This window comes from Grus americana, chromosome 12 (assembly GCF_028858705.1).
Source record: "Grus americana isolate bGruAme1 chromosome 12, bGruAme1.mat, whole genome shotgun sequence".
Lineage (NCBI taxonomy): Eukaryota > Metazoa > Chordata > Aves > Gruiformes > Gruidae > Grus > Grus americana.
The window spans coordinates 1,864,687-1,936,290 of NC_072863.1; the positions used below are offsets into that span (position 1 = coordinate 1,864,687).

The 71,604-nt window shown below is 46.6% G+C and overlaps 1 protein-coding gene across 9 annotated transcripts; it reads left to right on the forward strand.

Moving 5' to 3' along the window:
• Positions 1-14,047: 14,047 nt before the first annotated feature.
• Positions 14,048-47,488, forward strand: LPAR4 (lysophosphatidic acid receptor 4). 9 transcript variants are annotated; one of them, XM_054839382.1, is made up of 3 exons: positions 14,048-14,348; positions 16,472-16,629; positions 45,811-47,488. In XM_054839382.1, the coding sequence occupies exon 3, from the start codon at positions 45,964-45,966 to the stop codon at positions 47,008-47,010; it is 1,047 nt and encodes a 348-aa protein (XP_054695357.1). In that variant the 5' UTR covers positions 14,048-14,348; positions 16,472-16,629; positions 45,811-45,963; the 3' UTR covers positions 47,011-47,488. The 9 variants fall into 9 exon arrangements, 4 of the variants coding, with proteins under 4 accessions (XP_054695357.1, XP_054695359.1, XP_054695360.1 ...); XM_054839384.1 differs by lacking the exon at positions 16,472-16,629; XR_008578970.1 differs by lacking the exons at positions 14,048-14,348; positions 16,472-16,629; positions 45,811-47,488 and adding exons at positions 18,834-19,059; positions 28,313-32,507.
• The last annotated feature ends 24,116 nt before the right edge of the window (positions 47,489-71,604 follow it).

The window sequence follows — 71,604 nt, forward strand, 5'->3', positions numbered from 1 at the left end:
GAGCAACTGCATTCCTTCTAACAGATGCTGGCTCTGTTTTCTTCAATTCACAGAAATTTCTCCAAATCACATTAAAACCAGTTTTGAGGGTGTATTATAACGAAACCGAGTGCTTTCGAAAGTGCAGAAGATGTTTGGCCACTGAGGCTCTGGGCTGGGAGCAGTCAGCAGCGCGGGGTGCTCGCTCGAGAGGCAGCCAGAGCCTTTGCAAGGCGCTGAGCAGCCCCGGCCGCACAAAGGGCACGCCGTGCCCCGACACGTCCTGCCTTTGGGGTTTCTGGCTCTGCACACTTGTTCCTTTCTGCCGTATCATTTCAGAAATCGCTTCTGGCAGGGGCGATCACCATTCTCGTTTGCACATCGTGCCCTCTGCTGGGAAAGCAGTGGCTTAAGCCAGGCAAAAAGAAAATCCTCCTGGTTTGCTCTGGCTGATGCTGGGGCACAGCGCGATGCTGGGAGGAGGCAGCGAGTCACGGCCAGCTCCAGACCTGGTCCCACGATGGCACCTTTCACCTGCCACCTCGGTCCTCTGCCACACGATGCTCATTTATACAGATGCGGTTTGGGGAGCTCTCCCTTGCCTGCTGCAACTGTGGCAAATAAATCCCGCCAGGGCTGATTATCCACCCCCTCGCCCCAAGGATTATTTCAGTTGGGGCAAGCAATTACGTGGCTATACAGCCAACGCTGAAGAATAAATCTGCCCCTCTTAGGTTGTGGTAAACACACACTGATACTCGTGGAAATTAATACATAATGTGGCTAGATAGATAGATAGATAGATAGTTTGGTCTAACACCACTCCTTTTTTAAACTTTTAGCCCAAATGTGTGTTTGTTGTCTGCCGCTTGCATTTGCATTCTGACTTTTGGTATTTGTGTTACCTCCAGTTCGCTGAGAATGAAAGCAGAAGCTGAAAAATAGCACATCTTTCTTGGTTGCACACAGTGACCAGTTCCGGCCATGACCAGAACACGCTTCTGCTGCTCTTGGAGATGACAAAGCCTTTTGCTGTCGTGAGAAGCCAGAGCTGTTACAGAACGGGGCTCCCAGTGCCATTTCTAAAACGCTGTAGAGGTGCTGATCCCCTCACCCTGCCGAGCCTGTGCTCACGTAGCTGGGGTACCACGTTTGCCTGATGATAAAGAACAAAACTGATCCGTGCAGAGGGCAGATTTTCAAAAATGAGATGTGTCCGTGCTCAGAGCATATTTTAAAAAATCCTTGAGAATCCAGTCCACCACCAATAAGCCACTACAGGAGAAACCAGTAAGACCAGTAGGCTTTGATTCGCTGTCGACAGCTGAATGATGGTGTGGGGTTGCAGTGTTACCCCACCGCGGGGTGGGTGCAGGCGGGAGGGATGCTGTGAGCGCTCTGCATCTGCTCCAGCGTGAGCTCGGCGGAGCAGCACCCCCAGCCCGGGGCAGCACCCTCGCATGGAAGCAGCTGAGAGGTGCTCTGCGAGCCATGCTGCTCGGCTGGGCAGCAGAAACCACAGAGTCTTTCAAATTCACAAGTTAAACACACTGAAATGCAGGGAAAAACACTTCCTCTCTTGTGTTGCCACCAGGTTTGGCAATCCTGTCTGATGGTGGGTAAATGGGGAGAAGTATTATAGCTGTCTCCTAAAGCTATCCAAAACAAATGAGCGACAAACCACAGTGATTCATTGCATTTAGTTCAGACACGACAGCACCGTCACTATAACCCCAAGGGGAAATGGGGAAGGACGACGAGTCACCTACAGCTTTTAGAGAAGAAAGGGGTTTTTTTCAAGCAAAGTATTAGAAACTTGCTTCTTAAAACCTGTATTTTATACAACTCCCATGATTTAATCCTTTGAGAGAGTATTATAAAAGCAAGAGACATTCCATATCCATCCTTTGAAGGGCTCATAAACGCAGCATGTTTTTTGTTTCTCTCTAAATTGCGGTTGTGGCAGTGGTAGAAGAAGGCAACTGGAGAAACGCAACAGCAGCCCATTTTCTACCATTCCCTGCATTTTCTAATTGCTGTGCTCACGTGCCTGACTTGTGGCAGCCCCGTGATCGATGTGTGACACCAGAGGTGACAGCAGGCTCCAGGGCTCAGGGATGTTGTGGCTCATTACTTGGTGGACACATGTACAGCGTGCTAGATTAATCCTGTCCAGCTTTGTTTACCCAAGGAAACCGTGCTGGAGCAGCAGCAGGTAGCTCATCTCAAAGCGTAGGTGTGCACGTTCTGGGTCTTAACTCAGAGCAAGCGGGACAGATGTAAGTGGTTTGTAGCAGGTTTGTACACCAGGTTGGTGTGAATCCTCTCCCAACGACTCAATGGGCAGTCGACACAGGACAACCAGGAGGAGCAGGCGGCTGCTGGTACCCGAGAGTCCTGCACTGCCCTGCAACCCCCTTGCTCAGGATCTGGCTCCTGCCAGGAGCTGCCCATTTGTTGTAACAGCGTGACAACGTGCTCGTGCCCGAAGATGACAAGTGATTACTCTGGGTGCAAACAGCGAGCCTGTGCAGGGGTCAGAACGGGGCTCCTGCCTGCACCCCGCAGACCTGCGCTGCGCTTGTGCAAGGGGTGCTGCTGCGAGCGAACCCGTGCGCGATGAGGGTCGCGCAGTCAGGGCACAGCCCATGCAAAGCTCTCTCGGTGACATATGGTTTTCAATTTAACGGGAGCTTACCAGGGTATCAGATGACACCGTGATTTGGAAGTCACCCCACAGCTTGACATTTGCAAGAAAAAGTGCTCGATCCCAGGTGCATGACCCAGCACTCCCAGCGTCCTGCACATATATCTTACAATATAATTAGGGGAACTCCAGATTGCAGCTACAGATGTGAGGCCGGGAGGCTGCACGCAGAGTCGAGCGGTGAATTCAGGCACACGGGATGGGGAAGGACCGTAACCCATCGGAGCAGAGCGGGGCTGAGCCCTGCTCACTGCTGCTAGCACCAGTCCCCGCTGGCCACCGCTCTGCACGGGGGTAACACCTTCGTACCTCATACCACGGATGACTTAATTTCCTGGCGTTTCGGGATATGTTTCATGTTTAGCACCGTTTGATCCTGCTTGGTGCAGGCTCAGCCATGCGACGAAGCAGCTACGCGCTGAGGCTGGAGCCAGCGTGGATGGTCGGGGGGGAGGCAGGCATTGCTGTCCCTGTTAGGGGTTTAGTGAGCGACGCTGTCAACCTCCAGCCATCGTGGCTTTCTCACAGGGGACTTTGTGCTCCCCAGTGCCTCAGCAGGTGTAAGCCCTGCGGGCACGTCCGCTTGTTCCCCAAAGACATGAGCTGGAGAATGGGTGTAAACGCCCTCCACATTAACCACGATGTACACGGTTCAGCCAACTCCGTCCTTAAGAATCCTTTTCACTAGGAAACACAGATGATTTCATCTACATAAAAGAAAAATCCTCTCTTCCTTCATGTATTTATTTTTAGATACAGTCTGATAAGGACTGGTGTTGGCAGCCTGAATCACCAGCCCAAAAGTCTGACCAGCTGAACACGCCACAAAGCAGCTCTGTGGGGACCCCGCGCCCCAGCACAGCCTCCGCAGGACGCTCGCAGCCCTACCACACGCCGAGCCGCGCTCCCTCAGCTTAAAGGACCTCCAAGCAAGCCCTGAAACAGAGGAACTGTCGGGGGGAATTTCCTTAACATCTCCCAATAACTCCTCTAGTTTTACTTTCCTCTGCACCCCAGGGTTAGCCCCAGGACGCCCCAGGAAGAGGCCCCACAATTCTCCCGTTTCAGTCAACGGCAATCATGCCACGACGTATAAACGATGCTGCCCAAAGAGCCCTTGCTGACGTGTCTTCCAGGCTGGCTCTGGGAGGCAGGGGCAGGTTTAGCGGCAGGTCCAGGCACAGCTCTGCCCGAACAAGCTGCACCCCTGCCAGCGCCCGTGCGACGCGGGGCAGGGAAGCTGCGGCTCGGCTCAGCTGCGCTTTCCGGTCCTGCCCGGTAGAGGAGAGAGCAGTTCGGCCACCCCAAGACCCGGCGGCTCAGCACGATCCAGGCTCCTATCCCTATCCACATGGCAATGAAAATGTATTTTCATCCCAGATAGAAAGTGGGACAATTGTATAATAAATTATGTATTTGCCTTGCCCACCTGTTTGGCTGAGAGGAATGAGATGTAATTCAGACTTAACTCAAAGCCCTGGGATAATTCCCAAAGATGGGAACACTGTGTACTCACTCCTGCCAAATTTCACGTGGCGGTAGAATGTGTATAAAAACAATAAATAGCGTATATGAAATAATAAAATGTTTGAGTCCATGGTAAATGTTTCGCATCCTCACTGCAGCTTATCAGGAAGGAAAGACAGGCGCGGACGCGAGAGCATTCGAGCCGAGGCCGGTCAGATGCGGGAGGGTGCTGGTGCCACTCAGCAGGGATGTCCCTGTGAGACACAGGCACTCTAACCCCATCGGCACTCTGGGGAGAATGTTTAATGAAAGGGTTTTCACGATATAAATCCTGCCGGTTGTGTCTGGGCTGCCCTAGTTGACACTCAGCTCCAACGCACGCTCCTTCGCTGGACGTTGCTAAACCGCAGCGATAGCCCTTTGGCAGCTTACGGAGCGCTGGCTTGTCGTGCCTGGGCTGGGATGATTCCCGCTCTCCGGGTGACGCTGTGTTGTCCGAGAGCGTGCAAAGGAGCCGCTGCAGCAGTGCCGATGGGGCTGTTTCGCAGGATTGGCGTTTACCGACGATTTAACCCACGGCATCCATCCACGGAGGGACGCAGCCCGGCGGTTGGCGAAGCCGAGCCCATCTCCGTTTGCTGAAGCAGCACATGAATGTTTTATAATATTTAAAACTGGAGATGTGACAGGCTGTACATTTCGATTCCTTTTTTTTCTCTCCCTCTGGTCTCCGTGTTTTCCTGAAATTAGGTGGGACAGGCACCCAAAACAGAAGCATCTGTTTCTCCTTTCAATGTCAGCGGTGTAAATAAAGTATATTTGTGATGTTTTGATTTCATAAACATATTGCTTTTGGCTTTTCTTTGAGTATGCTGTGGAGCTTTGCTGCGGAGCTGGACGGGCTGATTAGCGCGGCTCTGATCTGTCGCCAGGCCCACAGAAGGCTGTTTACAGAGCCGGGCAACCATTGGGAAGTGTGGGACCCTGCCTGTCACTTACAGGAGCTGTCATTTACCCCGACCCTTTGCTGAAAGAGCTCCTGTAACAGCAGCTGCTGAAGGGGCGATGTACCTCGCAGGGGGCTGGGGGTGCCGGCACCCCGTGGTCGGCCGCCACCGGCCATCCATCGCCTTTCCATCCTGCTTCAACCTCAGTCGTGGCTGGCTGCCTCCGCCGACACGCTCGCCAGCTAAAATCGCTCTTGTTGCCACGGTGGGGAGCCAGCATCCTTCTGGAAAGGGCTGTTTGTCTGTCCGGCTGCCAGCCTGCACAGGCGAGTTCCCCAGAGCGGGCTCAATCCTTCCTGCCCTCTAGAAACGTCTGCCCGGCGCTCCGGCTGCGAGGGGCACTCACCCCCTGCCTGCTCCGAGCCCTGGGGCTCATTTGGGGCAGAGTAACCAAGCACCTCGGTGTTTTAAAACTCAGACCAGATGCATAACCAGAGGAGGTAGCGTATGACTATTTAAAATTGATTTTAGCTAATTTCTTTTTTTTTTTCTTTTTTTTTTTTTTAATAGTGGTGTAAGAATATTTATTCGCTGCAACTTTACTGGGGTGAGCAATGCTAACCAGCCTGCTTCTCCCAGAAAGGATTTTTCATGAGACGTGCTGTGGCCTTGAGAACATAGAAAGCAGGCATTTTCCTTGTAAACACAGCAGCGCAGTGGTTTGCTGGAATTTACCCCAGAACAGAAAAAAACCCCCTCAGGTTAAGAGGTCACACTATAAGCAGATACTTTACCATAGTTTACATTTTCAGATCTAAGAACATGCATAAACACATCAGATTTTCCTTTGCCTACTAAAGAAAAACGGTGGATGGGAATCCAGGCAGACACCGACCTCCGTGCTGCTCCGCTGCAGGGCTGGTTTTGGGACCTCCAGGCCTTGCAGACCCGGATCCCACCTGGCCCCAGTTCTGCTCCGTATTTCTCTCCTTGAAACCCCCTCTGCCTTTTAGACACCAGACAGAGCCACGACCTGGCAGCTTTTTTCCAACCTCCTTTCCGTAGCACAGGCCGTTTGCCCGGTAGCCCCGAGGAAGGTGACGAGGAGGAGGGGATGCAAACCCCTCCAGGCTGGCGGGGTCGGTTGTACTTCAGAATATCCCACCTGAGCGTGGGACTGCCTTCTGCCTAATGAAAGTCAGTCATGGGACTTAGTGGCTACCCTCACTGTTGATCACCTACGTGAGAAAATGCAGATTTGCCTGTTCTGTGGCTGATTCAAGAGGCAAGAGAAGCTCAGCCACAGAAATACAGAGATACTGTAGCGTGGAGGGATGTTATTCAAAGGGCAAGCTTTGTTCAGGGAGATAAACAACAAAGAATGGGGAAAACATGGGAAAAAAGAAGAGGGATTTTCTGAGAAGAAAAGGGGCTTTTCTCTGAGGAGGCTGTAGCAAGTATCAGAGGAAGGAGGCATCACTGTCGTAGCCCGTACGGCTCGTGGAGCTGCTGACCTTCAATCCGGGCAAAACTCCGCTTCTTGCTGAGGCCAAAAGTTGCATTTGCTTTTTGAGAAATGCCCCAGAGCTGGGGCCTCCTTTATCCAAAAGCAACAACGCCGTATTTATCGGGGAGGAGGAGAGAAGGGAAGAGGATTGCCGGCTGAAACTGGTATGGAATGGCTGCTTAACCACGGCTCCCCCGGCACGTGCAAACCTCGTAATTGCAGCTGGGGAAAGCAGAGGTGCCAAGACCCGCCGTCGCAGGGCAGCGGTGACGCTCAGCAACGTTTTCATGCCAACGGATGACAAAAGCCGAAGAATCAGCTATTTCTGACATTACGGCCGGATGCTTAACCAGAAGAAGCTGCTCACCCGGGGAGCCCGATGCTCTGGAGACGGATCCTGGGCTAAAAGGCTGAACCACAGCTTGAGTCCTAATAGCCCCAAGTGAAGAAGGGAGAGGTCGGAGGCTGGGAAAGGAGTTTAAAAGCTGTCAGGTAGAAAGGTGAGAAAAGATCTCAGTTTGGAACTACAGAATGGGCTCAGCCCATTTCAGATTCCTGAGAAATTTAAAGCTTATCTTGCTATTTTTAACCCATCTTCCTGTATGTGGAAGGCAGTTGACATTACTCCTGTATTTATTTATGTGTAAAATATGCAATAGCTTATTTTAAAATGATTTTTGAATTCAATTAGCTGCACGTTTCATTGACAAGACAGGAGACACATAAAGCAGCTGAAAGAAGAAAGGCATTTTTGAATACCTACATGGATAAAGAGCAGAGATGAAAAGCAGATGTTGGAGGCAGCTGTGTAAAACAAATATTGAGTAGGCCAGAAAAGAGATCGTAGAGGAATAACATCCTTGGTGATATGCTTCTCTAGCACCATCTCTGCATTGCTGTTGATAGTTTTTAGCTAGCCAGGTTTGCAGACACCACCTTTTGTCTCCCGACTAAAGCTGTGCCAGTTTGTAGCCGCGCCGATACCCCCAAACCGCAAAGAGCACCGAAGAGGCATCGCTCCCGCCTGCCCCGGGGCTGGGTGAGGGCTCCACACAACCATCTGACAAACCTCGTGAACCTCAGCATCTCCTCCACGTTATTTACTGGTTGTAGGAACACATGCTTAGAAATGTTGATCCTTGCTGTAAGATAACATCTAAGCAGCCAAAATACGCTGCCTCCAAACAAACACGGTCACATATAAACTCACCAGGTAAATGCATTTGGAACAGCTAAAGCTGTGAGGTTAAAAAAGTTAAGACTGTATCTTTTTCCCCCAAGAATCTTAATTTCCATCTTCAGAAATCATTTCCAAACTACAGAAGGAGCATCTGAAAAGCAAAGGGCAACGCTTCCCACTTCAGTGCCGGAACAAACACACACACAATTTGTGGTGCGGCAGCAAAGCACCCTTGTACGCGGGCTGCCTCCGTACTGCCCACGCGCTGCGCGGCTTCAGAAACTGGGCTCGACTGAGAGCAATCACACACAAATGTCTAAGCTGCCCTGCTTCGCCAGAAGGACTCTTCTCCCCTCACTCCATGGGATGTGCTTACTTGAATTATGGTCTACCTGAATTTTCATTAAGAGCAAGGAAATGAAAGATTAAATTAATCACAGCTTCTACTCTCTCCTTCCCTTAAAGGGGGAAAAAAACAACAAAGGGCGGGGGAAAAGGATTAACGAGTTGCAAAATAAAAGTTCTTTGTTTCCTCTACAAAGTAAAATGCCTTTCATAATCTTTTTCATTAAATCCTTCAAGATCATTGCTGTCGCTAATTAAATTACGGACAGACATCTCCATGCAGCCTTTCCCTTCCCACTGTCGGAGGTCACCTGGGTGGTGTGTCCCCTGCAGATGTCAGGACCACGCCGTGTCCTGCTGCAAGGCCACCGGTACCTGCCCTTCCCTCGCTGGCGCGGCGGTGAGCAGGAGCTTCCACGCCAGCACACGTCACCCCCACGGCCAGCCGCCGATTAGCACGGGGCACGCTACCCACTAAACCCCAGCCCAGACGCTTACGGGAACCTCAGGGAAACGAACACCAGCCCGGCTCACAGGTTTGTAACAGGGATAAACGTCCAATTCTTTCCAGACACTTTGGAGTATCGGTGTCAATCAAGTGCAGAAATCAAAGTTAGGGCTCTGAAGGAAATAAAAATTACTGTGTTTCACCCGGTCAAGTACAGGTTCATCTGTTTTCTGGCTAATAATGCTCGCTTGTTCTGACAAAAGGAAGACAAATGCCTAATCTGTTCATAATCCAACTTCGGAAAATTCTGCTTACTTCTTTGTCCAAGCAAGTAAGAGTTCATGATCAGGCAAACAACACATTAGTTACTTGAACATTTTGGTCAATCTCCACATACAGTGCAGCTATGGAACCAGCCTGGTACAAGCTCTTTCCCTGCTGCCTATCTGTCAGCCTCATTTAAGCCCCCACAACTCCATCCGTAAGGAAAGTGATGGTGAAAAGCGTATCACAGAAAGGGCTGGATTAGTTTGTTTCCCGTATAAAACTGAGAAAACAGAAAACCAAGCTGCATGGCAAGATCGAGGCTTGCTCATGTTTTCCGTTGTAGATCAAGGCTTGACCCAAACTGCCGAGGAGTTCTCCCACTGCCTTGAATAAGCTCTCACTGCAAATCGATGTGCCACGCTTGGGAAGTGAAGAGAGGAAAAAAGTCACTTTCCTTTCGATTTGGCCGTTTTGCCTTCCCCAGCCCCGTGGATGTTCCTGGAGAGAGTGCTCTAGCACTGACAGCACGAGCGGCAATCAAGCCTTCCCGCTGCATGCGATTGCTCCATCCAGGTATTTCTAAGGACTGCAGATGGTTTCAGCCCAAATTTAATACAAAATGCAGAAATGAGATCTCTTTTTCCCTAATAAATAAAAGCTATAATAATTGCAGTACAGGATATCGCAAAGATCTGGTGATTAAATACAACATGAGACTCTTTGTCCTACTCAAGACAATACAAAACTTTACTCAAGTTCCTGAGTTACAAAACTGCTTGTCGTGGTAGGTTTCTCTCTGACACAAATGTTGAAGATGCCACATTTCATTGTCTGCAATAATTCTCCAAGGAGAGAAATTCAGGCAATGAAAATAGTTTGGCATTTAACCAACTATTTAAAATATTTAACAATGACCTTGAGGATTATAGAAGGATCCATTTAAAGCCCTAGTTTAGGAGGAAAAAAAAAAGACAAAAATATGTTTCCTTGCAGAATCTGATACTAATGCATGTTTACTGCAAAGTTTATCTCAGATACGCTCTGTACACAATGAAAATGGGCTTAAATACAAAGGAAAAGGAAACAAGTTGAACTCCTTGTCTTAGACTTACTCTGTGACCCTGCCTGTATTTGGAAATTAATTTAATTTCCAGGACATCTGATCATTTAATTCCAAAAAGTCAAAAAGTTGCTCAGAGCAAAGAGAGTGACCAGGTCTTACGCTGAGACTTAAGTGGAATTTTTTTTTTATTTACGAAACGGGTATTTGTATATATGCTCATTGCATTTATGGCAGGTCCAGCTGGCAGAGTAAATGGGCCGTGGATCTGCCTTAGACAGGACCACCCAAGGCAAAGCTCCCAAGTGTCACCAAGTGAATATGCCAAAGGCATCGGCTTCTGCACCTTCTGGGCAAGGGCAGGTCACGCAGAGAAGCCCAAAGGACGAGACCGGAGCTCTCTGCCACTGACAACGTGCTCTTGGGGAGCTCCGGCAGCGCAGGACCCGGGCAGGGCGTTAGGGGAATATATATGCACATATCAAGTCTCACTTATCTCATTTATAAGTCTTATTTATGGTTTCCCACCCACAGAGGGGCTTTATTTGGCCAAGAGGAGCAGAAGGCTCCTTCACCGGCCAGTTAAACTGGGCAGCACGGGGCCACCCAGGTGGGGAGGGAGATGGGGAAGGGGGATCACGTCACTCTGGGGTCCCGGTTCTCCGGGCTTTGGGCACAGACGGTTCAGGCTGGTGCTTTCCCCATCACCGTGCCTTCCTGCCACTAAACCATACCTGCTTCTACTTTATATTTTCCATGTGCATCTCTTTGCCACTTAGTGTTGTTTCTAAACACAAGTGCAACTTCAGCACACATTTTAAGGCTTATCTGGTACAAAGATTTTAATTTAATAGGTGTGTAGTGACCTGCATGCTGCTGTAAGACGTTGCTAAAACTGTTACTTTCCTCTTCTGGCTACCTGAAAAACAACCCCTGGAGCACCAGGTGTTGCTCTGTGTTTCTTGAGCATGGTTTTGTGGTCCAACAGACAGGAAGAGGAGCTGTTTGGTGGGGAGATCCTATTTGTCCTTACAGATCAGCGTAGCTGGCTACTTAACGTGTGGCCCTCTGTAAAGCTGTGAAGCTGTGCGACTTCTTTTTCCCATATGATGGGACCTGCAAGGTTTCCTTGTATTTCTTAGCAGGTGTAGCCCCAGAGAAAGAACTCACACGGCAGCCCTGGGGAAGCAGCGAGCAGATGTGCTTTGGGTCAAACTGCAAAGAAATGTGGTTGTACCAACTCAGAAAGCTCAGAACAGGGTAAGAGGACAGATGTGATGGCCCGTGGTACTCGAGGTCAGATAGGTATGTTGAGGTCCTCCATGCTTTAACCTCTGCTAGTGCTTGTCTGCCTTCTTAGGGACTTACAGACTACTGTCAGCTGCTTACCCATGTCCCAAAAGCACAGAAATTAGCATGGAATTCATAACCGTCTCGGTTTTGCCAGCATAAGACTGTTTGCTTCAGTCTATGCATCTAGTTTTGGTCATGGCTTTTCACATTTGGTGGATCTTCCCCAGCTCCCAGTTGCTCAGTGATGCTCTTCCCATAGGCTAACAGAGGGATTTGGGAAATGCCAAAAAGCTTCCAGACCTCCAGCCACAAGCCACAAAGATAAACCAAACCATTTAGTACATTTTCCACTAAATGCCATTCCACACCACAGCATTTCAGCTCCACTTGCAGGAGCAACCTGCTCTAGCAGAACCTACGTTATCCATGCTGCTACTCAAGCACTGCTCAAGCTTGCATCCACGCTTAGTTTTTATAGACCTAGAACCAACCTTCCTCCCACATACAGCATAAACCTAGCAGTTTTTTCCCCCGAAACAGTCTTTTTTTTGGGGGGGGGGAAGAAAATCCTAAAACCAAGAACATTTTTTTTATTATCTTGTACCTCTTAGGAGGCTGTAGGAAACCATGTCATGGATCAACACTTCAAAGTATTATTCAAACAAAGATCAAAACAAGCACTCCGAATCTAAAGAGCACATAGAAAGTTATGCAAACAAAGCCCCGGGAGATCCAGCAATGTCACCAGACTTCGCAGGGCCTCCTAAGCCACAGTGTGCCTTAGCAGACAGAAGCGTTTTGTGTAAGTTTGGTCAAAAAGACCTATCAAGGGAAAAGGCACGCAGAAAGTAATCAGGGCAAGAGTCAGCCAAGCAGCAAGCGGCTCGTCCATGACCTCTGGAACCGGCCCTGTCGTAAAACCCGGATTTGTTCAGTTTTGTGTGACCCGCGCAGAGACGGGAGGAATTAGGGACCTGCTCCTGTTCACAGCAAGGCTGCTCGCGGCGAGAGCAATACGGCCCCTTTGCTTTGCGATTCAAGACTAGAAATCTGGGTGAAATTCACCTGCGCGCCTTAATTTTCACAGAATGTATACATGCTGTGCATTTATTTTCTGCAACATTTGCGTTATTTTTTAAGTCACTCAGTGTGTTAACCGGTTAGTATTGTCGATAAGACAGCTTTAAAACAATTTTTTGGATGACTTTGTGAACTGGTTGCCAGCTGGAGTGAATGTGGAACCTAGATCCAACTTTCTATTAAATGTTTTTCAAAGAAAACAAGATCTCTTTAAGGATATGGAAAGTTTTTCTAAGGTTTTAATGGATTTTCCCCTCTATCCTCAGTTTTGGCATCTGACATAGATACATCCAGACTTGCTGCTGGATGGCAGAATGGCAGGGTCATGGGGGACACGGTGAAGAGAAAACCTGCCCCAGCAGCTGTCAGGCATCGCTGTTAAAGAAGGAGAAGAGAAGCAAAGACTGTATCTGTATAGCACAGGCAAAGAACTAGCTTATCTTGAATATTATGGCCACAAATTTAAAAAAAAAAAAAGCATTACCAGAATAAGTGATCCCCTCCAACAGTGAGCCCAGTGTAACGCTGCAGGGGCCCGGGGAGAGCGCGGGGAGGAGCCGGGAGCTATCGCCGCAACGTCCCGCGTGTGTGAAATGCCAAACATGTCCACCTCGTACTTGGAAGATAAAGCACATGTTGAGAATTGCACAAACAACAAGAAACAGTCGCACGAGGTTGCGTTAATCACTTACACGTGCCTATTATTAGTTTAAAAGGCTAAAAGGAAGGGAAAGATCAAGTGAGACTAGACTTCGTTTCATACTTTTCAGCCACAACAGTATAGATATTTTTTAAATCCTGAGTGCACGAGCTGTGCTCTCACGTGCTCAGGCCCCTCGCCGCGGGGGTGGTGAGCATCCTCGTGCCGGCGAAGGCTGCGTGAAACCCTCCCCGGCCCTGGAGCACATTCACGGAGTGCAGAAAGCTGGGGTGAGACCTACAGCCACCCAAGCTATGTGAGTTTTCTGCACCCAGAAAGTTGTCCCTTGTCCCAGACAACCTGTTGCGCTCGGGCACGGCTCTGCCCGTACCTGTAGGGACAGGCACTGCAGCACGGTCCGCAGCATCCTTCATTACAACAGTCACCAAGGCAGCAGTAACGCAGAGTAAGACTTCACCGGACACCAAGACAACAGCAACCGACTGGGAACAATTCCGTGAAGCAAAACGGCACCGTTGGTGGTTTTCAGTGCAGCTCCGTACTGCAGTGTGACTGTGCAAGGGCGAGGCGATGCTCGCTTCAAGCTGGTCCAGCAGCTTAGCCCTTTAGGAAAATGTATCGCCCAGAAAGCAAACAGAGAGCGCTCGGCGTTAGCTGCAGCTGCTCCGGCGGCTATGGGAAGCGTTTTATGGGTCTGCCTAAATATTTAGGTTTCTGCTCTCTTGCATATTTCCATCAGCCTTCTAGTCATCTTGTAAAAATAGAAATTCCTCTTTTAAGGAGATAATTAACTAACCCTGAGCATCTGCAAGGAATTAAACACGGCAAAAGACACTGGACCCAGCAGTGCTCATAGCCAGATGCATAACATTACCGTTTCCTACCGAGGTCTTTCCTCGACATTAGGCAAAAAAAACGGTAAATGAAGACATAAATCAGGCAGCATCCATTTGCTCTTTTCAGATATAATTTTAACGCGAAGCATGACTTGTGCAGTCTGACTTGTCCGAGCAGAGTTGAGCAATGCCTGAGATGTTTTTTCCAGGGGGTTGGAGCAGCTCCGTGCTTTGGGAGCGCTTGTCGAGGTGCGGGGCACGAGCAGCGCACGCCGGAGCAGCTGAGCGGGCTGTGACCGCAGCGCCTGCACAGCCTCCGTCCCTGCCAGCTCGGCAGGGAGATGCGTCGGGATTTCGCCCCACGTACGGCTACACCTCTTGCTGCACAGCCCTGACCGCTGTTCTGGACATGTCCTATAGCCCGTGAGCAAAAATGTTCATCAAAGAGATGATAAAATCAGACAAAGGGACACGCTGCCCGGGGCCGTCTGTTACGCTGGGTTGGAGGAGCACCGAGGGGGAGGAATCACTGTCTGATGACTGAATAACTTCCAGTGCAAGGGCGATTTGGGTAAGCTCGTTCGCTTTATCTGTACCTTCTCCTCTCCTGTTAGGCAACCGGTTCCCATTACTGACAGGCAGAGAAATGAGCCAGTGATCACCCGGAGTACCAGATATTGCAGATAGGAAGCAACTTATCGGGAGGCGATCTGGGAAAAAAGGTTTCATATTGAAAGCTGACCATGGCGACAGCTGGGAGGCTGACAGCTTGCCACGAGCAGCTTCTCCAAATCAAGACATCAAAGAATCTGGCTGGTTTGTTTGCTCTGGCTTCCAAAAGAAATAATTAACATTATTTCAGGTAACAATCTGCTGTGGCAGCACTGCACGGGGTGCTCGTATACTTATTTTTTGTAGGGGGAGATAAGTCTTTGAGAGCAAGCTATATGTGTGCATTAAAGAAGAGAAGCCTCCAAGCTAAAATTGCAAGAATAGTTAATGAGTTACACAACCACAGCTCACTTTTCAGTATTATATGAAAAGCAGAAGGAGAACACATTTGCAGTGACCCTCAGAGACGGAATCTGGCAAAGCACTAAATGCTCTTGGTGAAATAAAACAGTTGGGGGAAAGACATGCCCTGCGATCCTTTTGCTTATGATATCAAGTATAACATTCAATGGTCTTCAGAGACTGAAAACTGCTCTGCTGTTTTTGGATTAAAATGAATTGATTCAACTGTAAATTAACAGCAGATGACTTGTGGGAATGTTTATTCCCATATTTACAGTTTTGGGCTATTTTTCATTCTTTAAAAGCGTTAGAGCAGAAGGCAGCTTGGGCAGGGCTCACCTGGAGCTCCAGGTAGGCAGCAAGAGCCACCAGTACCGGTACCCAGTCCTGGCCATCGCTTGGCAATACCACTTCAGCCCCCTCCTCCCCAAACATATAAGTGCAAGCCTAAAACTAAGCAGATGCTTAACTTCTGTAATGGGCTGGGGTATGATTGAACATGTGCTGAAATGTTTTGCTGACTCAGAGCCCGAGCCCTGCGCTGACAGAGAACGGGTATTTATAAAGCGCAGGTGAGCCCCAACCGCAGCTGAAACAGCACTTCATAAAAACGCGGCCGAGGAGGCAGCTGCCGACAGAGCGGCAAGAGCTCCTCGGCTTGGGGTAAAGGAGCAAGGGCCGCATCCTGCTCACGTGCACGCTGCTGCAAATCTCTAGGGCCAGCTTCGCCGTGGATGTAAACAGGCGCAGCTCTGAACGCAGGCTATGCGCATCTGCTTAAGCAAGCTGTACTTTTAATCAGCTGGTTTCAAAGGTCTGCGCCACTGAGAGCTGGAATGGAAGCACGAAACTGCTATTAGGAAAAGACTCCTCATTCTCTCAGCTTCTGACAAATCAGCCCCGCTCTGCCTGTGTCAAGTGAACAGTAGCTAGAAATAAGATCTCTGCTGAAAGAGGCTCATAGCTGAGCACCAAATGGCCGCTCGCAGCTCTGCAGCACGGCCCGCTTCCCTCCCGGCAGCGCTCGGCTCTCGGCTGCTCTTGTTTTGCAAACTGCCTGGGCATTTTGGCCGCCTGTTCAGGAAGCCTTAGTGCCAGAAACCAAATACTGCCCTCCTTCTCTCTCCAAAATTTGTCAGTTTTGTTTTGCATTAGCAATCTTAAATCACAAAGCTAATTTAAAAAATAAAAAAAATAGGAAATGAATTATCAGAGCTCCTGATTTAAGCCCCTTGTCCATGGGCTTGGATTTTCCTTGGAGTGGGGCAGAGCAGGGCTGTCCCATCCCATCACCTGCTGGCTCGGTCGTTCCCAATTTCCCCATGTATTTGCAGACCTGCACCTGCCCGAGCCCATCTCAGGCCAGGGCGATTCCCGGTCCCTGCAGTGTCAGGCTTAGGGATGCTCCCTCGGTGCTGAGGTTACATCTGGCTTCAGCCCTTCTTATGCAAACTCCTGCTTGACCTTGTCTACGGACTAAAATAAAAGGGTAAAACTCCACAGCCAGCTCTGCAGAGAGGATTACACATTCATTTCATCTGCCTTTCGTAGTAGCTGAAATTTCCACACTTCCAAGAAAGAGTGGGTGGCATCTCCCTTTCCTTCCCCTGGCCCCAGCAACGTGGAATTTTATCTGAGCGTCAACACGACATCGTGGGCCCAAATCTGACTTTTTCTCAGGCAACAACAGTCTACCGGATGCAATGCAGTTGGCATCACATCCACTGCCCCTCTCAGCTACCCTGCGGGATGGCTGCACGCCCAATAGCTATTCATTCGCAGGCTCTACGCTGCTCGTTGCAGAGCTGAGACAGCCGGGCACGTTCACCATCTAGCTGGTAAGTGAGGCTTGATTTATCACAGAGGCCTTATTTTTACAAATGCACCTGTGGGCTGTGGCTGGTTGACAAACGCTGGTATCTCAGACCGTGGTTGAGGATGGGCAGTACAGGTAAAACTATTCTCTCTCCTCTGCGTTCGGAGCGGCTGCCTTATCTGACCACACGGTTTTTGCTCCCTGCCCTCAGCACCGCTGCTGTAAAAGCAACGAGAAGCAAACCAGAAATAGGTAATGCTCTTCGTGGTAACATCCAGCAAACTCTGGGAGTCCGGGCGTCTGTGGGTCTGCGGGATTGAACTGATCTGCACTACATGACCTGGGTTTCCGTGCAAATTTGGATGGTGCCTGCAGCTCCCCGCTGGGCTCCGTGCAGGGACACCTGAGCTGAACAAAGTCCCTCAGTCCCAGGAACAGTGCAGGGCTGTCAGCAGGCCGGTCCTCCCCGGCTGGCAGGCTTCGTTTCTCAGCCGAGTTAATTAGCACAGAATGAGCTGCCTCTTCAGCAGTAGCCCAAATCTCTGCACAGCGCTACCTTGTAATATAGGCACACGCTGATAGATCCAGCCCACCCCCCCAGCAGTAAAAGCAGGTATATCTGGAGTATTTCCTTCTAATGCAAGGCCACGTTTGCACATGCAAACATGCAAATGCACACCAAACCACTAGGAAGACATCCCACAAACGCTCGTGGAGATGTTTAAAAGGTTCATCACATTTCGGGGCACCACTCTGACAAGAGAGCTGACCTTCAGGTGCTGAGCACCCGCTTTCTGAAAATCAGGTCTCCGCAGCACTCACAATCTCCTGCTGACCATCCTAAGTACCGATTGCAGGTAATCAACCACTCAAACCCCAAACCCACACAACTGAACGGACCCTGACGCTGCTCCTTCTGCCTTATTCGTAAGAGGGAGGCAATCAGGCAGAGGAACACAAAATACCAGGTTACTCATTTTATCTCATTAGAGGCAGGTGGAACACAGACTTTACTGTCACAGAGAAAGCAGCAAGAATAGCATCCTAAAAACTTAACCTCATCCCGGCTGGATCCTTCATTTGGGGGAATAAGCAGATTTGAAGAAGAGAACAGGAATGTCTGCAGCAGTCCTCTGTGGGAGATGATATTTGCTGCCTCCAGTGCTGAGGAGTTAATCAGCAAAAGCAACAAGGGAAAGGCACTTCTCGGATGAGTTTCTCTGATACTGAAAGGGAGAAAAATAATGGCTTTTATGGTTTGGTGTTTTGGGGTTTTTTTTAGCCATGGTCATTAAAGCCTCCTCAGGGAATTCCCCCGAGACAACGAAGCGATGCTTCGCACTGTTCTAGCAGAGCTAAACACAGGGAGCTGCGGCTCCTCTCGGGCGGTTGGACTAGACGATTGTGTTAGGTCCCTTCCAAATGAAATATTCTATTCTATTCTATTCTATTCTATTCTATTCCTCTCGCCTTGCTCAGCTATGGGAGGGGGCTGGCGGTGGGTGGTTAAGACAGCCCGAAACTCGGTGGGTGGGAACTCCCCGCAGCTCTTCTATGAACCTTCTGCCCCGCAGAATATCCCGTTCTGAATCACGAACGCGGGTTTCTTTATGACAGAGGTGGCTACGTTGTCAATACATAGGAAATGGGGTTTATTCTCCAAGTTATCCACAGAACTGCTGTTACCCAAAACACTGATACTGTTGCGAGGCTGTAAGAATGTGTTAAATTATCTGGTTTGCATTAATATAGAGCACCAGGGAAAAGCTCACGAAGAAGTCTAAGTTTACCTGAAAATCAAGCCAAACAAGTTTTTCTCTCCCCTCTTCTGTGTGCTTCTGTAATGGAACGAGTTTGAATCTGGAGGTATCAAATTCGTAGCAGTTTAAATGTTAAATGTGGACTGAAAAAGCAGAGCTTTTTAAAAGATTTCATTGAACGTTGTTTTTCCTTGTGCAGTCTCCCCACTCGTGCAAATCGCATGTAAGCCTTTTTACAAGCGGTCTATTCATAGTGACACTGGCTACTAGATCTCCCTCTGCTCACAAAGTTGTTGGTCCAGCCCCAGTCCCTCGCCTTCATTAAAGGGTTTGTGTTTGGTGAACATGCTGTGGGCTCCTTTCATCTCTCAGCCTATTTTTAAACGTCGGGTTTAAGCGGTGTGCCTGGGCAGAGGAGCCGCCGCCGCCATCGCCGTGCCCTGCGCGTTTAGAGACCTGCTCGGCTGAGAGCCGGAGCAACCTCAACGCTCAATGTAGTGTTCTTGGTCAAGAGCTCAGAGCATGCTCAGAATCGATGCAGCTCAGGAAATTCTGCCAGGTAGATTAAGAAAAACCCACCCAAGTAAACACAACCGAACGGCGAGTGCTGTGCTGACTGATGGAAAGCTGCGGGACAGACGGATGAAAGCCAGAGTCCTGCCTGCTCCCCGGTCGCGGCATCGGGAGCTTTGGTGAGCAGAGATTTTGCTGTATCTATATTCCAGGGCTGGTTTTGTGGCACTTAACAGGTTTTTTTATCTCGTTTGCCCTGGTTTGTGTAGCAGGTTAGCGTAGCATTCCCTTCTGCTTGTTTCCTGGGAGCACCAGCCCCTCCCTGGGGCAGAAGGGACCAGAAACTCGCCTTCTTTCTCCCTTCCCAATTTCAAACCTCCCTTTAGAGAAGTGGGACACAGGCATCGTACTCTGTGCTTCTGCCAGACTGAGGACAGTTCTGCCTGCAGCCAGGAAAAGTGGCATTACTTTGTGCCTCTCTGAATTAGAAGCACAGCCAGCTCCATCCCAGCAGACCAGCGACCGTTTTTCCCCCTGAAGTCGCTTTTGCTGGGTTCTGGCCCTGCTTTCGCACACGCAGCTATGCCAGGCTCTGTGCCAGTTGCTTTTTTTGCCCGTGGCTCTCTGGACCAAAAAAAGACTCGTGCAAGCCCTGCCAGGAGCACAGGGTGAGGTTTTCCAGGCGAGATGCTGGGTCCGGCCAGGCTGCAGGGCAGGCAGAGCCTCGGGCTGTGCCCAATGTTTCCCTGGGGCGAGAGGGATCTTGGAAGTGCTTTATGCCATGTCAAATAGCTCCAGGACTAAACCAAATAGTCGTTTAAGGCAGTAGATTATCAGAGAGTACCCACATTTCAAATCTCTTTTTCTCTGTACTATAAAGGCAAGTGATAACAGCTCCCAAACTGCATTTTAAAATTTTCTCAGAAACTGTCCCAAGAATCTCTGTTGCTGCCAGTGTTTGAGGAAGCCTTTGAAATCTGGCAAGGAAAAAAAACGCTCTGAGCTAGATAAACTCTTTCTTTGTAAAGACTTAGCCAATTTTTCAAGTTCTGAAACCTGCTGTTTACCAGCCTGTGCACCAAAATGGAGTGGCACTTTGTGGAGAAAACAACATACTTACTGGGTCAAAAAAAGTGCAGATAACTGAAATAGTGGTGTTTCTTAACTTTGGAATGCTCCATTTGCAGTCCAAATTGATCCGACTGCTCTCTCCACACCTGCCTGAGGTTAAGACACTAGGTGGGAAGCAAATTCGAAATGACAGCGTGGGAAATTGTTCTTATTTGTAGAAGCAACTTGTACGAGCCAACAAAATGGTCTCAAAGCCTTGTCTGTGCCAATGCTGCCAAGGCAGTTCTGCAAAACACAATCATTTTTTACAGTAAACCCTTCCTCATCCTTTACTGAGGACCTCATTCCATAACTGAAACTCCTTCTGCATGGGCTTTGTAAATCTGATAGTCACGGCTCAAAACACTTAAAATCAGTGTAAGGTGCGTAGAGAACTGTTGATTTGAATCATGAGCAGCACAAGTAGTTTCTAGTTGCCCTCACCCAGCGTGTCTAACCCCCAGACATTGCTGTAGATAAAGCTATACAATCCACTGGCAGGGCTAAGCGACGCAGAGCAAGCAAGGAAGCCTTTGAGAGCTACTACGAGTCTTGTGAACACAAATGCCCACCCGTAAACAAGAAGATCCAAGATCTGGTCGTGATGGCTCCATCCTGTATTAAGATTTCTTTCTGGGGGGCTGACTACGGGGAGCTGTCTGGATGTGTAAAACACTGCTTGTACCTGTTCCCCCCCCCGCAGCAGATTTGGTAGAAACGGTAAATGGAGATTCCTTGCCAGATCCCGCCCCAGCCTGCTGCAGGCGTGCAGGAGGGCTGTGCTGCCCCGGGCGGTGGAAAAGCCTCGCAGTATGCCCAGCTACCCACCGCACGTCAGACGACAGACCGCCTAGTTAAACACGGCAATGACGTCTTGATTAGAAAAAAGAAAACATCAATAAATGTTAGAGACCAGCAGCTGGTAAATCTATACATAGGAAAACAAATAACCACGAGCTTTGATTGTTCAAGTTCACAGCAGAGATTACTTACCTTGGCAGATACATATTCAAGACATACGGCTTGTAATTCCTTAGCTAGTGCTAAGCAAAACCATGTGTTCTTCTAAAACAAGGGGAAAGTTTAACTCCAACACTGCGCAAAGACAGAGCTGTGGTCATAACTCGCGCTCGTAGCAAAACTAAACTGAAAAGGGCCAAGCGAGAGAGAGGAGAGCAAAGACTGAGCAGCAGCAGCTTGGAAGGGAAGGTGGGTTACAGACCCTCGCTGAGGATGGAGAGAACACGTCCACTTGACCACAGATACACCCACGGCAACGTGGGGTGAAGAACAGGGTATCTAACTGTGAGCTTCTCCAGCGACAAGAAGTTACGGTGCTTCCCGTGATCTCAGCAGTATCTCAAAAAATGAAGAATTTCAGCGGCTCCTCTCCCCTTCTCTCCTTAGGAAGCGAGCTGTGGCCGCAGGGCTGGCTGCGCACTCCCCCTTCTTCACAACGAGATGGCTACAGCACCATTTTAACAAATGGAAAGCTCTGTTGCCTATAACGGGGTGCAAGGATAAGAAATATAGGACTTTAAAGTCAGCTTGCTCTGGTGTGACCCTCATGCAACCCAAACCAACTGCATTGGGAGTGAAGCTGAGCCCGTGCACTGGGCAAGTTTTCTCCTTCCATCAGATGGCTTTATTAAGATTTTGCCTCCCTCCTTTCTCCAGATAAAGGACCATTATTGAAAATGGTTGTAAAGCTGCTGCAGCCACCACTTACCACCCAAAAAGGCCTCAATTCTGGTTCATTTCCCACGGATGGTATTTTTTTGCTGCTGCTGGCTTAGACTGAACTGTCATTTGGTGACACTGTCCTCATTAAAAGATAATGCCGTCAAAAAATAAATAAAAGCACATGAAAAAGAAAGAGATTGGAGACATGAGCAGTGCGTTGAACCCTGTGCTCAGCACCAGCCGGGCCAGCAGCCGCTGCTCTGCCTTGGCAGCAGCTCCCCAAGCGTGGGCACGGTATCAGAGCCGGCAGCTGCCAGAGGCACGTGCAAAGCACTCCTGTGATTAAAGATGCATCCATCATCGTTATAAATTAGCAGAAGCCAAGTTTAAGTGTGAAGAGCCAACAAGAAGGAGAAGTTTAAAAAAAAAAAAAAAAAAAAAAGGCTACAGTTTTCTATCACTCACATTGCAAACAGATGTCCCACCAATACCCGAGCAGGGTACCCCAGCCAAAGAGGTGAAATCATTCTTCTCAAGGGACATTTAGAAATAAGTCATTTACTCCAAGGTGAAGCGGAGGACCACGTGCTTGGCAGTCGAGGCCAGCGTGTAGCGAAAGGCTGTGTAAGAAAGGGGGGTGATGAGGGATTTGGAAGCAGTTCAGCAGGATTTGAAAGATGGTAGGAGAGGCGGTTTGGGAAAGCTAAAGAAAACAAAAAGAGGGGGAAAACGTTTACAGAAGAGGTGTAACGATGACTGGACGCAGAAGGGAGAGTCTCTGGCAACTATTTCTGGTCAGATAAATGTTAGTAGGATCAAAGCGGCGCTTAGGGAGGCTCTGCTCCTTTTCAAACTGCTTTGAATGAACCACACTCAGCGACCGTGACAGTGGTAAACTCTTTAAACAGGGACCTTGTAATGTAACCGTGCTATTTAAAGATGTGTCAGCATTAGGATAAATATAGCATCCACTAGTAATGGTCCAAGAAGTCGCTTCAAACTCACATGAGAATATCTATCGCAAGCTCCAGCAGCGAGAGCTCCCAAAGCAAAACCTCCCCGTGCCGCTGCAGAAAACGGCACTGCAACGGCTGGAGCTTGGTCTGAAACCCGTACCGAGGAAACTCTTCACACCGCTCCGGTCCCACTGCCCTGCACACTGCCTCGCAGAGGAGACATGACGCGGAGACCCAGGCCACGTGTGGTCCTTAAAGTTTTGGAGGAGATGGGGTGACAACCTCGAGGACGTGGACAAATTCCAGGCTTTTTAATTGCTTTCTGTCTCCCTGAATTCCTGCTGCGCTTCCCTTTGGGCGTGCTGGTTTCTGCTTCCTGTCCTGAATCACACCATGGTGCTCCTGGAGCCCAGTCCCTCCAGGCATGGAGCTGAAGATGCTGGCTTGGTTGAAAACTTAACTGTTTTCCAGTCCTGTGAGGAAACTGCACCTGCAGGTCCTGAAGAATTGCTGCCTCTCCCCAGCGCTGGCGTCTGCCTTGCAGCTCTGCTCCTTGCAGCCCAGCTCACGGCTGCACAGCGAAAGCAACTTCACTGCAAGCAGGGAAATCGCACACACCAAGCCTACAGAAAAGGGAGGAACGTCACGCCTTTTATCTGCCACAAGAACATCGTCTGCGATGAAATGGGTAGGGCGACGTGCGGGCAGAGCTGCACAGCCAAATCCCCGAACAGGCAGAGCTGCGCTGACAGGCCAGAGCTCAAAAAGGGCGATTTGCAGGAGAGGAGAGGAGAGGAACCGCTGCCAAGGGAGCAGGGACAGCCCGCGGTGGTGGCCTTGACATGCCGTCCTGCTCTGAACTCGGGCTGCAGCCAAACCGGGTACCGCGGCCTCTCGTAGCCCACTGACAGCTCTGCTCCCTGACGTTCCCAGCCCTCCCCGGGACAGGCAGCGCAGAGGCAGGCCCAGGGGTGAAGAGGTCTGGAACTGGGCCATTTGGAAGCTTTTTGGATGTATGAGGTTAATAAAAGCCTTTTCCAACACATACAGAATAGCTCCAGCAAAGCCTTAGCAAACCCGCCGGCTGCGGCTGTGTCACTACCTAGCTAAAATCGATGAAAATCTTCCCACCTTGCGTTTTGCTGAACATCACGTCTGTGGCTCTGACAAAGGCGGCGATGGGGACAGGGTGGATGAAAGGACCCTCAAGCCCACAGCTAGCACCCAAGGGTGGCGGGTGCTGGCGCAGCTCAGACAGCAGCAAAAAAGCATCCCATCTTCCCCCGTTTCACAGCCAGTTTGCCTTGGAGGAGTCCATGATGATTACTAATTAGTAAAATTACATTGCAAGAAACAAGAGATGACTTAGCAACCAGCAGGAAAGACTTTTTAATCAGAGTATGTAAAATTATAGGGGTTTGTTTGGTTTGGTCTATTCGCTTCAGTCAATAACGCTCGCCGTTAAATGTTAAGTAAAATCCTTCCTTTAAGTAAATGCTCTTCCACAGGAGAAGAAGGATGGTAAAAGTGGGAAGACACGAACCCAGGAGTAAAGCCTGTATTTTGCTCCAAGTCGCAGGCAATACATTTGTCCTTCCCTGTTCACGTAGTGATGATAAAATAGGAAGTCCATGACTTATGAGTGAGGGGCTCACGTTTCACGGATAGCTGTTCTCCAGGGCAGCGCGGCGGGTGCGCACCGTGCTCTGTGGGAGCTGAGCTGGCACCGTGGGCCACCGGGACGGGATCAGCCACGGGGAGTTTTACAAGATCTCCGCATCAGTGCAAACTGTCAGGGGGTCATTTGGATGAGAATGCTATTTGAATTTTGAATCTGAGATATTCCACATTAAGAATGGCTTTTGGATAGAGGAAAAACAAAACTGCAAATTCAAATCCAGACACTCTTCAGCCTTCCCAAGTTTTACGTGTAACCCCTGTTGCTGTGGTACCAGATAATGCATAAAACCAGAAGGGAAGGGATCGTCTGAATACGGTTAAATCTCAGAGGAGCAGCTGGTTTCGCAAGGGCTCTGGAACTTTGGCAACTAAATCCCATGGCACTGAATGGCAAGAAAACTTTAGTCAAAATGCTGAGCATCTTATGGAAGGAGGGATGCAGTCTGGTGTGAACTCTGTCCTGATCCAGACCCAGCGCGGCACCAGCTCTGCTGAGGGAACAAATTAGCTAACACTTAGCCCCAGTAACAAATACCAAGCACCAGCAGCCTGCGCACAGTGCGCATTCAGTGAAGCAAGGGACTTGGTGCCCCGAGAGTAGACGGAAGAGCGTGCAAGACGGTCACGGTGATGGGAAGCAACGGGCAGGGGGTGAGGACATGGTGCCACAGGCAGGTGAGTAGGCTCAGGCCAGGGAGGGAGGAGAGCACGAGAGCAAAAACCTCTCCTAGGTTTGAAGAGTCGCACCAGGAGCTGATGAAATCCAGAGAGCCCTGGGAGAGCCCACGGCAGGGATGGGCAAAGGAAAGTGGTGGTGGGTGGTTTGAAGACTTGGCTTAGAAGGCCATCATGAGTCAAGAGAGAAAAGGGAAAAGAAAAAAAGTCATGGCCCTGTTGGTGTTGCTTTCCTCTGAAGAAGCAATGCTTTTAAAAGTGTTTCTTTCCCCTGATAACAAAGGGAAACGTTATACAAGGATTTCTGTTCTTATCTAGGGAGCTCCTAGACAGGGTGGCCTTTCCCCTCCCATGGCAGACTGCCTCTCCAAGCTCCTCCTCCTTCAGGAGTAAAAACATTTTTAAAAACGCAGCTTTTATTCAATGTATCTTCGGTATTTGTCTTGGTGCTCTTTTTTTCAACCTGATGGCACTGCAGAAACACCCATCTCCTCTGAAAGGACCACTGGGTCTCAGCCACTGTGTGACTTGGGCACCAGGTCTTTCCATGTGATGAGCAGCTGAGAGCTGCAAATATATCTCAGAAAGTCATTAGTATTGGAGCAAATTCTCCCCTTGTGCTGAAGTGCCCCATGGCAGCCTGTCCCAGAAATTGAAATATTCATCACGACAGGCATGCCGAGGCACTGCTGTCGCTGTACCCTCAGACCCCGGAGCGTGGCAGGGGCTAGGAGGTGACATCTGCGTTCTCTGTACCACAACCTGTTGGCAGCAGCCAAGCGGTGCCCAGGTGTCGCAGCCGGAGCCTCTCTGTAGTTCTCCTTGGGTGCTCCAAGGAAGCGAACAGAAACCATCTGTTGTTATCTGCTAACAGCACCCCTCTGTATTTTAAATCATAGTGCTGGTGATACCGTTTCCAAGGTGGCTCATGCCGAGATGCGCGCCCTGAGCTCCCCACGTCTGACGGAGAGTTCCAAACTCTGTCATTTGGCCTCATCTGTATTTCTGAACCTCGCAAGCTGCACAGCTTGTCCTGTACCAGTGACGGGCTGTTAAGCTAAGCCTTGACCATTACACCACTGAGATACGTAATCAGATATTTGCAGTTGCCTCCTTGCTGGTAGAAGCTCTCTCTGAGGAGTGTGAGCAGCATTTGGCCCATTAATAACTCCTTTCCAGGTGACTCCATGAAAAACTGGTTGAATTCACTTTCTAGAGGACACCCGGTGACACGCAACGTGCAGTACGCCTTCCGTCAGCCATGTTTCCTCAGCGTTAGCCTGGGCATGAATTTTGGGTTCTGAACTAGAAGCTTTGGGATTAATTCGTATCTTCAGGGTGGACTCGCGGTGGATGCCAAGTGTCTGCTAGAGGCTATCGTGGTGCTGGAGAAAGGGAGAGTCGGTAGGAAGAAGGTCGGGTCCTGGTGCACCAGGAGGGGTTTGTGAGAGCTCCCGATGGGCACTTCGGAGGCGTTTTGGGGCCATCTGCAAGGAAACGTTTCATTGCAGGCTTCCAAGGAGATACACGTGCTCTCAGATGGGAGCTGGCTCCTGTCCCTCTGTATGTGAGGATGGAGAAGGGATCTTCTCTCATGTCAGGGAAACCTTGATATGTTCAACTCAGACTAAACTACTGCAAGTTGCCTGTAGTTTAAAATAAAAGGAAATTGGGCAATGCCTGTATTTGCATACCTGATGTTCATTTTGTGTTGCTTTAGCACAGATGCAAAGAGCAGTTCATAGACTTATGGAGTGAAATGTAACGGTCCAGGGCAAAGTGGAGAGAAACAAGAAATGCTGGAGAGAGCCTGGAATAGGCAATTCCTGCACCAGGTCAAACAATCAAATGTTAAAGAAATACCTGTTCCCTGTCGTTTCTGGGTTAGGTGGGCTGCAAGCAGGGGAGGATGTCAGAATTGCAGAGCACAGCAGAGACAAAATTTCTGTATTCTCTATAAGCTGATGTAAAATAGAGACTTGACCAGCCTAATTCCTGCACATTAAGCTCATTTGCAGAAAAAAACCACCACCATCACCCACCCTCTGCAAATGCCAAAATAATGTCCTGAGACAGAAGACAAAAGAATGTAAAGGATAATAAGTCTTACAAGTTTAAACCTAACAAACCGGCCCCCTGCCCGTGAGGAGGGGGGGTCCCAAGGTACAGACTTTCCCCCAGTAAGACAATCGCTGGCTGGACGCTGCTGCCTTCCCCCATTTGCTCACAAGCTTTACTGCAGACACTAGTGAACCAAGGCAGCAAGTTTCAGCTGGAAATACAGTCTATTTCCAAAGTGAAATGCAGGCTCCATTTTATTTTTACATCTGTGTATTGGCAACGCACTTAGGCCTTGATCTCTGTATCAGAATCTTTCCTCTTTACTGCTCTTCTACACGTAACATCCTGCTTTCTTTAGGACCACGGGCATTTTTCTGGAGTCTCTGGTAGAAGAAACTTTAAGTCTTTTTTTGGTAGAAAAAAGCTTCAGAAAAAAATGAATAACCCTAAGGCATTAAATATGTACTTTCTTTTCCTTGGAAACCACTTTTCAATCAGAAAACCAACCAAGTTAGTACCAAAATAGCCTCCATGAGTCATAAAAAAATTATCAAAACTATCAGACAAGGGCATTATCAACATAGTTGGTAGCATATTCCCCGGAACATCCATTGTGGAGAACCCTTCAGAGCACGAACAATCAAAACCAGAACAGACAGCCTTGAACGATGCTTTGTAAAAAGCTTAATTGCAATCAGATTGACGCGATGCCAAAGTACTATCAACAATGGGCTGGTAGGGAGCAGGAGTTAAGTGGTGGTGCAACACGAATAATACCGCTTTGATTCGCATAACACTGTCCGACTGTAAGTTTGTGCAACAGAAAAGCACACGGCTTGGCAAGATTAGCTCCGTTAATACTTTGCTAACACAGCTCCTAGGAGAGAAGTACAGCGCGATGGTTTGGACCGCAACACGCGGCACGGCCCTGCGCACTGGCACACACCTCACGGAAGAGCCGGGCATCAGCCGCGCTCCAAACAGTCTTCTTTTGGGTTGAGATACTCAAAAGGGTCATCCACTGAGAAGCCAGGGGGAAACCGCAGGCTGCACCACCTCCTGGGTACTGCAGTGGCTTGGACGCTAATGAAAATTGGAAATATTTAATTTTTATCCGTTCTAGCATTTTTTTCATCAATAAATTCTCTGATATTAGCTATGCTGTTGTATGTTGTGACGCTGCAAGAGGCTCTCAAGACAGAGAAGCTACAGAACATGGTGAATTTTACTAATTTAGCTCTGTTTCTGTTCCCCATCGGTGATACAGCCACGGAGGCTGGCGCAGTGCCGAAGGTGGGGGGAGCCCGATGGGGCTCTGAATCGTCCGGCGTCACTCTGCCGTCTGTGGCACAGCCAAAATCCTGCAAGCCCCCAAAACTCCCTGCACGTAAAGTGGGAACCAGAAGATGCTGGTGGGGAGATGACTCTCCCAAGCGGTTCTAAGGGAAGCAGCTGCCCTCTAGAGGGAGCGGGGCCTGGGTTAATTGAGATTTCTTATGAAAATGCAGAAAACGGGCTTCCTCCTAGGGACAGGGATAGCCCAGGCAACCGCTTCGCGTTGTTGGGAAATGCAGGGCTGTGACGGGCAGTGCGTCCTCTCTCCCCCTTCTCTACTGCCCGCCTCGCAGCGAGAGGGCCTGCACAGCAAGCTCACAGCCTCCTCGTTTGCAAGAACTCTTCTAAATCTGGGAATCAAAAAATGCATCTTAAAGATGTAATTAATAATAGCAACGCTCTGTTCACTAGGTATTGTGAATTGTGTCTGACTGTACTGAAGGATTTCTTTCCAGTGTATGTACGCTATGGTTTTGTCTAGTTTTCCATTATTCAGCCCATGCGGGCTTTTACCACTTCCCTCGGGAGTCTCCACCGAAGCCTAATAGTCCGCATTGTTAGAAAACGTTTCCTGATATTCAGCTGCTTCTTCCTTCTATTCATGCACAGCAGAATTGCAAGCTCTTGCCCGGTTGCGCCTTCAATTGTTTTAGGTGCTCCAGGGCTCCTTTCAAACTCTGATTTTTTGCCATCGGAACACAGATTCTATTCACCGGCTTCTCGCGTCCTTTGGGTTTGTTTTGTCGAAACTTAATATCCCTCCGCTGCGCAGCTCCGAGATGCTGTCCCTGCTGCTGTGTGGGGAAGCCAGCCAGCGCTGGCCTGCATCGTCCGTTGTTCCCTGCTTGCTTCGTTAACGGCGCTGCAATGGCTTTTCCTGGCATCGCAGCTCTTCACCCTTCCCAATTCATTTGGTGAAACTCAGGTTTCCTCCAGTAAAACGCCAGCGCTTGCCGATGCCGTGTTACGGTCTGACTGCAGCCGCCCCCCAGCCTCAGCCCAGGGAGGCTGTGCTGTATGAAAGAGGGGCATGGGTCCTCCTGCTGACACCGACAGCCGCCGCAGGTCCAGTCACACCAGTCAAACAGTGCTAGCCCTGCTAAAAAAAACCAGGCTACATCATACCTGGAATAGGAGCCATTGGTTGGCTATCACTGGAATTCAATTAGAGAGTAAACCAACTCTATTTCAGCCGCTCTTCGTTGAAATCTGCTCCGCTGCCTGCAACGGGAAGAGCAAGGCAGGTGTCTCAGCTTCCCCTTGGACACGTTCAAACATCCTCCACCGCGACAGGAGCAACGTCGCTGCGTTCTGAAATCGGGCTCCTCATCAGCCGGTGCTGGCGGCGGCTCACGCAGGCAGCCCGGCAGCTTTGCTGGAAAACACCTGCTCCGCTTTCCAGGGGATAAGATTTCGGCATAACTGGTGCCTCTTGTCAAAACAATGGTGTACATTACCGCGTGTTTATTAAAGCGGGGACTCTGAAGCATGCAGAACTGAAAAGCAGTTCCTTTGAACTGGGTAAAAAGAATCAACGAACCCAAATCCCACACCAAATTAGGAGAGAGTGAGTTTCTGAACTCATTCTGGAGGAGAGAATAATCAGGTAGTTCTTGCCTGAAGTAACTCCTGGATGCAGTTTCTGAAGGGAGACATCATGGGCTAGATTTGGTCATGAAAAATTGGAAATTGCTCCACGGTATGGGGAAAATTACTAATGAGCAGGGAGTCTGCACAATGAATCCCTTTTTCATTGACATGAAAAATTAAAGACTGAAACGACTGAGACACACTTGGAAGAGCCTGACTAAATTACTGCAAAACATGGAAAGCAAAGGGAGAGGCGTGCCTGGAGACACGGAGAGGACACTGTCCAAAAGACTGACATTCTCGTAGCTTATTGATGATGCTACACAGCAAAGAAAAGCAAAGGTTTAGGAAAAACCGCATGGTTTGGAGGGATATTCAGGTTCAGGCACTTGGTGCCACCGGAGGTTTCCATTTGCCTGACCTAGCAAACAGCACGAACTTTTGGGTTACTTTTTACACAATGAAATACACTTCAGCAGCTCAGAATCTAACGCCTTTGCTTGGAGTTAAGCGCACTTAATAGAGGCAGACCCTCAGGACTCGGGAGAATGCAAATAGTTGCTAGCGTAGGGGTCTGAAAACCAGAGAAGCAAATCACAGGTTAGTCAGTTGATCCAGTCCTTACCCCAATGGACCGTGGTCGTGTTTGAGCTCTCACACCCAGAGCAGCCGGGAATTTCTGGACACCCGGTCACCCCGCTGGCACGAGCAGCGCTTTCCCCTGCCCCCAAAAAGCTTTGATTTGATTCAACATTTGGAGAAGAAATATGCTGTCATTTGTTAGCAAAAAGTCCTGTTGGATTGGAAAGTAATGGAACTTTAAGTGCTGGATAATTAACAAACCAGGGTTTCCAAATGGAGTGTTCTTAAAATTGCGAGGATACTGATTCAAATAGGCACTTGCTTTTTTTTTTTTTTTTTTTTCCTTTGGTCATCTCTCTGCAGCATTTAAAATGATTTACAAAAGGTCCTTCTAAATGCATATTTAAAGAAAACCAAACAGGATGAGGCTTCACATTTCCATTTGATCCCAAAGTGATCTTTTAAGGTTTTGTTATAAAACTCTTCAAAAAGGATTTCAAATGGAAGCACTGACAAACCATTAAGCATTAGTAAACACTGCAGCATTAGTGAGCTCCTGAAGGGTTCTGCTACATCTGCTCAGGAATTTTCTTTAAAATTTTTTCCAGCACAGACTGTGCTTTCTGTAAAGGAACATTTTTTAATTTTTTTTCCTCCCCCCAGAAAAATGTCAGTATTACTGATTTTTTTTCCTTCAGCTTTCCTGGGGAACATCAAAATGAAACCCTCCATTCTAACAGAAGTGAACCTGTTGGTTTCATCATCCAAATGTTTCCTTTGGGGTCAGCACCCAAACATTAACCTTATTCCACCGGAGCTGCTGTACACGGGAGCTGTAGTCCCACGGCTGGTGCTTTAAAAGCACGAGACCTTAGGAAGCTGCGTGCCTCATAGGATGAGCAAATGATACAGGACATCATAAGGATGGATTGCAGACAGCCAAAATTCCTAAATACAACCGAATTTATGGCAACGTGGGGTTACCCACTTCCCCAAGCAGGGTCCCTCAACCACTCTGGTGCCATGAAGCAGCTCCTGGATGGTCCGCTCGGACCGCTGCAGCTTGTCCACAGACTCCTCTGCACGGGAGGGAGCGCTCCGGGGGCCTCAGAACATCTGATATGCGCTGCACTACCAGGATGAACTCAGGCCATGCAATATTTAGCTACCGAATGGTAAATTAAGTCTGCTGCGGTAGGAAAGCAAAGGAAGGAAACAAGCCTTGGCAATGAATAGAGGAGGAAAGGGGAAAGCGAATGTCTTTATCACATATAGTCTAGTGGCTTTTAAAATGCAATTTTGATTTGGTTTCTGCTCTTTGGCTCCTTTTGAGTGCTCCTAAGTGCCCTGAAGTAGGAATCTTGGCACAATAAAACATCAATTGACTGAAAATAGTCAGTACGTTCGACAGCAGAAGAATTAAGCGATTCGGAAATGCAATATGCTAGTCCTCTGGGCAAAATCTTTCTTAAAATTCAGATATTCCTGCCTGGCTGAAATCAATGGGAATTTCATATGCCAGCCCAAAAGCCACCAGGCCACTGACACAACAGAAGTATCACATCGGTAGGGTTTCTGTGCACAAGCAGAAAATCTGAGTACTGTAAACAGGGGGTAAAACTTCTGCTTAAACATGTTATGCCTTCTCAGCAGCCATGGTTTCCAATAAGATAACAGTCCGGTTTCCCTTGTTTTCCAAAATAACTAGAGATTATTGATGTACTGCCAATGTTTTAACAAGGGGAGCTCACTAAATCCCACCCTGTCCCAAGTCTAAGATGAACACCATGGGATCAGGGTGGGGACAGCAAATGAGTTGTGCAGCGAGGAGAGATGAAGAGCCGAGGAGTCTATTCATTGTTTTTCCATTTTAAAGCAAACACTTGCCTGTAACTGTAACCAAGAAGAGAGGCAGCCACCTCCTTTTTTTCGTGTTTGGCAAATAAACCTGTGTTAAGGGTACTTTGTTGGAAATGTTTATACTTTATTTATTTAAAAAAATATACAGAGTACATTGATAGCACAGCATTTGGCCTGTTTAAACTGGCATGGAGAAGGTAAAGGCCTGTGCATATTGCTTTGTGCAATGTGCCGCGGAGGGGAGCAGGAATATATTGCTCTGGGGACATTTTCTTTCTCGTTAATACCAAAACCTTCCTGTGGCCCATAAGGGAAAAATTTGGGATTTTTTTTTTTTTAATAATCTCTAGGGGCTGGAGAGTAGCATCATGGGTCAACCTAGAGATTCTACTTTTCCAGCTTTTAGTTTTGGCTATAGCTAGCAGAAAAAGATGCTCCTTTTCAAAGAGAAAACCCAAAGTAACAGGTGACTGAATAACCTGCTCGCTAGAGATGCTTTTGAATTCAATGGCGATCGTGGATGTTGGAACCGCAATGATGGTTTAGAAGGACAGACTCCCTAAAGGGCAAAAATACCATCCTTGGTCTCCTGTTAGGTTAGAGGTAATGTTATAAGGAGGAGTTTCTGAGAGCCCTTGAAGTTCACAACAGCTGAAGACTTTTGCTAGGAGCGTTTAATGAAACCAGTAACTCTAGAGAGAAAGCAAACATCCCAGATAGGTACAGCTGCCTGGTTAAATTCCAACAGCACCAAAGTTACACAGTTGCCACATTCTGACTAAATACTGTAAGCAGCACAGAAGTTTTGTTTTAAGATTTACGCTGTATTTAATCTTCAAGGAGTAATAAGCCTCCTCTCTAATGGGTTTGCCCAGCGACTGGTAGTTTTGAAGGCTGACACACAAGATGTTAATCTGAAGAGAGTTTCAGCGTGCTTATTTTAATCTGTGTCAGCACACCCTGCTTCAAACCATCCAAACCACACTTCTTTCCCTAAAAAGGGCAATTTCAAATGCAGACATGTTGTTTAATCGGTCCCCACTGAGAGCACTCACACTCACATACGAATGGCCCCCGGGGTGTGAAAAGCAGCTGCGTTATCCCCAAGGGATGGGGATTTCCATGCAGCCAGCCCCAAAATGCCCGCAAGCCATGAAGGGCCAAGGCTGATTGTGCATGCGAGTTTACTGGTGGGTTTTGCATCTCGAGCCTTCTCCGAGCCCGCATATTCACCCCCGCATTTGTACACGAGCGAGGTGATGGCCGGTATCTTTGGCCACCCCTTCACAATTTACCCGGATCGTCTGTCATCTTTACCGGCTAAAAAAAGGCAAAACGGACCTTTCACCATTGGGGGCAGGAAACATCTGCACCTTCACCGTTTTCAATCCAAATCCACGCTCGTGTTTTTATACGTTTCGTTAAACCGTGAGCCCTCAGAGGATGAGGTTTTGCAGACTGGAATTAGGCTGTTATATGAGATATTCAGGAAGTTATTTGCATCGACTGGATAAAAGCCCGTGGCAGCTGGGCCGCGCTGCAGAAGCGAGTCAGAGACCGCTGCATCAGCCACCAGCCCAAGGAATAACATTAGTTCCAGCTTCACAATGAGTTGTTTACTGGCCTTGGCTGCCTGTGGGAACAGCCAAGAAGAGCGGAGGAAAAGGAGAGACAAACACAATGCAAGCGAGACACGTTAGGTGGGAGGCTGGGCTTTAAAAGCAGACTCAGGATTTCAAACCTATGGAACTGGAGAGGGCTGAAAAAGAAATAAAAGGGCACCAGCTGCTCCACGGCATAAACAGGCTGAGGCAAATAAGCTGTCCGCTGCGCTACTCCTGCTGCCAGAAGATCCTCGTCCCTAGCTGACGGGCTGATGTTAAAGGTAAGAGAGAAAAATAAAAAGCTTTTAGCCAGTGGCTGTGCTGGAAGGCAGATTCACTGAAAGGCGGCAGCAGCTCTCAGGGTGAGCTACACAGGCAAAAGCAGCCGTGCTTCCCTGGAGTATTTTTAATTACGTCCCTGAACGTTTGAAAGCCTACAGGTTTTCCAGCAGGAACCCAGGGCTTTCAGAGCAAACGGCTGGGGGACAAGAGCCCAGGCTGTTCTAGTCAGCTCCTTTGAGAAGATTTAAAAAAAAAAAAACCAAAAAAAAAATAACAAAACACCAAACCAAAAACCACAACCCCCAACCTGAAAAACAACCCCTTTCTAAATCTGTTTAGAAAGCTATTTTATTTTTATGGCCAGCTTTGCTTTGCAGCTTCTTACCCAATGCTTTCCCGATTCCCAGCTCCCCCCTCTCCTCCTTGCTTTTTTAATTGGAAAGAAAAACAATTACAGCAGTGCAAAGGAAAATCCGAGATTTAAACAGCTTTTCCCCTGCTCATTACCATCCCCGGCGCGCGGAGGCGCGGGCACGCTCTCGCAGTCTGTGTCCGCCAGCTAATTGCTCAGGAAATCCGCGTTACCCATTGTCGGGCTGTCCTTAAGCTGCTAATTCTGAACTGGGAGCTGCTGGGCAATGCTGGGGAAGGGAATACAGCCCTGCGAGAGGGACCCGGCAGAGACCCGGGCGCGGGGCGGGCTCCGGCACTAATAATACATCCCTGCCCAATGGAGAGCGTTTCCTAGCGAGACCCCCAAGAGTTCCCCCTGCCCACAGACCCTGCCCAGACATTGGGCCCATTCTTGTGTCCCGTTTCCCAAGACATGATGGCTGCAGCGTACAGCGGTTTTGTTTCCTCTCCGAACAAAGGAAGGCAGACAACTGCCAGTCGCTTTAGATTTTAAAGATGAACGGGTGAACTTTTAGAAACTCGAACACGCAGATCTTCCGCGTGGGACTAACTCGGCTTGCGTTCCATGCACACAAAAAGGATAAATGTGGGCTGTCAGGGAGGAACTGGGCTGAAATCTGCCGAGCGGCGGGCATGATCGCAGCCCCGGCTGCTCTGCCGTGGTAAGTTTCTATTTCCTCACTTTTTAACTCAGCAGAAAAGCATGCAGATTTAATGTCAGCTCTGAAAAAAAAAGGATTTTAGTGTTTTCTGAAATCTGACGGCTCAGACAAATCTGTGGGATAAAACTGGCCGGGGATGGGCTCGAGTTGTACGTTTCAATGGAGATTAGCAATGTTTTTTCTGTACAGGCAGCTCTCATTCCTCTTACTTGAGCTTTGCTATGGTTGGGATGGGAGAGGCGAATGTTTCTGTTTAAAGTGAGAAAGACAATCTCCAAGTTTTTGGAAAGCAATTACTATGTGAGCTACTCCTCCAAACTGCTGCAGTGGAAATTGTTATAATTCACATCGTAATTCTCATTGTGTCACTGCAGATGACAAGTTAAGGACTTTTCTGTTCCTGTTGTTTGTTTCAGATTTGTGAAAAATATCCTTTGGTTAGGGCTTTTTTTTTTTTTTTTTGTACTTGAAGTCAGTATCATAAAGACACTTTAATATAAGCTTAGGAAAGGTTTGTATATAAACGTGGCATAAACTTAGACTTTCAGCTCGCAATGATACATGCTTTCAGCTTCATGTAATGTGAAATCTAGTGCCTACAAACTGTATTAAAAATTAGGAAATAAGTTATATTTTTCATACTGCAAAACTTTAAAATTTCATTTATCACTTTGGCTTTCATTTACAGCTAAAATCTACTCCTTTTAAGCTCAGTGGCAAAATTCCATGAAACAAATTCAAATACAGCTTTAAGCAGATAGAAAAACTGGTGTCAGAAGTAAAAAGAATGATGAACAACATACTTAATCTAAAGATGCAACTGTTTGGAAGAAATAGGATTTAATACAATATAAGCCCACTGCAGAAGAATTTGCAAGAAAAGTTTGGGGTTTTTAATGATACTGCTTAATCTTGGTTTGAGATGAGACAATTGGACATGTTTGTATCGCTCCCCTACATGAACAGAACAGTAAAACCCAGAGGATGGGAAGTGCAAAGTTCACAGGTCGGTGATAAGGATATTCCCCCCTCGTAGCACTTTTCCATCTTCTTTCCCTTGCTAGCTTTCTGAAATCCAAAATAAAACAGGCAGGAAACTAACCTTGGGACTTCAGGGGGTTCAAAGCCTCTGCATTTTAAAAGAAAGTCCTGAAAACCATGGGAGGGAGGGAGGGGGAGGCTGAGCATATATTTCACTTTAATCCTGTGAGACTAAAAATGAGACTACTCCTCAGCTGGGGTTATGTCAGTTGATAAAAATCAGCGTCTTTCAAATTCTGCAGTTGGGAGCTCAGCTCCTACGCAGACAAACAGAACTAATGCCTGAACACAACTACCCATTCACTTTCATTCAGAGTATTGTAATGAGGAGGGGGGAAAAAAAAAAAAAAGAAAACCTGCGCCTCCCAGGTTTCTGAGAAGCGGCGATCGAGACATTCCCGGTGCCCGAGCGCTGCAGGTTGTGCCAGGGAGAGGATGCACTCCCAGCTGTAAGATGGTTGCTCTAGTTCAGCCTGTGACCTCATGGCTGGAGCACAAGAGCAGGAATTAAGGCGATTTTACCCAAACCTTGGGCCACATCCTGGGGAAAGGGTGCACTGCAGGAGGGTATGTCATTCTGGAACAGAAGGTGAGAGAAGATTGCTCCTTGGGGAGAGCAGTACATGGCAAAACAATTTGGGACTTGGGTATCGTGGTACTGCCTCGGCACTTACGGCGTGGCCGTTTGCAGCCACGCCTGTTCATGCCGGCGTTTGGGATGCATCTGCGCAGGTTGCAGCTAACTCCGGCTAAAGCGTATCCGAGCGTCAGGGCTGTGTTTACCGATGTCTGCGTGCTGCTGGCCAGCTGTGCAGGGGTGACGTGGTGGTCCCAGCCTGGTGGCTCACACAGCACCCCAGGATCACAAATGAGCCGTCCTGTCCATGTGCTGGGGTGGGTGAGGATGGCTCCTGGAGCACACCTCCAGCCTCGATAGGTCTTTCCAGGTCAAGTGTGCGTGCAGAGACTCACTCTGCTCCTTCACATGTTGCTCCTCCTCCGTAAATAAGGATCCGATTTAGTCTCAGGGCAGGGGAGCCACCACTTTTCACAAAAGGCAAATTCTCTCCTTGAAAAGAGGAGCTCTTTATTCACCAGAACAGACAGTGGCTCTGCAAGACTTCCTCTAATGTACCATCTTCTCAGCTCAGTCCCAGAAAAGGGGGTAAAGATCCACATCGCTTTGGAGCCAAACTAGCCCGAGCTGACCTCAGCTGCAAGGAAAATTTTCTGAATTATTTGTAACAGTTTGGTTTTGTAGAAAAAGGAAAGTCTCTTTATCTTGGCAAGTGAAATTGAGGGACATTCATCAGTCCCTAAGCCCTGAGACAAAGATGCACGCTAGCAACAAGGCAGATTGCTTTCTCCATATGTAACATGAGCTCATGATATTTTGAGAACCTATTATGCCTGTAAATAGATAGCCACAATGGAAGCTCTTATTTTCATCTAATAATATTCCCAATTTGATTTCTTGAACCTGCAGATAACGCACCATCTTCCGCCTCAGCATGCATTTGCCATTGCACAGTAAATGCAAATTACCACATTTGGCAGTAAAAGCAGCTTCCCTTACACAGCGCCAAAGTGTCGTTCCCCTTCTCTCATCTCATTATTAGAAATCTGATTTCTAAGAAACTTCACTACAGAAACATCACTCACTGGCTGAGATCTGATATTTTTGCATTATGAAGTCACTTCTATATTTTAACACATTAGTGCAAATTTACCCTCTGTAGTTCTTACTGAAAAATAGCGTGGCCGTGTGCTGTGCTTCCTCACGCATCCCTTCGTTACGCACCACTAAATATATTTCAAGAACTTAATGTTTTTCCCCAGACGGGAGTTGAGGGCAAGATGACATGAAAACTCCAGTCATGCCTCCAAATCAGCAAAAATTTCTTGCTGAGAAACGTGCACCGAGGAGAACAGGGAGCCCAGCAGCTCCGGGAGGGACCGCGCATCTCCGGCACTCAGAGACCAGAGCACCGGAGCAAATGACTCTCGGGCTGACGATACCCACCCAGACCACACTGCTGTCAGAAGAGAGTTCTCAAACCTTCCCCTTTTCCCCCCAGAATAAAGCAGTTTGAGAGAACAAAGCCCTATTTTATCAAATCTTTCCAGTAAATAAGCGCGGGGCACAGATACTTCAAGGTCCTGAGCACCAGAGTACAGATTGCCTTCTGTGCTCAGCACCCGCAAGGAAACCAGCCGCACCTCCCCGCACCCGGTTCAGCTCGCAAAAGCTGAAATAGGTGTCTGTGCTGTGGTGTTGGCGGCTGGATGGATGCTTGTTGGTGCTAATATATGCAAGGGGGAAAAAAAAAAAAAAAAGAAAAAAGCCTATAATTTTTGGATAAACAGAGGTGAAAGTTCAGCTCTCCAGCTTCAGCAAAGGGACTGCAGAGGAACCAGCCCGGGGCGAGAGCGGTCAGTCCAGGCTCGGGTGAAAGGAAGGCTTCATGCGGCTGCAGGCGCCTCGCGAGGAGCCGAGTAAAGGCAACAAGGAGCCAAAAAGTCAAGCAATCACCAAGGAACCACTGGAAATTGTGTCAGAGAAAGCAAAGAAAGGAAGCTTTTTGGGCAGGACGCTGACTGGAAAGTGTTTTGGAACCGTAAGCAAATAAACCGAGTCCTGTTGTTGGATTCCCCAGTGGTTCAGGGAAACAGGACTCTCTTATTTTTATTTTTTTTTTTTCTTAACCATGCTTTGTAAATAAACAGGGCTACATCAAAGACACAGCTACCTCCATCACCAACTTCTACTTCTGAGTGAAAACAACCTGTAAATCTTCAAGTATTGGGTCAAACAGTGTAACTCTGCTTTTCATCAGTTCATCAGTTTTTTCTTTGCATCTAAACCTTCTCTTACTGGGATTTCTATTGAATCTAGCAATGCTATTATAAAGGGATCTCCCCTTAATGAGAGACCTGATGGTCAAAAAAAGCAGCATTCTTACAGTCTTCCATCATCAGACTGAGGTTCCTTTGCCGGCAAAAAAAAGTCCCTCTTACAAGAGTAAAATAATTCAAACTTTGCTGAGAAGTTTGGGGTGAATTTCATCATTTCTGGACCAGACTCTCCGAAGGCCGTAGTGGATGGGGAAGGCCAAAGCGCGTCAAGGGTTAAAGGGGTGATGTAAATGGAGAGAGACATTCTCAGTGAAAACAAAGAGAGAGTCATGCCCTGAGGATCAGTGTCTGAATATGGGGTAAGTCAGTTCACTATTCTCTTCAGAAGGAAACATTTTAATTAGCTCAATACAAAACAGATACAGCACAGAGAAGTCACCATGAGCAGGAAATGCTTTGTAAGTCTCAGAGGACAGTTAGGAGACAACAGTGCTGAGCAATTAAAAAAAAAAAAAAGAGGAGGGGGGGAAGAAAAAAGGAGAACGCCTTTAGGATTAGGTCCGATAGGCTCAGGTTTCCACTGCCCCACTCCGTCTTGGAGAAAAATTAAATTGGGGTCTTGCCGTGATTCATTCACTGACTTCCAAGCAATGGAAAGTAGCTGTTGAACTTGGAGGGTCTGAGAGGTTCTGGAGAGCCAAAGCCACCCCAGGCAGGGATGAAAGGAGTGGCCGGCACGCTCCCAGCTAATCCCAGCGGGTCCCCGGAATCAGTCTTGGTGGCTGAGCAAAGGGAAATGCCCCACGGGCTCCCACGTTTTGTTTTTCTTCTCTCAAAGAAGATCTGAAAAGCAGGCGGTGAAACCTGATGGACTGAAACCATCACGAGCAACTCACGATCTCACCTTCCCACCAGGTGCGGGAGACATCACGACACTCACGGCAAACGCTGGGGCATGAAGGTACTGATGGTGTTGAAGATCCTTGCACAATAAGTGTCAAAGCCATGAATAAGAGCCTGCCTGCCTTTTATGCTAATCATCAGAAAACGTCCCCCTTGTGCCGGGCATACCGGCTAGGCATTCACTCTGATAAAACACAGGGAAGAATGGCTCTTTGAAGCTACAGAAACCTTTGCTGGACTTCAAAGTCACACTTCTGTCTACTTCTTTCCTACTGTTCTCAAATACATCATTTGGGATTAGTAAATGAAAGAGATTAAAGCATTTCTACTTTCCGTCACTTCATATAGTCAATGGTGCTTTGTTTACAGGCAGCTGCTTCGTTTCCCACTGTCTAATCCCAGCCTTTCTCCTGCTCCTACCACGCCAGGGAAGAACCCTAGGCCAAGGTTACCGTGAAACCGCAGGAAGCTCCGGGGAGGATGGAGAGCTCACAGCAACTCTGCAAACTGGTCAGTTTAAAAGCCAAACCGGTGTCCGAGGGCATTTCCCATCGCCAGGCGTTTCCCTGCTGCAGCAGCCGGGTCCGGCAACCCCCGCTGTTGCAGGTACAGCTTTCCCTAAGCCCACGCTGCTGGCACTGGGAAAACGGAGCCAGCATGGCTGTGCAACACAGCCACTGCCCTGTCAGCCTCCAAAAGGGCAAAGCCAGCAACCAGATTCCCTCGAACTGGAGGTTTGCTCTTATAACTGCTTTCGGCTGATGCTCTCAAAGTTCTTTGCAACCAAAAATAACTAGTGAAACTTTTATTGGAAAGAGAAAGTGTGAGTAAGTGGAGATCCCATTGCAGGCACTGAGGTATTGCAAGAGTGGCAAAGCAGTGGGGAACTCAGCGGTGTGACGGTTTTGTTGCGTTTTCCATCGCTGCTTTGCTTTCTTTGAATTCATGTTTCGTGGTTTTCAAGTGAACATTTCTAAGCCTTTAGAAACGACAGCTTGGGGATGTTACGATTCCTCATTAGCACTGCCATAGAATTGTCAGAAATATTTACTTTTTCAGGTAGAAAAAGTTTCTTGTTTATCTATTTAATCTGTATTCAAACAGTTGCAGTATACCTCACCTTACCTATAGGATGTAGTCTGGAAGAATCCGAGTCCTATAGCCTTACACAGAATTATCATCTATGCAAAAATCTTCAAAAAACCCAAACAGCTCTTCGCCCGTCTCCCCAACCAACAAAACCTTCTTTGAGCCTTCTGCATAATTAAAGTGGAATGAAGGAGGGAAATAAAAACCAAGAATTGAAGAAATGATAGAGTTGGTGGTTGTTAAAGCTGTAACTCTGGGCTCAGCGGAGGGGGTGAGTTACACATCATACAATCATTGTACCAACTGAGTAAGAGAGAAGTGATAACCCTCTAATGAATGTAGTTCTTGTGAAGAGAAGGCATAAAGCACATGCTGTGCCCAAGGGAAATACTTATTTATTTCCAAGGTCAGGGTCTGAGACCATATCAAAATGCAACAAGTGCTGCTATAACCTAGAGACATTTCTGGACAAACCCCAGAGAAGCCCCCAAAGCCAGGACACCACCTCTTGATCTGTCAGGTTTTGGCTTCTGTACCCATCAAACCTTTGTGTCTCAAGATTTAGAGATAACCTAAGTACACATAGTGATAATCCAGAAAGACATCCTTCAGATTTGAAAGGTTTTCAACGTTTGGTCTGTGTCAGACCTCACAAGAAAAGGCTTTGCAGTTATTTAGATGAACGCACAGAGGATGTCCTACATATTCAGACTGAAAAAGATTCATCTTACACCTCACATGAGAAAAAGAAAATGTAAAGATGCAAAAATGTCAGTCCCAAACTTCACACTGGTTTTTCTGACCTCAGTTTGATGGACTTGTGGAGAATGGGACGTATGAAGCAGAAAGAATGGGCTCAATGGAATTACAGAATCTGACTGTGAAGTGTGCGTTTTACCTGCAGTAAGTTTTTGTACTAACAAATGCTTGATCTGAATTCAGCTGCAAGCTGGCTGTTTTGAAGACATCTTGGGGTGCCAGGCGGAGGAAATTCAAGAATTGTAAACAGGATACTTGTGCACCGTAGGAAGCAATACGTAGAAGTTTTCCTTTCTTTTCAGTACAGGGAGGACAGGGGATCTCTCTACAATAAAAGGCAAACAGGAGCAAACCCTGTCAGCTACTCTGCTGCACCCCGCTTCATAACTCTGAGAATCACAGGGTTGCATAAGAGGGACCTGCAGAAGGTTTGCTTGTACCATCCCCGCTATGAGGGAGAATATGCTCAATATTACCACATTAAACTGGCTGTATATTCTGTTACAGTACCACTTCTGACAACAGCTAGATACATCCTCCCCTCGTGTACCGCCCCCCCGTTTCAGAGACAGGATTTAAAGTTTTGGCCTGCCTGAAAAACAGAACAGTAAGGTGGTTTTCTTTATAGTCACTTAATTCAGCATTTTATAATGTATTGCTAATTTTCTTTCCCCAGCAAGGCAACAGCAGTAGTGAACACGGTGTACACGAAGAGCATCCTACTGCTTTAATCCCTAGCGAGAAGGAAGGAAAGTGATTCTTACATTCAGAAAACTAAAACTGTAGGCTCACGCTGCAAAATTTAAAGCACGAGGCTGAGTTTGAAAGCAACTTTTCAGCTTGTTTAAACACCTCGGTGTTAGATAGGTAAACAACACAGGCCTGTATTTTAAAGACTGTAACTTAGCCGGGCAATTGCTGGCAGGCAATCCCCATAGACTCTCACACCAGAAAAACTGGTATTTCACCTTGTGGCTGGCTGATGCAGAGCAGGGAAAGAAGAATCAAGTGATGGAGCATCTTTTCTCCTGTGTAACGAGTATCTAGGTCAGGCTGCTGGCAACGACCATGTGTGTCAGTACTAAAGGTGAGCATTTCAAAGCTGCCTTTCAAACCTGCTGCGTCAGGGCTGTGCTTTGAGGAACAGCCAAAATCCTGGACTGCGTGCACAGAGTGGAAAGCGGGGTTTCCATCGACCTCCCAGGCACACGGCTGTGTAAGGTTTCGAAGGACACCCAATCCCTCTCACACCTCCCCAGTTAGGACCCAGAGACGAAGCCTGGACCAGGAGAGTCTGGTGCACCTGGTTTTTACACCCTGCAGAAGAAAAGGATCTACTTATGGAGGTTACATTTCAGTATAAACAAAAATTGCTCCTGATGGAGATAACATGCACTCTCTTTCTTCACTGAAAGGGAGTTCCAAGCCAAGAATTTAATGCATTAGGCTGAGGGTTAAGCCAAGAGGCACAGCTATTCCTTTTGGAGCTCATGTGCGCTTTTGAATCCGACTAGGTTCTTGCTCAAAGGCGTTTCAACCTGTAGGTGAGACCTTTGCTTATTTAGATTACCTCATACTGAAAGAAAGTGCACCTTTGAGACTTTACTACTATCCTTTTCATAAGTTGAAATTCTTGGTATCTTCTTTAGGTCATTTCACTATAAAGTTAATTTAGCCGTGAATTTAGTAGGAAAAATACTGAGGTGAGTGCAAAAGCACACAGGGGCACAAGGAACGTTTTGTTCCCCTGCACAGCCCGTTCCCTGCTCTGTCCGTCTGTCCCCAAAGCGCTGTACAGTTTGCACAACAAAACATCTGCTTACACGTGCTCTAAAGCTCCACCGTGGGCTTCGGTCTGCTCTGGCATTACCACACAATCAACAGCAATCAGATAAGGGCGTATCTACTTCTGGTTTCAACATTTGCTAATACAGGATATCATTGCAAACGTGTAACTCAAAATGCAACTAAAAGGAAGGAAGGATTTACTAAATTGGGTGAAGAGCGTGTACCAAAGCCACCTAGGAAAATCACAGGGAATTCCGGTAGTTCAAGGCACGCACAGCAAACACAGCCAGAACAGCAAACCAGCACAAAACGCCGCCCTGCAGAGAGCATGAACCCTCCCCGACGGGAGACCCCTGATAGTTCCAAGTTAGCTTTTTGGATGTCAAAAGGTTCAAGTCATTTGAAAGTCATCTTTCTGAGCAGTGAGATCTGGGGATCCTCCCTTCCTGCTATTTTGCTTTACGTCCCACTAATCTCTCAGGTGCAAAGGCGAGGTGCTGCCTGCTCTCTGGGTCACAGCGCTGGTTTTTGCGGCTGTCCGGGCGCTCCCAGGTGAGGGCAGAACTCACACCTTCCATCTGGCAAAGCCGAGGCTATTACATCTTTCTCAACACTTGACATTTTACCAGCTCGCTCCCTGACAGCCTGCGTGCAAGAACAACTCTCAGCATGAGCTTTTCCAGTAGGAAAACATATGGAAAACATTTGATTTTCAAAAATCAGGTCAGCTTGTGTCCCAAATTTTCTTGATTCCGTGCTTTCTTCCCCAGTTTATTTGTTTACGCGTTGCCGTTTCAACCTTTAACGCAAGCTTGCTCAGTTGTATGTTTGCTGTTGAAACTATGTTGACAGAGATCACTTTCTGGAAAGGATCCTATTCTTCACAAGGGTTTCATCTCTCTAAATCACTCCATAGTTGTAGCTACTAAGATGTTTCTTAGATTATAAGAAGATTACAAACTTTGTTTCCTATTTGGTTTGCTGTATTTTACAAGGCAAAGGTCTTTCCCTTAGTTACGCAACTTTACTCCACATTTCCAAGACGTACGGGCTGCCCTGCCCGTATTCCGACACGCAAACCCTCCTCACTCTGATTTCCAACAAACAGCATGCTTGCTCCAACTCGATGCTTCTCTAAAGCTTGCTGAACTGGGACAAGATCTTACGAGAGTGTAGTTTATGAGGTTTCCCAAATTTCAGGTTCTGAACCTTGACAAAGAGAAGAAATTCAGTGAAGCTGTCAGTACAACTCAGAGGAGTCCTTTCTGCAAAGCATTTTACGTTTGCAAAAACGTCCTCTTGAAAGTGACACCATTTTTGCTGGAATTCTTAAGGAAAAAAAAAAAGGCAATATTTTCCAAAAGCAGCAAGCTTAACTTTGGAAAGTATTTTTGAAAAAAACATTTCTGAAATACAACATTTCAATTTTTCACTTTGAAAAACATGTGTAAGGATGCTCCTATTTTCAAGTAGAAAAAAGGCAAAATGGTATTTTGTTAACATAGGTTTGGGGTTTTTTTTAATACTTTTGCATCAGACAAGTTAAAAAAGCATAGAACTTTCATTTCTGCACAGTTAAAAACAAACACTAAAACTTTCAGCTTCTTTCTCCTCTTGTTACAAGTTTAGGTGAACATTTCAGACTGTTTGATTCTATACCTGGGCAGTATTGTGGGTCCATGATTTAATTTATTTCCAAACACACCAATTCCATCTCAAATTTTAAAGAAAAACCTTTCCAAGTGGAAAGTTGGAATTAGCGATCCCTCTCCTTCCAATAGGAGGACGAGGGAGCGATGGGGGAAGGAAAGGAAAAGCTGAGTACAGTAACTGCTGCGTTCAATTTTGAAAAATCCCAGTAATTGTACAAACTAATTGCAAACTAATTACTGGTCTTGTTTGCGCATCCGTTCATTTGGAAAAGAAAGAGTACATGTTCTCGGTCACGTTAGGTGATAGCAGGTTGCAAGACTGATGGCTTCTATTTCTCTCTCCTTTAGGATGAAAGGATTTGTGACTGAGCCGTGGTAGCAAGGTGTCAAGCAACCTTCCTGGAATGTGTTCCTTCAGGAAGAGAAGAGATCACTGCCTTATTTTATGGATGTCACTGAAGTAGACTTTGAAGTTCTTTGGAAGCACATCACAAACTTGGCATGGGAAACCACAGCAACAATCATACTTGTTTGACAGATGATTCCTTCAAGTACAACTTGTATGGAGCCGTGTACAGCGTGGTCTTCATCCTTGGCTTGATTACTAACTGCGCCTCCCTTTTTGTTTTCTGCTTTCGGATGAAAATGCGAAGCGAAACAGCCATTTTCATGACAAACCTGGCTGTTTCAGATTTGCTTTTTGTGTTCACTTTGCCTTTTAAAATTTTTTATAACTTCAACAGGCATTGGCCTTTTGGAGACAGCCTGTGCAAGATTTCTGGTACAGCATTTCTCACTAACATCTACGGGAGCATGCTGTTCCTCACCTGCATTAGTGTTGACCGTTTCCTTGCTATCGTTTATCCATTCCGATCTCGCACCATTAGGACCAGAAGAAATTCTGCCATAGTCTGTGCTGGTGTTTGGATACTGGTCCTCAGCGGTGGAATTTCAGCTTCGTTGTTCTCCACAACCAACATTTCTAACACCAGCACAACCTGTTTCGAAGGTTTTTCCAAACGTATCTGGAAAACCTATCTGTCTAAGATCACTATATTTATTGAAGTGGTAGGATTCATAATTCCTTTGCTACTCAACCTAACGTGCTCTTCTTTAGTTCTCAGGACTCTCCGGAAACCTGCCACCTTGTCTCAGATCGGGACAAACAAAGAGAAAGTATTGAAAATGATCATTGTGCACGTGGCCATTTTTGTCGTGTGCTTTGTGCCTTACAATTCCATACTCTTCTTGTATGCTCTTGTGCGGTCCCAGGCGATAGCAAATTGCTCCTTGGAGAGGTTTGCGAGGACAATGTACCCAATCACATTGTGCATTGCAACAATGAACTGCTGCTTTGACCCATTCATCTATTACTTTACATCAGAATCCTTCCAGAAGTCTTTCAACATAAAAACCCAGATAAAAATGGACTCTCTTTTCAAGACTGAGACACCTCTAACAAAGACTGCGCTACCAGCACCGCAGGATGAAATAAGTGACCAGGCTATCACGAATGGAGGAGACCCAACATCTGAATCGCATTTCTAGTGAGATGTTTACACACAGAGTTATCCCCCATTAATTTTTGATTAACACCATGTGTGAAATAGTTGTTTCAGAATATGTGGGTTCACACGTGGTGTCAATGAAGAAAAGTTGCTGGGGAATAACTACACAGGCAGACAAACCCTTACACTGGGATGGTCCCATCAGATGCAACAGGTGAACACGAAGTACAAAAATCCCAATGAATCTCCCTTTGGAGATTACGGATAGGTAACAACGTATGCGCCAACTAAGGAGGGAACAGAGCAGCTTCTTTAATCGGAAGATGCCAACCTTTGGCATTTTTTTCCCTAGCAGTTGACATGGGATCAGTCGGGAAATAGAAAATTTGATTTTCTTAGAGATATCTGCCAATATTTCATGCCTTCTGGAGATGCATCATCATATGTTAACTCAATAACGTCACACAATATGTATGTTTGCTTAAAAAGGCATAATAAAAGTTTTTGGCTTTTCCTTATTTCACTGCAAGAGGCTACATCCTGGTTTACTAGATACAGGCATGTTGAATTTATTGTATGGCAAGGTTTGAAGTGTAAATAACTGTTTTGAAAGTAGACGAAACAGTTGCTTAATGATAGAGAAAATAAGAGAAAAGAATAATTAATAATGCAGTTTCATTTTTGTCAGATTAAGCTGCCTTTTAATTTATTTTAAATGCCACCTCTAGGGAGAAGTAAAGAGCACATTACTGCCTTGCTGCACCTGGACTTTTATGTCCCAGGGGATGATATTTCTGGTAAGGGTTACACTACAAAGTCAGCTGAAAGAAAGGGCCTGAAACCCCAGAGTTCTTGCAAGGGCAGATCTCTGGTATGGAAACGTGTGCAGCTGAAGACCCACAGAGTGCTGACCCCAAAGAGCTTGTTTGGATACGGACAGCTGGTGGGCGAGCACCCCATTAACTGAAGGTCTTGTAAGCGATTGCTTGCTGGCTTGTGCTGTACAGTCGACTAATTAAACTGGAGGGTCTCAAAATAACTCCAAAAGAAGAGCAAGTAAAACAATGTAGCTGCACTTTTTTCTTAGTTACAGCACTGCTTTCTTGTTTTCAATTAATTTATCACATATCCCGCATTCCCTTTTGTAAGATTATATAAACATATGGGAAGTTAACTCTCTGTATGTCATTGCATTTTACTAGGTGGCTCATTTCTCCAGCCATTGTTTCATATTTGAAGCTGTAACAGGCTCAACAGGTTGATTCCTTCTGAAGTGGAAGACACATAAATGAGAAAAAATATAACTTGAAACTGTGAAGTTATGACTTGTTAGATCAGTAATCTACATTTTCCACAGTACAGCATAAAGCTACTTCTAGGACTATGTTGCAAAAGAGAGACAGACAAAATATTAATTGAACAGATGCTTTTCAACTATTTATCCAAAGTCTCTCAGATCAAACCTCCCGAGCTACTGAGAGCTACACCTTAAATGTGATTACTGCTTAAAGCAATCACAGGTTTTTAAAGTGTGAAAAGAATTCAGCTGCAAAAATACCATGCTTTGAAGGAAATATTTATTTAGCTCTACATTCACTTTGAATAAAAAAAAGTCAGTTGCTTACCGGGGCTAAGACAGACCCCAGAGATCATTCTATTTTAGCCCTAAAATGACTGTTGCTTGTCTAGTGGCCGTGGCTTTTGGCTTTTACTGCAGAAAAGTATATGATCAGCTCATAATGAGAGCAGCCAAACTATTATATCTCAGCTTTCCGTTACAGCTGTATTTACTAGAAACTTGCACAAAGACTGGCTTGGGAGATTTTTTACTGTACATTAAACCCTCAGACACCACCGCTTTGGAGCAGAGAATAAAACAGAAAACAAGGACAGGTCATTGAAACTGGTTGGGGATGAGACAGATGTGGCAGGACAAGGGCACAGTCAATTACAGGGGATTTGTCAGCAGCTGGGAAAAGTTTGCGTCAAAGAGAAGCAATGAGCTGTGTTTTAAGAAGCATCAATATTTGTCACCTAACCATAGGCAAAGTGAAAGCCAGTGCCATGCCCTTTTCCTTCCCGTGCAAGCCTGAACCGAACTGTTTAGAGGGCTTTTTAAAATTCGTATTTCCTTTGGCTGATGAGCCTGTTTCAACACTTGCCATAAAATGTATATATTTCAGAGAAGCCGTTTCCATAACTTCAGATCAAAATGCAAAGCGAGCCAAGAGGGATTTTACAGGTTTCGACGCGGGCAGGGTTTTCCTGTATGCAGCAAACGGTCCTTGAGACCGCAGCACTGTCAAATGAAGAAGAGGGGGTTGTGAAATCACCCACGACTCAGACACATCCTCAGCTGTGCGAGAGGTGGGGCACCCCCCTTCCACTGCCCTGCCCTTAGCTGGTTGTTAAAAATTGTACTTAAGTGCTCTGTTTTTAGGGACAGCAGATAGAAGGAATGCGAGTGAGAAGGATTCACTAAAAAGCTGAGGGTACGTTTCAAATCCTCTTCCTATTTGCAAGAAAAATATATGGTACACGAGTCAGTGCTCTTCTCCGAGGCAAAACCCCTTATTATTTCGATTTTACAGAGAGAGACTAGAAACTCGTTTATACGCCAGCTTGCTGTCAATGGCCAACCTTTTAACTGTCAGCTTGTAAGTCTTAATTTAAAGCTGCTTCTTTCCACTTGCCGCAAGAAGCAGAAAGAGGAGATTCCCGAGTTACGTGAGGTTTGGGAGCTTCGTGGGACAGGGCTGTTCTCACACGTGGTGGCTGCTCAGCGGCTCCGAGGTGAGCGAGAGCAGGTTTTGGCCCAGAGGAATAGCTTGTTTGCAAGAATCCTGGAAGACCTTCTACTCTGCGCTCCGCAGACCTTCCTCTAGTTAAATCCAACAGAAAAAAAAAAAATAATCTAACCTAGAAACCACTGTCTAGCCTTCTTAAGGAAATGTTAAAAGAGAGGAGGGAAAGAACTGCGTGTGACTGGACAACCTCCAGGCTCTCCATACACAGCTTAACTGTAATCCGAGCATAATGGGTGTCTTTTTCTAAGCGCAACTAGTGCCAACGCTTACAAATTTCTGTTTGCAGTTTTATAGGGCAAGAGCTGCGGTCGATATTCTCACATAAAATGTAATACTATCATCATGTGCCAAAATGCTAACTGAAAAGATTCATTATTTTGTAATTTAATACCTTATAAATTATATGGAGATCATATGTTGACTGACACGCACATCTGGTAGGATAGTTCCTGACTAATCTTTTTTTCTAGGTCAGGTATACCAAGTAAATGCTCTATGGTTTGTGTATAAATAACCAATTATACATTCAGAGAGAGGAAAAGTAATTTTTCAGATGTTGGTAAAGCCAAGCTGGAAGGAACAATGGTGGCAAAAGAAAAGTGGATTCACAGTTTTTCTGGCTGAAGGTGCAGCTGAGCGTTCCTGCTCGTCTGACAAAGGGCTATTGTCAGCAAATGGCACGCACCAGAACTGTGAGTTTACAAGCAAAAATCAAATTAATTAGAAGTCGATGCCTTTATCCAGGAGAAGCTGAGAGACGGGACCGGGCAATCCTCTCAGATGCTAAACATACAGCAGTACTCAAGGATTTCATTGCTCCCAGCCAGCTCGCTTGTCCTGCTCCCCAGTTCTCTGCACGCAATTCACTCACCATAAGCTCACCACGAGCTTTGCAACTCATTGTCCTGCTGGAAAGCTGTCTAAAAGACAACATGAAAACCCCTCTGCCCACACTCACCTTTGTCTATGCATGCCTATGCAAAATGCCACGCCAGTCTGAGTTTGCATGGGAGACGTCAGGACAGGAGGGAGCAGGGCTTGGTGTTACAGTCCCCATGACAGCCCCTCCTCTCACCGCAGGCTTTTCTTAACAACGCAACGGGCTCTACATCAGATGAACGGTGCCAAGCATTGGTGGGACAGCATAATTCTTCACCAGCTTTGCAGAAATCAGCACGAACTACTTAGGCTCTAGTCTATGAAATGCAAGGAGGCAGCACAAGTCACGTATACAAGTCTTGTACTGGCTCCTTGTGTGAGAAGGGTGAAAAGTTCCTGTGCTGTACACGTGAGTACATGGGTGCACATCAGAGAACAAGGCTCTGTTCCTCATAAGCTTGCCCGCTGCAGACCTGCTGTGCAGATTCAGCCTCGAGGTCCCTTTAAAAATACCCCCATGATGTTTTTAGGAAGTCCTCCCCATGGTGCTGCAGGGGTGATGGAGTGAGACTGCTCCCCCTCCCCAGCAAAAACCTGCTGTGTAACCCAGCAAGGACTTCCCTCTGACAAACAGCTGGTAAAGGCAAAGGAGACCCATCACACTGATAAGATTATACAGCACCTCTGATTATCTTCTTTGAGGGCTGGTGTCCCCAAAGAGCTCCCCAGTAACGCTCCACGTCATTCCCAGTGGGTAGATTTGCTGTAAAATGGGCAGGAAATGCTGCCTCAGAACAGGGACAGCAGCAAACAGCGGTTCCTGTGAAAGCGTCTACACAGCACTCTATTTGGAGAAACCAAAAGCAGGAGGTGCGAGGGAAGCGAGAGGAGTGGCCGAGGCTGTTTTCTCAGCACACCACGGAGATGCTGAAACACTCACTGACGGAGGCTGCAAAGTCCAAGCAGAACAGGCAGAGCGGTGCATGCCAGGAGCAGCACCGCCGTGCTCCTGCACACCCCCAGCTCCACTCGGCAGCCAGCTGCGCAAAGGTGACCATCCTGCAGAAGGGTCATTAGAGCCATCCTGTCCTTCTCTGCTGGTCCAGGGCACCGAGAGCCAGGCTGGGCCTCGCTGTGCCTGCCGAGCAAATGTAACCCTAAGCGCAGGATAACCCCAAAGCTTTGCTGCGTCCGAAAGGACGGACTGCAAATGGTTCCTTGGGTAGGATTTAAGAACAGAAACAAAACAGTCCTCATTTCAGTAAGCAGATTATGTTGCTCAGCATTAATTTAAGAAAGAGGCAGAGCTATTCTTCATCAGCTTAGAAGTCCAAGCCCTGTTTCCCCCGCTAATGCCGGAAAAGCTGTAATTTTAACTTCTGAATGCTGACCTCAAGCTTACCCCTGAGAGTCCTGTCAGGCTACGAGCTGTGCATTCACTCTCTGACACACTCCTAAGGACCATAACTCAAATCACCCTTGAGATGCCGTGCTACAGAGATGTCTCGTTTAGAAAATTAAGTTTGTGGGAGATTCAAGATGATGCACTTAAAGAGCCTAGAAAGTGAGAAAGATCTACTCAGAATACTTTTTTTTTTTTTTCTTTCCCACACCAATGGTCAGAGATCCTTTTCTCTGGGTACCAGTTCCAGCTGCTGGAATCTTCTTTATTTTGTGTTTGTTCTGTCAATATCTGGGTATATTGGTAAGGGCTTGTTCTGCCCCTTGCTGTAGATGTGCAATGCAGTGAGTTTGCACCAACAGAAGCGTGAGAGATTGTGAGACACAGGCTGTACCTGCCGGGGTTCCTCGTGGGGAAGAAGGCTGGTCCAGCTTTGGAGCCTGCTGGGCTGGGGGAAAAGGGAAGGCAGAAAATGGACGGTCTTAAGTTTGTCATTTGATGCAGTGATTTTAACCTCCATAAAATGGGCACATTTCACAGCAAAAGAAAACATAGTGCTATTCCTGGTTTTTCTCTGGAAACTGCCACTTCACTTTAAAATAATGTTTAACACTGCTGGCTGTTCCCAGGTTTAATTCTTAAATTTAACTTCTATGCAAAAACAACAGGATGCACACACCTAAAACACTGGGACAAGCAAGGAGTTGAGTGGTTTCTCTTTAGGATCACATCTGTTTTCCCAGAATATTTAACTGTCCAGTACCTAAAAAACCCCTGTGCTAGCTTTTCTCTGCCTAGGGGATTTTCACCAATGTAAATATCATATAGAACTCAACATGCATGTTTTGCACTGTTTGCTCTTTTACGTGTCTGTGCATGTGTGTGTATAAAGAAAAAGGAAAAACAGCATATGTGAGCATGCTCATTTACTCTGACTTCTATAAATATACATATTAACTGCAATTATACTTAAATTTAAGGTTTTTTGTAGTCTTCTTAAGAAACTCTGAGTACATCCAGCTTACACGGACAATTTCCTGGAAACCATAAGCATGGGAAACTGGTCACTCCTTTTTGTTTTGTACAAATCTCCCAGCTTCTTCTAAGGCAGTGCATCTTTAACCTCAGCCGTCTCTGCAGAGTACTTTCTTGGAACTGGTTCACTAGATCGCTTCTGAGAGTCAGCATCCTAAGACCACACGAGACAGATGAGACTAGAGCACCTATTGTAATAGATTTGTTTCCCTGAGCTCCCCTCGCTCTCCTGCACAGGATGACAAAGCCAGAGCCCGGGCTGCCCAAACACCTTCCATCCCTGCTTGTGCCTTCCAGAGCTGCCCTCCTTTCAGCGCGCATGCTTGCACTCCCCCTTTCACCCTCACATTTCCTACTTCCCATGCCTTGCTGGAAGGGGTTCGTTTACTATTACAGCACACTCAACCCAAAAGAAAGTGAGGGTAGGTATGTCCTCTAAGGGAAAAGGAAAATGTCTTTCTAGACTTGGTATTTTGGATGTTACACATTAATTTCAAACTCAGTCGTGGCACAAAGTTTGTGTCCCCACGCTAACAGAATAAAATTAATCTTGAAATATCTTTTGACCATTGGGAAGACTGTGCTGCTTCCAAAGCTGGCATCAACGATCCCGTACTTTGTCACCCTCCATTACAGCCTTGTGCAGAACCTGTGCAGTAACACACTCACAACCTGAACCGAAAAAAGCCCCACCAAAATAGTGTCTTGTGTAGGCAGAGGGCATGATTCAGCGAGGGTAGATGGTGACATCCAGGTAAGGCAATAAAGACACTTTAGCAAAAGAGTATTTTCTGTTAGAAATAGCACAATCAGCACTGCTCATATAGAGCTTGAGGTTACGCAGGAGCTGATATTCACTCATGCAGCTGTAGAGCTATCAGAAGAGAAAGTTTCCTGCACCTTAGCAAAATCACATATGTAAAATGACTTCGTCAAACCAGTAGAAAGCCAGGCATGTAACTACCTGACTGCAACCATACCCATCAGTAATTTGATGAGACCCTGATTCGTTTTCAGATTTGTACAGGAAAAAGGTTCAGATTTACCAAAGGACAAATTTCAGACTCAAGTCCAGCAATCACATCCTGCTAAATGTTCTTCTCGCAGTAATATCTGGAGAAGGCATGGTCTGTTTCTGGTCCCTGGTTAGGCTGTTTTCACTCCTGGCAGTGGTCACTTGGCACGTGGACAGCTAGGAGGCCACAGAGCAAGGGGCCAAGGGTTCCTATTAAAATTCCTCCACTAACCTACAGATTTTGCATTACAAATTATATAATTTGAAATGCATCTCCCCTCAGCATTTCTTGTGAGAGTAATTTTTCATTTTCCAATGCCACTGCTACTTGCATGTGTGAAAGAAGATATACCTGTGTGGTAGAGCCATCCCAACCGGAGAAAAAGGAGAATACCGGTAAGATCCCTTGATCATGATGTTGGTACAGCCATAAACATGGCTGCTGTTTGGCAGTTCAGATTCCTTTCTCATTCCCATATATTATCTTATCATCACAAACTAGCATAGCAGCTAGGGACACAGGCAGAAATAAGGACAGGGGATGTACATGTAAGACACTGCCATGCAGCACTCATATTCCCAAATATTTATTCTACAACTCTCCCTTTAAACACAACTCATGTTGGTTAATTGACACTCTGAAATCAGGGTTCACAGTTCAATTGTCCCTTTTTTTTTTCTTTTTTGAGGCATGGAGAACAATGAAACTGATTTCAGGGGCTGCCACCCCTCTTGAGCTCTTCCACTGCCCTTGAGCTGTGCAACAACTGCTTGGGAGGTCACGTTGTCTACCAGATCACTGCAATGATCTGGTCTAAATATAACTCGTATTTCCACCACCTCCCCCCCAGAATGGGGGTTTATTTTTAACCTGGATCATTTAACCAGTTTCCTGTTAACAGCTCTATCCCAGTAATGATTGTGCTGGCACAACCGAGGGGAGGGTGTATGTGGGGGTAGGACAACAGGAACCTTTAAAGCCAAGGCCAGTGCATGACAGAGCCCCTCTCCCAGAATAAAGGCAGGTGTGTAGCGGAGGTGGATTTTGATTTCTGTGTGAAGCCTTAAATAAAACACCCAAACATTTAAGCTGATAAGACTAGCACCTCACCAAAGCCATCTGATCCTCAGAGGTCAGCACAAAGGCAGCATACCTCTAGTTCAGATCAGAATTATCAAGGGCAATTCAAATACTGTTTCACTGTTCAATATAGAAGTGAACCCATTGCACACATCATTTACACTGCGTAAAGTCTGTTTTTATTTAGTTATCTTAACCTGTTTGGGTTTGCACTCCAGCTCCCATAACATCAGAGCACCTTCTGCTGATATAGCAACATGCCCTTGGGAAAAAAAAAACCCCACACCAATACTGTTAAAAGCATCCTTTGCAGTCATTGGGAAGCCTGCAGCTGAGGAGGGACAGTTATCTCCCTATTCCTGTTAGACACAGCAGGACAGTAAGTGTGCGAATCAGTCACAAGGCCAGAGGAAAAAAAAAATCAGGACAACCGCTGTCAAGCAGTGAGAACAATTGCCTGAGTTCTTGAGGAATCCTCGTATGTGAGAGACTGCCATGGCCTTGAACCAGACTTTGACTGATGTAAAAATTGCAGGACCAGACGTTTTGGCTATTTAGGGATTTTAAAAATCACACATGGATTTGTCTGACACCAAAACCTCAGACTTTGTGTGATCTAACACTTCAGTGAAGAGCCCAAGGACAAGCTACAGTAAGAAACTCACAATGAGTAAAATTCTTTAAAAGTAAACAGTAAACAAACTCATATAGTTACCAAACTATGAACTCATAACAGACCCTTCAGTACATAAGTCACTGAAAGTTAAACCAATCTAAGCCTGCTATAAGCAGAAGAAAGCATCACACTGTAGTAGGCTATTTATTGAACATATATAAAATTATACATGTTCCTTTTCCAGGTTAAGTAAAGGTGGCCCATCCACCTTGGTCAAATCAGGTAAATTTAGATCTCTCACTAAGAGAGAAGACGCGTCATGATTTAGAGTCCCATATCGTCCCTACATACTAGATAAAATCCCTCCCTAACCATCGTGAGCAGGTTACTTCCACCCTAGATGATGGCCCTTGACACTTTATTCACAGTTTATTAAATAGTCATTACAATACACAGTACAAATATACTACAATTTCAAGATCTTACTCCACTTGACTTACAAACACGTGTATAACGTCCACTGAGGTAAACAATGCTCGATTCAACAGATGACGAGCCACTTTATCCTGTCGGGAATCTGAGAGTCCCAACTCTGCGAGTAATTCATAGTTGCCTTGATGCCACTTCCCATGTGTGCCCAGAGGAAATCCCATAAATTTGATATTGTTGGTATTCGTCAGTTCTCGCACTTGATTTCTAAGGTGTTGATATTTTCTCACTTTTTCCGTTGCCACTTCCACCAGCAAAGTTTCTTTGCTTTCATATCTTACGGTGACATCCACCACAATAGCTTGATCTCCTTTTACAAATATTAAATCCGGTTTAAATAATTCATTTTGAGGATCTTTTAACAATGGTTCTTGAAATACCACCCACTCTTTTCTTTTGGCCTCTTCCGCCTGCTATAAGCAGAAGAAAGCGTCACACTGTAGTAGGCTACTAAATAAGGTTTTAATGGTACCTTCTGCTAAGGCCGTACACCTTTTTCCACAGACAAGACACTGTATTAGAGGGAGAGACTTGTTACTCGTTTTAAGGGGCACGCTCGAGCATAATTCAACGCCGACAGCAACAGTCCGTGTCCTCGGTGCCTGAAGAGCTGCCAGACAGCAATGTCTAGCGTGCACTAACGCAGGGGAGAAAGCTCAGGCGTGGGGGAACCAGCGCTCTGAATGACGTGCTCAGTGGGCAAGGGGACAAGTCATTAGATGGAAACACCTCTCGGTGACTGCGATAACAGAAAAAGTGTCTGGTTCCTTTTAAATAACTTCTGAGCGAATTGGCAAGATCTCCACAAGGTGCTGTAAACCTGAAGAAACAACCTTAAAACCCGCACAGACAGACAGGCTCGCTGCCTTCCAGCTCTGCTACACACAGACTGACCCAGGAGTAATTGCACACCCTGGTGTAAGGTACAGGAGTGCTCACAGAGATGCATGCCCCACACTGCTCAGCTGCTGCAAGGCACCAGACTCCCGACCTGCTTCAGAGCACACAGTAAGACAAAACCACCAGAAATGCCGTAAGGTTCTCTCATCTCTATGGGCGATGGCCTAAAAGCACGTTCTCACTGTTTCCCAGCCGGTACGCAACTGCACACAATGCTTTAAAGAGCCAAAAAGGGCAGAAGGGTAAGAAGCAAGCACAGTATAGAATCCAAAATAATCCCACATGTACATATATCTCGAGGAACTAATTTAGTGATTTCTAGAAGGAGTAGGTTGTACTACAGAGGAGGGTAAGGATTTGGGAGGGGCAGGGCTGAGGGACAGGAGAGAGAGGCTGTGTGCTGGAATTAGAACATGAATTTCCCCAAATAACACATGGGCTTGAATCTGCCACAGCATTCACATCCACTTGCCAAGCTGGCTAGATGCCAGCCAGCTCACACCTGAAATCCCCGTCCCTGCCTCAGTACAGCACTGTGCTCCCGGTTTAATAAATCCCGGCTCTCGGCAGGGGTTGCTGGCCAGGGAACAACGCTGAGCTAACACGGCCCCGTTGTTTCCGTTCGGGGCTTGGCTTGCACCTGGCCAGCCCAGAGCACGAGCAGAGAGACAGCCCACACCAACTGCAAAAGCACCCAGCTTCAACACATCAGGTGCTTTTCAAACAATTTTGCAATGCAATTTTTTTTTTTTTTAATTACAAACAGGATTTTTTAACCAGAACAAGCTGGAAACTAGTTTTGCAAACAAGTTTTATCATCTTAGACTGGAGGTTTTATCATCCTTGACATCTTAGACTGGAGGAGGGATGAAAATCACAACCCATTGCCAAAGCGATTCCTCCTTGCCCGTGAGTCACCAGTTTGACTCAGCCTGGTGGGACACAAGCCATCTGACAACAATAGAAACCTGGCAGTTTGCATTGAGAGTTAAACAAGCTCACGTGCCCTAAAAATAAAGCCTGCTAAGCTGCTGAAGTTATATTTTCCTACCTAATTTCCTGCTGAGCAGTTCCAACCATCATTTGACCACATACTACCTCATTGATAGACCTTCTTGGTTTATTGTAGGCAGAGAGATTTAATTAGTAAGTAAGGAAGCAAGGAATTCCTGTTGGTGGTTTTTTTTGTTTGTTTGTTTTTGAGGAGGGAGTAGGAGGGAAGAAGAAATGAGATGGAGAATTATGAGCGATATGCACATTTTCCTGGCATCAGAGTCACTTCAGAGTAAGTGATGCTATGAAACACACCTCCTTCCTTTGCATGTGTCTCTCCTTTCCTTCCCTTCGTAAAGTATGGTTTAAATAAAGAAACATCTGCGGAAACTCTGCAGCAGATGAGCCCTAATCAGGCAAAGATAAATATAAGTATCTGGGGCTTGCACAGAGGTGTAGGATACCAAGGGTCTTTGTGAGAAATGGGTGCCAAGTCACTTGAGCTGCAGATTAGAATTGGCAAGGGTTTCAGGGAGCCCAACCCCTGGCCCCGGCACAGGGAAAACGTGCTTACAGGAAAGTATCACAGTAAAAAAAGGACATCTCAGTGAAAAACAAAAACGCTACAAGTGAATCTATATAGGAGACGTAGGGAACAAGTTCCTAATTACATAAATTTGTGGTGCACGGCGTTAACAGCTAGTGCTGGAATTACCCTTCGGTTCAAGGATTACTTGTCATATACTTCTGAGAGCTCCCACGCATATCTCTACATCTTTCTGTCTACATTTAGGGAGAATCCAAGGCAAGGGTTCCAATCCTGACGAGAGATTTGTTTGGGAAATAAGAGCTGTTAAGGGTCCCAACCTCAGACAAAGGTGCTCTCTGGATGCTTTACAGAAAAGAAGGACATGGCCTCTGCTCCTAATGGATGGGCTTAATGCTTTCCGCTACGGAAGAAGCGGTTTATATACAAACAGTACAGTCGCCTTGATTCATGCAGCTATACTGTTTCACCATTAAAAATGATCTTTATCTGGTAACGGTGATCAACACCACAGTTGTGTCTGTGCTTCAAACAGGAAATCTAAGCAAACACCACGCAGGGCTCTGAGCAAACAGTGACGTTTTCAGCGGCCGTTGCTGGTTTTCACACCTCTCTCCTGGACTGCTCTCTCCCTTGCCTTTCTGCTAAATATTTCACCAGGGGGAGATGGGTAACACAGGAGATTTAAAGCAGTTCCTCATAAAACTCGCTCAGTCTCAGAGCCCAAGCTCCAGCAGTAAAATTGCATCTGGGAAGGTTAAACAGACAGTTGCAGCTGGAGCAGGGTGAGACCAATGGCTAGAACAGGATATATTTTTACTGGCTTTGTCTCACTTGACTGCTACAGAAAGAAACCTAAGGGCTCTAGGCAAGGACCCGAGATCAAGTTTACTTCCTTTTCTTACAGAATTTAAAGGGAAAGAGCATATTCCACAGTGTGCTCTCATGAAAATATATTATTACTCTTTCCCCCCACCTTTCTTTTTGCAATAGCCTATGCACGACTGTCCTGGATAAAGACCAGAGACGGGGCCTGGTGTCTGTATCATTGACATTGCACTGGATGGGCTGAGCCACATCACAAAGTTCCAGAGATACGTTAAAGGACACGTTCGCAGGAAGAATTCAGCCAGCTAAGTTTTAATGTGCTTGGCCCCGCGTGCAGAGCCAGGGGCTCTGTGAGAGGCCTACAGGCACCTTACGGAGCTGATGAAAGCTGCGCATCGCAGCTTTATAACACTCTCCAAGCCAGAACTGCCAGGTCCTTATCAAATCGAGTCAGATTGTGCAGCTCAAGGTCACATCTTTGCACAGAACAGCACAGTCAGACTGCAACCTCACACCGTGGAAAAAGCCCTCTCATCTCAGTTATTTCACAGGACTAAGGAAAAGAATTATTCCAAAACCTCCATCTCCCCAGTCACTTTTGTTATGATGAAGCTCAGTGTCACAACATCTCACACAATTTCAGACCTTAAGAAGTAATCAGCTAAAAACAAGCAATCAGAGATTGCCAGGTTGTCACTTAGTTTCTCACAAAAAAAATCTGGTGGTAGGTAGCAGGTTTCTGATTCGTGCTCTTCTGTTCACACTGGGAATGCGAAAAGCAAGCGAGGAAGGAAGTTCCATCCCCATATGGAAAACAACGTGTTAACTAAGGAAACACAGGACAAATTGAAATACAAAGGGATGCAGATAATTCAGAAGTTGAATGACTGTGTGTTAGCTAGCAATGTCCAGTGGTATTTTGGAGACCATCCTAAAAATGGCTATTTATTCTTAGCACCATAGCGACGAAAAATAGGTTTGTGTTAGCTCCTCTTGTACTGCAGCCAGGCTTGCAGCCTTGAGTCTCCAGCAGGAAATCAGGGAAGGAATTTTGATTACGAGTGATCACTGCTGAAGATGTGTATTCAGATAAAAAGACTTTTCATCCAGTTCCTTTTGTTTCTTGATTCATAGTCAAACTCTAATCCTATGCATATGGCCTGGCAAGTTTGAATTTCCATAGCAACTCTTTTTAAGCTAGCTTCAGGATAGCAGAGAAAGCTGGCAAAGGGGAAAGGTCATTATTTAAATACCTTATTACTATTACTTCTACAGCAAATCTGATGCCAAACACACAAGAACAACTAGGCTTATTTTTAAGCTTGATCTAGTTAAAAGTAAAAACTCCTCCAGTGTGAAAATCCTTCATTTTAGGATCTGCAAATTCTTGGTCTGCTTTCACCGAGTGGCCTATATATCCATACAGCACTTAAAACACTGTTTCCTAATGGAAGAGGCAAGCTTTCTGGTGAAGGCGTAGGGCAAGAGAGCAAAGGAGGCTTTATTTTCACGGGTGTAGACTTTGGAGAATCATGCAAAACCCTCTTGAGTCTTCTCTGCTCTAGTCCCTAATGTTGAAGCAGTTCTCTTTTCTAGTCACACTGATCAACAGAGGAAGAGGCAGAACAGATTGCTAGCACAGAAACTAATCTCCCTTTAAGCAGTCTAGATTTTCCTCCACTAGCCAAAGAACTGGCATTTATACTGTTTATTTAGAAATATACAGAAAAGAAGAAAGCCTGCCTAGTGTGCTGCATGCCTTCATTTGTTTCTGAACAAGCATACCCCCATCACAGCTCAGAGCTGTGACACCTGTAGGACTGTTGCTGTACCCCAACACAACCTTCAGAGACCTGTGTCCAGACCTTCCCAAAGCCATCCCCCAAAACCAAGGGGGAAGGAAAAAAATCAACCTTAGAGAGCTCTCTGCTGAGCTGGCCCCGAGCTGTTACAGACTTGGAAGAAACAAACCCCAGCTCAGGGGTCACACCAAGATGCCTCTTCCCTGCATGCTATATTTCTCTGTCAGAATTGCAGCTGTTTGCATAGGGTGTTTGTCCCTAACCATGGAAATGAGACAGGCAGTTTTTCCTTAAAACAACAAAAACCTCAGACACAGAATTGTAAGTCAAACCAACAAAACAAGGCATAATATCCAGAGTCTGCAAACTCCTGCACTTTGGACACCTGAAGCAGCAAACCGCTGCCTGTACCAGCACTGAGGCTTCGTGCACGAGTTCTTCCCCGGCCTCCACCTTCAGAGCCAAATGCTGACAACATTGTTCTTCCCCTCCAAAAACCCAACACTTAAATCTATCAGTGAGGAGGCGGCAGCCGGGCATTACCTGGCTGTGAATATCCAGGTGTTTCACCTCAGATGGCCAGTCATCCTACCATGGCCATCAAGGTGCCTGGGCACCACTGCCACATTTGATTTCATGTTAGAGCTTGAGGCAACAGCTGTGCAATTACTTCAAAATACCAAGAATTTAGTTTATAGGCAATGTCAGCATTTCTCTTTGGTCTTTGGAGGTCTGGTGCACATTTCAGGCGAGAACTGAGGTTAGGATACATTTCCAAGCACACTCTGTGTGCCTTCCCCTGTTCTCTTAGGTGTCACTGGGATGGCTCATAGACACCCTGACAAAGAAAAATGCAAAGTATCCCATCTCAAAGTAAGACTTTAAACATGAAACATCTTTTTCTTTGAGCTTTCATAAACAATAAAACCTTGGTATACCTGAAAGGGAGGTTTGCATAGTCAGCAGCTGGGCGCTGACTCCTTACCTCTGATCCAAAGGCAAGAAGTGCGATGTAATCATGGGGGTGGTGCTGACTGCTGTCCATGGGCAGGCACTGCTCCTTGCACACTGCAGCACTGATGAACCAGGATCAGGCACAAGGGTCATCCCAACGCTTTTCTGCCTGTCGTCTGGAGGGAGACCCTGAAAAGGAAGGCGGTCCTTAGCAGCCTGCATTTGGGCACTTGCCACACTGCAGACACAGAGATGTCACCCACTCTAAGGCAGCTCCTGCTTAGAGAGTCTTATACCACTTTTGAAGGTAAAAATCAGTCCTAGTACTGGCTTTGCAGCCATCTACCTGCCCTTGGAAATCCACCTGGATATTACCTGGCAGCTGGTGCTCCCCAAATGCATCTCCCTTGACCTACCCCTTGGCCTGATTTTACCCAGTTAAATGTGTTAGCCTGCATTAAAGAATCAGCACTGAGGTTGCGATCTGCTAATATGGGTTGGTTATATACGGCTTGAATGCTTCTACCTAACTAAAAAGTAGAGGAGGTAGAGCTCAAAGTCCTCTCCCATGACCCCAGGGGAATGGAGGATGCAAGGAACAACAGAGAGATGAAAATGGGATGTGCAAACAGAGAGAAAGACATGGAGAGGGGCAAGATGGGCTTGGGCAAATAAAAAGAGGTAAAGGAGAAGCAAACCTGTAAGAGCTAGAGGGAAGGAGAGTACTAGCTAGAAAGCAGACATAATGGGGCAGAAAAGGGAAGTGACATAGGACGGATAGGAAAGAAAACTCCAGAACATAAAGCATGAAATAGGAAGATAAGTTAAACCAGCGTGAGTCACATTTTTATAGCCCCCATCTATCACATGCTGACACCATGTCTCTCAGGCACTACAAAGACAAGGGTAGACACTCCTAGGTCCAGGATCAACAACTCCTGTCGTCAACTCCTACACCAAAGCTTCCCAGCCCCAAAAGGATCCATGTCACCATGGATCATCCCATTTTCTTCTTACAGAAATGGCTATGTAAGAAGTCAGGAAGAATAAACACATCATTGCTAGTTCCAAGAAAGCCAGGAAGTTGCAAACTGCTCGTGATACACCCCCCAATGATATCGGACTAAGAGGGCAGGCAATTGCCGCCCCACCACTCCAGGCACCTATACAATAATTCCTAAATAATCAACAGGCACAGGCACTGAGATCCCATAACAGCTCTTGTGTTGAGCAGAAGGTCACTGACCTGTTACCACTACAAGTTCTCCTCAAACTGGTTGAGGCCTCAGACTCCCTGTGCTGGCTGCTCCACAGAGCTTACAGATTGCCATGGAAGGCAACTATCAATTTACTATGCAAGTTGCTCAGAAATCACTCAGGGCCAAGGCACCTGCTTTGCTCAGCACCCAACAGCAATTTCTGCAGAATGACTTTTTCTGGAGACTTGCTTGAACCCCTTTGTGCAGCAGCACAGCCCTTATCCTAACTGCAAACTCATCTCCATCCTGGATCTGTTAGGAGAGCTCTGATGACCAAAGATGGGTGGGTGACTTGACACCCCCACTCCCACCCAAACTCCATTATCCTTGCAACTGAGATCTCTGCAGCACCCAGGGGGCTGTTTTCCTAGAGGGAGGGCTGCTCTCTCATACCCAGCCCCTGACAGTCCTGATCTCCAAGGCTTTCCTGCTGCTTTCTACTCAGCAAAGCTTCGGTAGGTGACAAGTCATAATTTCATTGGTACTGTTTGAAGACAGATCAGATTCTGATTTCACCACTGCCCCCCAGGTGTGCACACTGCAGTCTTTGGATGAGATGTGCACCAATCCTAGATTTGGGAAAATAGGGATTTTCAGGGATACGCCTCATGCTTTACTGCAAATCACAAACTCATGTTCTCTAAACTGTGTCCACCATCATATTTAATTTGCAGATTATACAGCTAGATAAAAATTAACACCAAGCCTTAGAAATCAGGAGAAGGAGTGTTTCTGAGACCTCTTTTAGCAATGCCAGTAAGAGGGGTTTTGGCAAGTTTTAATTAATACTTCTTTCCCACCAATGAGACCTGGAAGATGGCCAAAGCTACGTGGGAGCACTGATGCTGTGTGTAGCTATGTGGGAGCACTGGTGCTTTGTTTATCTTAATTCCCAGAACGCAAAAGTGACTTGTCTCCTCTCCGGATCGTCCTGCTGCAGGAACGCTGTGTCAATACACTCCACAGGAAATGTCTGGGAAGGACTTGTAGTTTTGCGCTTGGTGTCGTTAGGACTAGAGCTCTTCAATTAACCTCTTCAGGGTTGAAAGCACTTTGCTAAGATTCACTTCCAGCATCCATGGCTCTTCAGGTCCGGGGCTGCCTCTCCCAAAAACAGCACAGATCATGTACAAATTCCTGCTTCCCCCCCATCTCTCCCAGAACTCTGCTGGCCTGTCAATTTTTTAAGGTAGTCTTTGTGAAAGTCTGAGCCCTGCAGGTGGTAAAGGATGCTTCTGGATTTCACACATCCAATTATTTGGGCTCTGTGTACAAGGAGAGCGTTGTCCAATGACAAATGATTGCATCCACGCGGGCAGTTCTTTCCTGGTGCTTAGGAAAGCAAGAATATTTCTCTCCAATCCTCTGCCTTTGCACATGAGCAGCTGTCCAAGGCACATCAGTCCTGTGCAATAGCTGGGTTCCCTCTGCATCACCTTGAGCTTCCCTAACCCACAGAAGACATCCACAAACTTCCTCTTCATGGATGCGTTCTTAGACAAGAGTTTTGACATTTTAAATCCAGTAACAGTTTCTTTCCCCATGCTTCTGCTGGAAAGCATTATTTATTCATATAGTTAGGTACATACATGAAGTCAGTGAGAAAATGCTCATGCTTTTAAGCCTTGAATTTCACATGCTTGCTGCTTTCTGCCTCTTATTTCAGTCATCTTCATTTGTAGCCCCACATCTGGCTTATGCATTTATATCTTCTTTACAGTAAGCAAGCGTTCCTTGGCTTTTCTGAGGGCAGTGCAGCCACTCCTTCGGAGGGCAGTCCAGTACCTCTCAGTTTTGTGCCCTCCTCAAGTTAACTAAAAGACTAACAAAGCTATTAAAGATAGCAAGGGCCTGAGGAAATAGCAAGTTTCTCAAAATTGTCTTTTCCCTGTTCTCCACTGGTTAGACACAGACTAATGCACAATTTAAGCCATCTATCTTTCAGACAGCAGCTCCTTTTTCTTTTCAAAAAAAATTAAAAGGAGGCTGTTTACAGCAGGTCTGTGTTGCTCAGATGTCACCCTGAGCTAAGCAGTGCAATGGGTCTGTTCTGCTCCATGTCAGGGTCTTACCCAGGTTAAACTTGAACCTCTGGTCAGCACAGCCTGCTCCAGAGCACCCCCCACAGCCTGCCCACACCACTGGTGGTTCCAAAAAACTTGAAACAGTGACTACAAGGTGCTCCCAAATTATTTTAATCACCTGGCTTGCTGGACCAAAACCATTGTCCCACACAAAGGAATAGGCATGGATGGTTTTGGTCGCTGCAAAAAGAGAGAAGAGCATCATTTCTTGTGTTTTTCCTGCATGAAGGTCTCATTGTATCACAGATGGAACAGTTATCTACATCAAACATAACAAGAGATGTCAAAATCAGATGGTGCATAAACTGTAAAGCATTTAGTGAAGAACCCAAATTGTTTTTGTAAAAGTGAACTTCTTTCAACTATGTCTGTTACAACAAAGTGGTGTCTGTATTCGATGTTGTTAAGTCTGGTCCTAGAATGATACCCTCAAATAGGAGTAATGGCAAAAGATGAGCAACATGAAACAACCCGCACAATGACTCAGGGCTACAAAGTCTGCATGGAAAACTGCTTAATGGCAACCAGAAACCTGGCAAGGGGCCCGTCCCCACACCGAGCCCCAGAACACCAGAGGGCAGCCGTGGGACACGGGAGGAAGGAGTAATCGCAATTCACAGGGATCAGTAACATGCATCTGAGAGTTGCCTTCTATAAATTTATCTACTGACAGAGAAAATTGAGGGTGTCTTTGGAGAAAGAACATTGTTCACACCCACACGACCCCCCCCCCCCCCCGTAGGTAAAGAAAAAAGAAATTCATAAGGGCCCTTCAAAAACAACTTCGCTAAAAGCTTCCCCAAGACACTCCAAATCTTCACACTGTACATTAATAGCAAGGATTTCTTCCTCTACAACTGCTTCTGCAGGTCCTCCTCCTCCAAGCTGCCTTCTTTATTCCACCTTAGATTCCTTTGATGAAATGTTTGTTACTCCAGTGCCAGAAATTGCTTTTCCCATTGCACCATCCTGAGCTACAGATCGACCTATGAGTAAAATCCCCAAACCTGTGCTATCTACACAAGGGAAGCACCATCTTGCACAAAAAGCTCTGCGATTCAGAGCAATAGGACACAGCACCAGGAGAAAGTGAAGCAACATTAGGAATAAGGGCAGAACTGAGTTAAAGGGGAAGAATAAGGAATGGATTGCATTTTTATAAAGGAAAGGGAGATATTTAGGCATGGGGGGATAAATGCTTATTTTGTTTCTTATAAGATACTGTAAATAAAAAGATTAGAAGTTTGCATTCAGGTTCTTTTTGAAATTAAATATTGGAACTGGTGCTTAAAGCATGTACTGCCATCATGTGTTCAGAAAGAAAACCACAAGAGAAGGAACTGACCTAAGCAGCTCAGTGGGTGGGTGAAAGCACCTCTGCATTGCAGGATCTTCAAGCCATCATATAACATCAGCTACTCCTAGGCGTTAGTGTTCGGTTCCGATTTACTGCTCCAGCAGCTCAGCTTGTTCACCCAAATAAGCTCTAAAATACCCCTGTAGAAATAAGGTTTTTTCCTGACAATATACTGCATATACTTCTTCAGCGTACTCACTGGCACGCAACAAAATGCTCCCCTCCAATAGGTACTGAGATAATCAAAAGGATGGTGAGAATAGAGAAAAACACCCCAAAACAGAACTAGTCTAAATCAAACTATTCAACCAGCTCTCGCACTAGCTTGCCCCCTCCTGCCATCCCCATCCTGGTTCAGACCTGGAACAAAGCTCAGGTGGGGAACAACCCCAGTGTGCCTGTTCTCTAGCCTTCCTTCCCACTGCCACCACCTTCCAATCCTTGCTATGAGAAATTGCTCCCAAATGATCAAATTGCTCCCAGAACCACAGTTCGGAGTCACCCTTTGGCAATAACATCCCTTGGTATCGTGATGGCAGAGCTGCGATTCTGTGGGCAGCAGTATAAAACTGCTGGGAATTAGCAGCGTGAGGCTCTTGAAATAGAGATACTGAGCATGCTTTTGGTGACTTTCCTTTTTAATGCCCTGACCCAGAATGGCATTGCCCTCAAAGGGAACTTGGTCATATTCAGAGGTTTTTCAAACAATTATAAAAGGCTTATTGCAACAAGATGGACAACAGTGACCGTTACCTAAGGAGGCCAGACTACTGATGTCTTCGTAATTGCATAGCTGATCAGGAATATTACTAGCAGAGACAATCTGAAAAACCCTCAGCTCCCCATGAAAAGCTGATATGAAACTGTCTGACATTCAAAGCAGACACAGATGGAGTGGTTAAAACTAAAAAACAAAAAAACAACAAAACAAACCACCTGTTAAAGTATAAACCTAAGTCAAGTTATTTCTCCTTTGAGGTTTACAAGAACAAAGTTCTTTTTACTCCCCACTTTCACACCTGAGAAAGTTACTCCATTCCAAATTGAAAGCACTGGTGCTTTGCTTGGACCCACCATAATGTCACTCTGCCAGATGGCAGGTTTTCTTTTTCCTTTTCTAACAAAGCACAGGCAGAGTCCTGAGCACCAACCCAGCTCACTTCCATCCTGTTGCTCTTCTCAGGCACACGTTCAAGCGCTTTTGGCATTTACTGGAAACATGAAGGACAAGATCAGCTGGCATGGCTCTTTCCAGGGAAGCAGGAGCTAAATGTCAGCAACCAAAAATCTTTTTTGGTAACAGCTGGATGTTCAAGATAGGAGTCTGGGAGATAACTTGTGCCAATGATGTTTCGAGAGAGGTCAATTATTTATTAACATCAACTAATTGTTAAGGAATCTTTTGAGAAGATTTCACCATTCCTTAAACAACCCAACAGAAAAAAGCTGAAGCATGTGAAAATCCTAATGAGATGGCCATTGTTTGCTGCATCCCACACATTAGGGTGTTGAGTCATGAATTTCCAATAAATTTGCTAAGTGACACAACAGCTAGAGCGATATCAGATGACAGATGCAATTTCTATGCTGTCTCCTGGGATTAAAAAGGATCCAGTGGTGAGTTTGGGAAAGTTGAGTAAGGACTACACTGAACTAGAGTGGGCATCTGGCTGTCCTGAGGTAACTTGGGCACAGGGAGGTGGGCCAGGGGCACCCAAGAAGTTCACTCTGTACATCGCACAGCACCAGCAAAGGTTTGCTGTTGGTGATATTATCCACAGACGAGGTGTAGAGGGAGAACAGAAGAGAATGAAATACAGAGCCCTCTACAAAACCTAAAACAAGTCATGGAGGAAGATGTGTTCTGAAAAAAGTACTAGAGACATAGCAGGGAAACCAGGAGACTATGGAATTCTGGCCAAGAGAAGACAGAACTGTGGATTTGGGAGCTGATTAGCCCAGAGAAGGAGAACTGCTAAGTACACCACCACATTTTCTGCGAAAGAAATCGCATGTGCATTGGAGAAAGGCAACAGCATTCCTGCCAGGGATACATGGAACCAGAAAAAGGGTAGGGGATGAAGGGCAGAGCCTGGAGTCATTAGGCTGGACCGTGCCACATGAGGAAGGAGCAAAAGTGTGAGATGAATCATTGAGGTCATGGAGGACAAGAGAAGACTGCAAAGAGAAGACAAGGAAGCACGAGCTGACATTGCAGAAGTTGGCTGAGTGAAGATCCCCATCAACAACCAGGGGGTGGAGAGGAGGAGAAAGGGTGGGGGGTGTAAGAGGTGTTGGAAGGTGGGGTGGGAAGCAGGAGGAGGGAGGTGAAAATGGACATTGGCAAGGGCAGGAGCAGTGCCTGAAGCATGGACATCTGAGGAAGCTGAGAGGGATGAAGACTCCTCTAGCAACAGAGATTTCGGAGAAAGAAAAGGAAAAGGTAGGGGAGAGATAAAGAAAATGAAGCAGAAAATTGAGAGCCAAGGTGGCAGAAATAGTAGTGGAAACAAGCATGGGAGATGTAAAGATAAAGAAGGTGATCTTGCCTGCATAAAAAAAAGGTCTCCGGAACTGAGGAGGACAAGGAGACAAAGGTACTGGTGAGAAAGAAAGCAGAACAGAGAGGGGATTTTATGAGGGTGGAGGGAGGGAGGATGGGGAGAAAAGCCAGCTGAGAGTGCGGGGAGGAAAGCAGAGGAACAGGACATCTTTACTGTCAGGAGAGGTGCAGGAGGGCAGAGGCGATGCGCAGGGCTGTTACACTTGTGCAGACAGATGGAAAACAGAAACGTTTTGGGTTCAGTGAACAGAAACGGGCACCTTCCCTCAAAAACCAGTGCTGGGGCACAGCAGGGGGTGCCAGCAGGGACAGGACCGCCAGCAGCCCTCACCAGACACCAGCTGCTTCCCCACAGCGCTGTCACCTCAGGGGAGCAGGGCTGCTGCCAGCTTATGGCAGCGTGAAGCCAAAACACTCTGTGCTGGTGCTTATAGCAGCTGTGGGGAAGCACGGCCGGCTGGGGCCAGAGAAGGGGAGTGACACGGCTGCACCTGGGGGAAGGAGAGCAACACAGCTCTGTGCTTCCCTGTTATCACTTTTGGTCCAGCCTACACAGGAGAAACACTACCGCCACCACCCCCCCAAAAAAAAATGACAGGGAAACGCCCTAAGGATTTATCTGATGAAGAACAAGTGCTTGCCACAGCACCCACCCTGTGAGGCAACGACCTGCGAGTTCCCTCTCACATCCTGCAAGGCTCCAGCATGGTCATGACTGCCAGGCCAAGACCTGCCCAAGGGCAAACCCTCCCAGGATGGTGTCCTGCTCCTGGACATGCACATCCCTCACTGCTGGAGGCAGCCCTGCTGCTGCCGCCATTTCCTCTGTCCCCATGCCTAACAGCACTGTCACCCCACTCCCTGGCCGCCATTTCCTGCAGGGCAACCCCATGGACGGGGAGGGGCCTGGGCAGCGTGGAGGCCCTGCACCAGCAACAGGGGAGATCTTGCTATATTTTTAATTAAAGGAAAAAAACAGCAGCTGTACAGAGCAAGAAATAAGGGGGGAATGAAGCAACAGGGAGATGAAGTGTTTGCTGAGGTGAATCTTTGCTTAAAACCTTTGGGCATGTATTTACCACTAAGATAAAGTTCTGTTGGATGGAAATGTCTGCCAGACCAAAAGTGGTTAAAGTGCTTTGTCTCAAAATTTCGTAAGGTTCTTTGTTTCAAAGAAACACCTTTTTCCTCATTTCATATTTTCTCAATAACAGTGAAATAATCTGCTTTCCCTGCACCTATACATCTATTGAAATGTTTTTCACTCTTGTTTTCATTTGAGCCAGAAAACATTTAAAGCTCATTTTAAATTACCTTAATTATTTTTTAGAAATTCACATTTTCTTGTATTGCTCCACATATGTTGTATTTCCAACTCCACATCTTTAGACTTCTGCACAAACAATTCAAGACAGGCTCCAGACTTCAACAACACATTCTCAATGTTTTGTACGTATAAATTCCTTCATTTCATTGCATTTCAGTAGTAGATACCTTATAGCCTGGGGCACACAACTGCTTACAGAAATTTTACTATCTGAAGTGGAACTGAAGCTTATTGTTAAAAATAGTCACATAATTAGGTTAAAAGGGATATAAATCTTCACAAAGTCAAGTTCCTTCCTGCTCTGAAGGCACATTTTCAGCAAGGGAAAGTCCATTTAAGCCAGAGCTTAAAGCTGAAAAATAAGCTTAAAATAGCAAGTAAGCCCAAGAAGCTAATAAGTCACAGTTATAAAATCATTTACTCTCTAAATACAATTGTTTGAAGTTGAAATGAACTCCACAGTCACGTCTGCCAGAGAGCAAGAAATGGGTCCCAGAGGCTGGCAGGGAAGACAGGGACTGCACAGCCCTGTTACCAGCCATGAAGAAAAAGCAGTTCAGCAGCTGGAAAGGCACCAGGGTGAAGGAGAGGGGGCCCAGATCCTGCGCTGACCTTTATGCCAGGTGTGCTGGGCTAATCCAAAAAGGATTTTGGCAGCTCACCCAAGTGAAATTTAGGAGCTGAAATCCCAAGCTG

Excerpts from the sequence above, each read along its gene's own strand:
- LPAR4 (XM_054839382.1), top strand. The coding sequence starts at position 45,964 with ATGGGAAACCACAGCAACAATCATACTTGTTTGACAGATGATTCCTTC.